This window comes from Bufo bufo, chromosome 1 (genome assembly GCF_905171765.1).
Source record: "Bufo bufo chromosome 1, aBufBuf1.1, whole genome shotgun sequence".
NCBI classification, from domain to species: domain Eukaryota; kingdom Metazoa; phylum Chordata; class Amphibia; order Anura; family Bufonidae; genus Bufo; species Bufo bufo.
The window spans coordinates 37,711,450-37,768,412 of NC_053389.1; the positions used below are offsets into that span (position 1 = coordinate 37,711,450).

Genomic DNA, 56,963 nt, shown 5'->3' on the forward strand with positions numbered 1-56,963 from the left:
GCAAGGCTTAACAGGAAGCTCTCCATCCCGGAATTTGTGTTGGCATTCAGTCTGTTTAGGGACATTGTGTGCTCAGACCAGCCTGGAAGGAGAAAGGAATTAGACTCGTACCTCTACCTGGTCACCGACCTGGGGCACAAGTATGGTGGCTCGTCGTTTTACAACTACCACTGCTCCTTCTCGGCTAAGGCTGCTGCTGCCCTGGTTCAGTTCCAGTTTGTCACCAACTGGGCCAACATTGACATGGTGCTTTTTTGCCGCCACTTTGCGGGCATGTTCAGTGTGCCAGTCCATCTTCCACTCCTCAGAGTGGTGTCCTAACTCTGTCAACCCTATCCAAGATAGATCCTTGCCCGGCCCCTCGGGTTTCCAACCGGACGCCCCCGGGGTTGACAAGCTCGGTCGCCCCATAGTGTACCTGGGTAGGAGCCAGGTCTGTAACAACTTTAATGCAAACGGTTGTGTCTTCAATGGTTGCAGGGCTCTCCACATTTGCTCGTTGTGCTTCAGGGCTCACCCCCGTTCCGCCTGTCCCAAGAGGTCTGCGAAACAGTCCTGACTAGCCGACATTGACCTTGATCTGCTTGGCGTCCTTCTGCGGGATCATCCCGACAGGGGGTTCGTACAATTCCTGCTGTCTGGCTTCGCGGAAGGCTTCCACACGGGCCTTATCACCCTACCCCAGACGTCTTGGGAAGGTGGCAACCTGAGGTCTGCTTCTGAGGACCCGGCGGCAGTTGAGGAGTTGCTCCAATTTGAGGTCGACAAGGGTTTTCTCATCAGCCCGCTTGAGGTTATACCTTTTTCGTCCTGGCGCATTAACCCCATTGGCCTGGTGTCTAAAGAATCTTCGAATAAAAAACGGTTAATCTATGACCTGTCCGCGCCTCATGCCTCTACCACACCAAGCCTCAACTCACTTATCCCATCAGAGGAGTTCTCCATGCAATATTCTCGATTGACAAGACTATTAAGGCCATTGTGACCTCCGGCAGGGGTTCCTGGTTGGCGAAGGCAGATATCGCAGACGCCTTTAAGCTCCTTACTGTTAAACCGCACTTATGGGGTTACTACGGCCTTAGATGGGCTGATCGCTACTATTTTGCGAACAGACTCACATTTGGTTCGAAGAGTAGTCCATGGTTGTTCGACCAATTTGCCAAGGCTTTGCATTGGATCCTCCTCCACCATGGCGGTTTGCCTACGGTCATCCACTACCTCGATGATTTCTTGATCATCGAGGGTCCACATGGCGGGTCGGGCAATCTAGCTACTCTTCTCCAAATTTTCTCCAGCCTGCAGGTCCCGATAGCCCACGCCAAAACAGAGGGCCCTGCCAATAGGGTGACGTTTCTAGGCATTATTCTGGATTCCATCCGGATGGAGGCCAGCCTCCCGGAGAAGAAACTCGCTAGGTGCCGGATGGTGATTTCCCACGCAATGTCCTCGGGCCATCTATCTAGGGTTGAGCTCCAATCCTTGCTGGGGCGGTTCAACTTCACCTCCAGGATCATGCCACAGGGCAGGGCATTCACCTCCAGGCTGCTCCAGTTGTTGCCTTCGGCTCCTGACCAGGACAGCATCATCCATCTGGACAGCCATGCCAGGGGCGGACTTGGCCATGTGGTCACTGTTCTTATCCTCATTGAATGGTATTTCTCTTTTTGTGCCTTCATGGGCGCCGTCATACCCCACCATTTTTTCGGACGCAGCTGCATCCCGCGGGTTCGCAGCTATTTTTGGGTCCCATGGCTGGTCAGTGGCCCGTAGAAGTCCGGTCGGACCCCGAAAGTCTGAACTCTTCTTCCCTCCTAGAACTTTACCCTATTGTGGCGGCGGCTCAAGTATGGGGTTATCAGTGGGCGAACGCACCTGTGATGTTTGTCACCGATAACCAGGCATTGGTTGACATTATCTTGAAAGGCCGGGCAAAATCTTTCAGGATCATGTCCCTCCTGCGCAGACTAGTTTGGCTCTCCCTTACCCATAACTTTCATGTGTTTTGCAGCCACATCCCAGGGGTCGAGAATGTAGCTGCGGATGCTCTGTCCCGCTTTAATTACCCCCTTTTTTTCCAGGTGATGCCAGGAGCAGATCCCGCGGGGTCCCCTCTCCCGGCCTTCCGTTCCCTGGTGATGGATTAGAGTCCCTCCTTTCTCACGCCATGAACCTGGTACAACATTCTCTCTCCCCCAACACTGCCAGGAATTACCAAGCCGGCTTTAAGGTTTATAAAGTATTCTCCAGGTCTCACCCGCAAGGTTGCTTGGACGATATCTCCTACGTTCTGGCGTTCATAGCCCACTGTCATCGCAACCTCAGGCTGTCGTACAACACCATTAAGCTGTACTTAGCCAGAATCCAGCACTGCTCCATGATTCGCAGTCCAAGCGGAGGTTCCATTTTTTCGGTCCAAGCAGTCAAGGCTGCTCTTAGGGGAATCCAGAAGAGCGGAGATGCCCCTCCTGCCCGAAGACAGCCTGTCTCCGATGAGATGTTTAGGAGGTTTTCTTCCGCGCTGGATGGACATCCTTTTGGGCACTCTCCTAGCTTGGTCATCAAGGCAACTATGTACCTCGGGTTTTATGGTTTCCTTAGGCCAGGCGAGTTCACCAGCACCTCCTCCAAGCTTCAGGGCTTGCAGGTGCGGCAATTGTCCTGGGTCCATGACCGTTTTGTCCTCCAGTTACCGTCCACTAAGTCCAATCAGCATGGGCCTCCCACGAGGTCAGGTTTTTCCGAACTTCCAACGTTTGGTGCCCGGTCAAGGTCCTCCAACAATTGCTAGCACTGCTGCAAAATGCTCCCCTAGATGGCCCGCTGTTGCCTTTCCATGGGAATTTCCTGTCTTCAGTCCAGTTCATATCGCACATCAGGACGCTGGCTTCGGGTCTACAACCCGCTGGCCATCACTGGGCATTCATTCCGGATTGGGGCTGCGTCCGCAGCTTCGAAAAATGGGGTCCCGGCGCACGTAATTAAAAGCATGGGTCGTTGGCGTTCGTCTTGTTTCACAAGGTACATTCCAAACGCGAATGTCGAGATCTCCCAGGCTTTCTGTAACCTCGTGCTCTGAAAGAAATTAAATGTTTTGTCACTGCTCCGCTCTCCTCGTTTATTTTTGCCCACTTCTAGGCTTACCCTCGCTCCCTGCTCCCGGCACAACACAGCCAGCTTAGGTCAGGGGTAAGTGCTTCTCCTCGTCTGTTGCCTTTAAGCCTCTCCCATAAGTTGGAAGGCTGAAATGTCTGCCTGAATTTGTGGGAGGGGCATCTGACCCACCAGGCATGGTGCACATATAGATGTATGACAAGGCATGGTGCACATATAGATGTATGACCAGGCATGGTGCACATATAGATGTATGACCAGGCAGGGTGCACATATAGATGTATGACCAGGCATGGGCCACATATAGATGTATGACCAGGCATGGTGCACGTTTACATGTATGACCAGGCATGGCACACGTATAGATGTATGACCAGTCATCGTGCACATATAGATGTATGACCAGGCATGGTGCACATATAGATGTATGACCAGGCATGGTGCACATTTAGATGTATGGCCAGGAATGGTGCACATATAGATGTATGACCAGGCATGGTGCATGTATAGATGTATAATCAGGCAGGGTGCACGTATAGATGTATGACCAGGCATGGTGCACGTTTGGATGTATGACCAGTCATGGTGCACATATAGATGTATGACCAGTCATGGTGCACATATAGATGTATGACCAGTCATGGTGCACATATAGATGTATGACCAGGCAAGTTGCACATATAGATGTATGACCAGTCATGGTGCACGTATAGATGTATGACCAGGCATGATGCACATATAAATGTATGACCAGGCATGGTGCACATATAGATGTATGACCAGGCATGGTGCACATATAGATGTATGCCCAGGCATGGTGCACATATAGATGTATGCCCAGGCATGGTGCACATATAGATGTATGACCAGGCATGGTGCACATATAGATGTATGACCAGGCATGGTGCACGTATAGATGTATGTCCAGGCATGGTGCACATATAGATGTATGACCAGGCATGGTGCACATATAGATGTATGACCAGGCATGGTGCACATAGACCTTTAAAAATGCAGAAAAAAAGTAATTACTGGATCCGTTTTTCCAGATGACACCGGAGAGATGGATCCGGTATTTCAATGCATTTGTCAGATGGTTCTGCATCCGGATCCGTCTGACAAAGGCCATCTGTTTGCGTCCGGATTGACGAATCTTCTGTCGCAAGTGCGAAAGTACCAATGCTGTCAGTTCCTGCCCGACTGCAGATGAACTGTACGGTATGACGGCATTATGTCAGCACAGTGCAGTTGTTCTGCCGTCAGGCAGGAACTGACAGAATCATAAATCATCATGATGCTATTACTTCAGGTCAGAGGAGCAGTGTTTGGTGAGGGAAATCCGGCCGTCACACGGAGCACTCTTCCTAGACCGAATACTCTTGGGTTAAAACTGGCCATGGCTCTCACCCTCTGCCCTCTCCCGTCCTCCATTCATTCACATAGGGCCCCTCAGCCCTGGCAACACACAAAACATATAATACAATTCACACCCCTCCCCCACTCACTACACATAGGACCTCTCACAGGCCTCCCAACATGCAGAAGCCCACCATTCCTCTCCCACTCAGCAATACAGAGCATCCCACCATCTGCACTTTCTTCAGGTGCATTGGAAGAAAGGGGGTCGTGATGTCCGACTTCCTCAAGTATCATGTATTTCCTGACAATCTCTTTCTAAAAAAGCTAGAACCAGCCCTGCACCTCACATGGATCCAGAGATCTCCACATTCATTGATCCAGTTGGTCTCCTAGTTTTATTTCAGGCAGTGTAGTTTACTTTTGTCCTTTCAATGTACTGACGCTCTTCTGAGCTTCTGCTTATACACAGCAGCCTGAACATGCAGAGCTGCAGTGTAAAGAATGGGGGAGGCACAGGGCAGCAGCCTGACTCAATGTGTTGATGGTTATAGCTGTGTGAGTATCACCCATTCAGGCAGCGGCTTATATATTACATTTTCGGACTTGACCCAATCACCCGGAGGACTAGTGGAGAATGGTGCTGGGGAGTATCACTTCCAATCCTTTGTGGGATACCCCACGTAAACCGGACATTGTTCCTCAGGTGACAGCTGTCATCCACAGATCCCCCATAACAGTGTGACATCCACAGATCCTCCATAACAATGTCATCCATGTATCCCCATTACAGTGTCATCCACAGATCCCCGATAACAGTGTGTCATCCACAGATCCCCCATAACAATGTCATCCACGGATCCCCATTACAGTGTCATCCACAGATCCCCGATAACAGTGTGTAATCCACAGATCCTCCATAACAATGTCATCCACGGATCCCCATTACAGTGTCATCCACAGATCCCCCATAACAATGTCATCCACGGATTCCCATTACAGTGTCATCCACAGATCCCCGATAACAGTGTGTCATCCACAGATCCCCCATAACAGTGTGTAATCCACAGATCCTCCATAACAATGTCATCCACGGATCCCCATTACAGTGTCATCCACAGATCCCCGATAACAGTGTGTAATCCACGATCCTCCATAACAATGTCATCCACGGATCCCCATTACAGTGTCATCCACAGATCCCCCATAACAATGTCATCCACGGATCCCCATTACAGTGTCATCCACAGATCCCCGATAACAGTGTGTCATCCACAGATCCCCCATAACAGCGTGTCCTCCACAGATACCCATAACAGTGTGTCATCCACTGATCCCCCATAACAGTGTTAGGCCTCATGCACACGACCGTTGTTTTATTCCGTGTCCGTTGCGCCGTTTTTCGTGATTTTCTGCGGACCCATTTATTTTCAATGGGTCCGTTGAAAACTCGGCTAATGCACCGTTTGCCATCCGTGTCCGTGATCCGTGGTTCCAGTCAGCTGGAGTTCCGGCCGCAACCGGGTAAACATGCGAGCAACCCGGTAAACATTCTCTTCATATTTGAAGGTTGAGGCCGGATCTCCGCCGGTCCTCATTGTAATAATGTGGCCAGACGGAGACTTCAAGCTTCCGTCAATGCCGGAATACAGAGAGATCCTTGCCGGAACAGCCTGCCGGATCCCCAGCGCTAATGTGTTACTAGCCTTACATGGGGGGTGCAGCATCCAACGGCAAATGATAAATGGTCATTTGTCATTCATAGTATTTTTTAGCAGGACGGAAAAATGGTTGTCGGCAGCACATCGCCTCATGTAACCAGAGAATGTGCTGGTGACTATAAAGCAGGGGTGCACAACCTGCGGCCCGGGGGCAACATGAGGCCCTTGATACCATTCTGTGTGGCCCCCAACCATCTGGTAACAGACATGTATGTCTAGGTCTTGTGGCTGCTTACATGTATTTTTCATGTATTTGTCCCATTAGATGGGAGTCCTGGAAGTGTAAATAGACATTAATGTTATATAATGTGTGTTCAATATACCATAAATACAATATTTCAGTTGTTAATACACCTTTAAATTTTAATTTCGGCCCTCGTCATTGGTTCAGTCTGGCAATGTGGCCCTCAACCAGGAAACGTTGTGCACCCCTGCTATAAAGGAACCAAATTATCGTAAAGACCTTTTGTAAAGACCATTCACAAATTACTAAAACTTGGTTTGACTTACTATATCACCGATCAGCACCCTTTATGGGCAGTTTAACGATGAGTGCTCACATCGGAGGGTCACCTGAGATTGTTTTCTTTCCTCCTTTAATCTCGTGATCACCCCCAAACAATAGCAGAAGTTTCTCACAATACTCAGCCAGGGGTTGCATACAATCACCCCCCAGGACCATCAAAGGTAAGTACCCAGGAGGAGAGTAAACAAGACCTGAGTTAATACATGATAATGGCTTAGTTTGCAGAAGATTGCATCTGTTCTAAATGTTTCCATTGTTTGGCCGCTGTACGCATTGGAGCAGACAATGCTCTTCAGGTTCCTCCGGTGTTTACCACGTCTCCTGTGAAAAGTGCTTCAGCTATAGACTTTGTATGGACTAAATGAGGTGATACAAAGAGTTATAATGGGTGATGTAACATCCCAACCCCACCAACTTACAAGAAATGGTTGCAGGAGACAGAATAGAGAAGTCATGCCCGCACAGGTGCCACTCAGCAGAGTCATTAACATCAGCATGCACAGACTAGACTCATAGGGCGTGCCTCCATGTAAACTATGTATATATATATATATATATATATATATATATATATATACATACAGTCGTGGCCAAAAGTTTTGAGAATGACACAAATATTAGTTTTCACAAAGTTTGCTGCTAAACTTCTGTTAGATCTTTGTTTCAGTTGTTTCTGTGATGTAGTGAAATATAATTACACGCACTTCATACGTTTCAAAGGCTTTTATCGACAATTACATGACATTTATGCAAAGAGTCAGTATTTGCAGTGTTGGCCTTTCTTTTTCAGGACCTCTGCAATTCGACTGGGCATGCTCTCAATCAACTTCTGGGCCAATTCCTGACTGATAGCAACCCATTCTTTCATAATCACTTCTTGGAGTTTGTCAGAATGAGTGGGTTTTTGTTTGTCCACCCGCCTCTTGAGAATTGACCACAAATTCTCAATGGGATTAAGATCTGGGGAGTTTCCAGGCCATGGACCCAAAATGTCAACGTTTTGGTCCCCGAGCCACTTAGTTATCACTTTTGCCTTATGGCACGGTGCTCCATCGTGCTGGAAAATGCATTGTTCTTCACCAAACTGTTGTTGGATTGTTGGAAGAAGTTGCTGTTGGAGGGTGTTTTGGTACCATTATTTATTCATGGCTGTGTTTTGGGGCAAAATTGTGAGTGAGCCCACTCCCTTGGATGAGAAGCAACCCCACACATGAATGGTCTCAGGATGCTTTACTGTTGGCATGACACAGGACTGATGGTAGCGCTCACCTTTTCTTCTCCGGACAAGCCTTTTTCCAGATGCCCCAAACAATCGGAAAGAGGCTTCATCGGAGAATATGACTTTGCCCCAGTCCTCAGCAGTCCATTCACCATACTTTCTGCAGATCAATCTGTCCCTGATGTTTTTTTTGGAGAGAAGTGGCTTCTTTGCTGCCCTTCTTGACACCAGGCCATCTTCCAAAAGTCTTCGCCTCACTGTGCGTGTAGATGCGCTCACACCTGCCTGCTGCCATTCCTGAGCAAGCTCTGCACTGGTGGCACTCCGATCCCGCAGCTGAATCCTCTTTAGGAGACGATCCTGGCGCTTGCTGGACTTTCTTGGATGTCCTGAAGCCTTCTTAACAAGTATTGAACCTCTTTCCTTGAAGTTCTTGATGATCCTATAAATTGTTGATTGAGGTGCAATCTTAGTAGCCACAATATCCTTGCCTGTGAAGCCATTTTTATGCAACGCAATGATGGCTGCACGCGTTTCTTTGAAGGTCACCATGGTTAACAATGGAAGAACAATGATTTCAAGCATCACCCTCCTTTTAACATGTCAAGTCTGCCATTTTAACCCAATCAGCCTGACATAATGATCTCCAGCCTTGTGCTCGTCAACATTCTCACCTGAGTTAACAAGACGATTACTGAAATGATCTCAGCAGGTCCTTTAATGACAGCAATGAAATGCAGTGGAAAGGTTTTTTTGGGATTAAGTTAATTTTCATGGCAAAGAAGGACTATGCAATTCATCTGATCACTCTTCATAACATTCTGGAGTATATGCAAATTGCTATTATAAAAACTTAAGCAGCAACTTTTCCAATTTCCAATATTTATGTAATTCTCAAAACTTTTGGCCACGACTGTATATATATAAATATATATATAGAGCATGCATGGGACAGGCATAAGGCTATCCTTCATATAAGATAGGGCCAGGGACTATTCATAGGATTCAGATATATTGGGCAGACTAGATGGGCCAAATGGTTCTTATCTGCCGACACATTCTATGTTTCTATGTTTCTAGAGGAAGCAGCTCTGGTGTATATATAATTATTCAAGTCATATTACACTAATCATCAGGATAGCGTGCACAGAACAGTGCCACAGTGCCCCTCAAACAGTGCTAGTCATAGATGTCTATAGACGTTGTCATTTACAGTGCCCTATGAAAACTGCCAGCCATAGTAGTTTCCTACAAGCAGTGTGTACCATAGTACTGTACAAGTAGTGTGTACCATAGTACTGTACAAGTAGTGTGTACCATAGTACCGTACAAGTAGTGTGTACCATAGTACCGTACAAGTAGTGTGTACCATAGTACTGTACAAGTAGTGTGTACCATAGTACCGTACAAGTAGTGTGTACCATAGTACCGTACAAGTAGTGTGTACCATAGTACCGTACAAGCAATCTCTACCAAAGTTTGCTACAAGTAATGTCTACCATTAGTGATGGACGAACACCGGTCGGGACGTGTCTTCATGCGTCGCGCATGAGCAGCCACTGTCGCAGTGAAAAGAAACCAAGCTCCCAGAACCTGTCCTGCCGCAGAGTTCGTACCGGTAGTTGTTAACTGCACGTTTCTGCTGGAGCAGCCTATCGAGCTGTCTGTCGGGCTGTCACAAATCAGATGTCTGATGGGCAAGTGGTGTCGCCGCTGAACGTCATCAAGGCGAGCCATGGCCGTGTAAGATCTTCTAAAATGGCCAGAGATTTTCCTGGCCTGCTGCAAGACGTCCTGGGCCCCGGGGTATTTGGCAACGAATCGCTGCACGACTAAGTTCAGGACGTGTGTCATTTTGCCTTGTTTCAGCGCGCTCAGCAGATTAGCACCCACGTTGTCGCACACCACTTTACCAACTGTCAAATTGAGTGGGGTTAGCCACTGATCAGTCTGTGACCGCAGAGATGAAAGCAGTGCAGGACCAGTGTGGCTTTTAGCTTCCAGGCATAATAGCCGCAGCACAGCATGGCAACGTCTCACCTGGCACGTCGAATAGGTTGGGGGGCGCAGCGGAAGAGGCGGTAGCAGTGGAAAAGGAGGAGTCAGCCGAGGAGGAGACGGAGGATGGAGGAGGAGGAGGAGAAGAAGAGGCAGGTCTGCATGCAATCCGTGGCGGTAACACCAAATCCACACGGGTGCCACGGGTTACATGCTTGACGGCCGTCAGAAGGTCCACCCAGTGGGTAGAAAAAGTTATGTACTTTCCCTGCCCATGTTTGCTAGACCACGTGTCTGTGGTCAGATGTATCTTGGCACTGACACAGTGTGCCAGAGATATATTCACTTGCCGCTGAACGTGGCCATATAGCTCTGGGGTGCCCTTCTGGGAGAAATATTTCCTTCTGGGGACTATCCATTGCGGTGTGCCAATGGCCACAAATTTTCTAAAGGCCTCCGAGTCCACCATTTTATATGGCAGTAGTTGGCGGGCTAGCAGTTCCGACAAGCCAGCGGTCAGCTGTTGGGCAAAGGGTTATCCGGCGTCATCAACTTTTTAAGCTCGAACATTTGGGCCACGGAAGCCTGCCTTCTGCCAGATGAACGCGACGATGGCACGGTGGAGTGGAGGACAAATGGGAGGAGAGAGGAGAAGGAGAAGACGTGGAGTGGGAGTGTGACTTTGTGGGTTCTGACGGCGTTGCTCCCACTGGGCTCGGTGATGGGAGGCCAGGTGCCTTCTTAAGGTGGTCGTCCCTAGGTGAGTGTTGGGCTTACTGCGACTTATACGTTGACAGCACAGGCTGCAGATGGCAACACTATTGTCAGCAGCGGACACATAAAAAAAAAGACCACACTGCGGAGCCATGTGCTGGCATCCTGGAAGCGCCAAAAGTGACCGTGCATGTTGGATGGCTCGCTCCAGATACATTTGCAGTCTGCTTTTTGCCTCCTGTGCCCTGTGAGCTCTGCCTGCTTCTCCTCCTTCTCTGCTGCTCCGTCTCTCCCTCTGAACTCCCCTCCTCTTACTCTCTTGTGGGGACCCACGTGACGTCCATTGACACGTCATCATCGTCACCTTCACCACCACTGACATTTGAACTCTCGGAGTAGGCAGCAACAGCGGGGACCTCCCTCCTTGGGCTGATCTGGGTACTGTCGTCAGACCGCTGGGTGGCGGCCGTTGCTACCTCCTCTTCCTCATCCGATGTCAAGAATGGCTGCGCATCGGTAAGGTCTGGGAATGGATGGAAAAATAATTCCTCTGACTCGAGTGGAGGGGCTGTGGTGGTGGTGGTGTCTTTGGGGGTGCACACAGCAGAGAGTGAGGAGGGTGTAGATACAGAAGATGAGGAGGGTGCAGAAGCAGAAGACTTAATGAGCCACTCAAACAAATGGTAGTGCGTCCTTTGAAGTAATCGCACGTGCCTTCTCCAACTTCCCACTTAGTCTCTGGCCTTGTACACCTGCCCGACCCCTACCACACCTGCAGAACGGCCTGCCTCTTCCTCTGCCTGTCATTTTCAATATGACCCCGTGCCTAAGTCCCTAGAAAAGAGCAGTATTTGTGGAAGCAGGTATATCGCACCCCTCAATCAGTATTTTGTGGAAGCAGGTATATTAAACCCCTTAATCAGCATTTTGTGGAAGCAGGTATATCACACCCCTCAATTATTATCACACCACCTTGTTTATTTGGGTCAACAGGTATATTGCAGCCCTGAATCAGTATTTTGTGGAAGCAGGTATATCACACCCCTCAATCAGTTTTTTTTGGGGGGGCGACTGGTATATCACACCTGTTGCAATTAGTTGTTCCAATAGCGTTTGTCCCTCTGTATAGCTGTGGTATCGCAGCAGACCGGCACACAACTGCTGCACAATACAAATGCACTATAATATACTTTCTATGTTAGAAAGTATAAGTATAGCACACCCCTCAGTATATCACACCTATCGATAGCACACCTATACCAGTCCTTAAAAGAACTTTTGTTGCCCTAATAGCTTGCCCCTGCTCAACAAAGCAACCTCTCCCTACACTGGCAAAACACAGAATGTAAAATGGCTTCCAGATCGGGTTCTGTGATAGGGTGGGGTGTCTCAATTGGCTGTACTGTCCCACCTGATGGATGTGTCATGGGTCAAAGTTCGGCACAAAGCAAAAGAATATGGCGCCGGTGGACATCGCCATATGTTCGCATATTCGGCGAATTGAGAACGCGCAAATTTTGCAGCGAAACGACCGCCGGGCAAACCGCAAGGCCATCTCTATCTACCATAGTGCCCTACAAGCAATGTCTACCATAGTGCCCTACAAGTAATGTCTACCATAGTGCCCTACAAGCAATGTCTACTATAGTACCTTACAAGTAACGTCTACCATAGTGCCCTACAAGCAATTTCTACCATAGTGCCCTACAAGTAATGTCTACCATAGTACCAACAAGCAGCGTCAGTGTTGATTGAGCACCAAAGTGCTTGTGTGCTCTACTGATCTAGGTGCGCAGGTCCACCCAAGCCATCCAACAGGTATGAAGCAACTTTGAGGCTTATTGGCTCTCAGTCAGATGAGAGCTGGTTTAGAATGTCTTATAGTGCACAAGGCTGCCATTGTAAGGTATGCTAACTGTATCAGTCTCATGGATAGATTGTTGGCTTGCACATACCTGGCTTTTGGCATATAGCCTTTGTGTGGTTGTCTATTGTATTTCATAGGTAATGGGAGTGCAAGACGCATCCAGCCATCCTCCTAATGCTGTTTCCAAACCATTTTGATGGGGTTTCCATCAATTTCTAACCTTTTTTTGTGAACCAGACACCCTCTCTTCTTCAGATGCTCGGGTCTCCCATTGACTTTAATTGTGTTAAATTGTAATCGATCACACGCAGTATTCGGCCGAACACTGCGATGCGCCGAGCACAGCGATGCTCAAGCCAAACGACAGTTCGGCTGAGCATGCTCACTCAACACTAGTGTCTACCATAGTGCCCTAAAAGCAATGTCTATCATAGTATCCTACAAGTAACATCTACCATAGCGCCCTGCCAGCAGTGTCTACCATGGTACCCTAGAGGTAATGTCTACCATAGTGCCCTGCAAGCAATTTCCACCTAAGTGTCCTGCAAGCACTGTCTACCATAGTACCGTACAAGTAATGTCTACCACAGTGCCCTACAAGCAATTTCTACCATAGTGCACTACAGGTGATGTCTACCATAGTGCCCTACAAGTAATGTGTACCATTGTACCCTGCAAGTAATGTCTACCAAGGTGCCCTACAAGTAATGTCTACCATAGTACTCTACAAGCAATATATACCATAGTACCCTATAAGTAATGTCTACCATAGTGCCTTACAAGCAATGTCTACCATAGTACCCTACAAGTAATGTTTACCATAGTGCCCTACAAGCAATACCTATCATATTACCCTAGAAGCAGTTCCCAAACAATGTACCCTACAAGCAGTACCTATCATAGTACCCTACACAGAGTGCCCACCATTGTACTGCACAAGCAGTTTCTACCATAGCACTCTACCAGCATTGTCTATCATAGTACACTAAAAGCAATGTCTACCAAAGAACCCGAGTAGTGGTGCCCACCAGAACACCCTACAAGCAGTGCTTACCATGGCATTCTACCAATAGTGCCTATAAGAGTATTCTAGCAAAGCTAACCATAGTACCCTAGAAGTAGTGCCTACCAAAGTACCCTACAAGCACTGCTTTCCACAGTACCCTAAAAGAAATGCCTATCAAGCAGTGCCTGTCCCTTGGTTGGCCCCGTACACTTTTCGAGCTCTCTCGCTGCTCAACCCTCCTCTGTCTAAAGGCCTCATCCACATTTAAGAGCTGTCGGCCATTGCTCCTGACTCCCTCCCCCATACACATACACCCTCGACTAGGCCACCCATGTATGTGAATTCTATGGGGAAGTGCAGAGAAACCTGCTGTCAGACACATCTGGAGGTGGCTTATCTTCTAGGAGAACAAAAGTACCATGGACAAATATTCATTTTGCCTGATCCTTGTCAGGAGTCAGGATCTCCCCACAAACATTAGACTGTCGGCCAAAACTGTTGTTCTCAATAGACTAACGTGTATGAGGGCCTTAAATTACACAGTGGCCAGTATAAGCAGTGGATCATACATGGATCACCTGACCTGATCTTCCTTGAGGTTAGAACACCCCTTGAAGGTGCCAATGAATGCTGTGATTATGAGACTGAAGAGTCCTGTACACATTCAGTGGACCATGTATGGACGGTCATGTCAGAGCAGGGGGTCTGAATAGAGACACAATGGTAGTCATCCAGCTTTTCTAGGGTCCTGTACACACCCACTTATGCTGCATTCACACTTCAGTGTTTGGTCAGTGATTTCCATCAGTGATTGTGAGCCAAAACCAGGATCGGAGCCTCCACAGACATGAGGTATAAGGGAAAGATCTGAACCTGTTCTGTGTTTAGAGCTGCACCTGGTTTTGGCTCAAAATCACTGATGGAAATCTCTGACCGAACACTGACGTGTGAATGAATTTTTAGGGTGGGTTCACACTTAGATCTTTGCTGGCGTTTTTCTGCACGCACTTTTATGTTTTTAGTGACTTTTTTGCTCGTATATTTTCGTGTGATTTTTTTTTAACATAAAATGCCTGCTCCAGACATTAGCCAAATATATGAAACGCGTAAAAACGGTGTAGAAAAAAACTGCGAGTGGTTTATATGGCTTTTTATTTTATTTTTTGTAAACTAAAACCAGATAAAATCATGTGTCAGGAGTCATGTGCCGCGAGAATTCCGCGCGGGTCCAATGCGTGCTGCGAACGCATTGCGCCCGCACATTATCCGGACTCATTCATTTAAATGGGTCTGTGTACATGAGCGGTGGTTTTCACGCATCACTTTAGCGCTGCGTGAAAATCGCAGCATGCTCTATATTCTGCAATTATCACGCAACGCTGGCCCCATAGAAGTGAATGGGGCTGCGTGAAAATCGGATGCGGATGCGGATGCAATGCGATTTTCACGCATGGTTGCTAGGATGAAAGTCTATTCAAGTGATGCGTGAAAATCACCGCTTATCTGCACAGCCCCATAGAAATGAATGGGTCCGGATTCAGTGCGGGTGCAATGCGTTCACCTCACCCATTGCACCCGCGCGGAAATCTCGCCAGTGTGAACCCAGCCTTAGTCTGACCTCTGGTGGTGTTTTTTCATTTAGACGGGTTCATATTCACTTAGACTGGACTCATTTATTTGTGCTTGAAAAAAGGCGTATCTTTGCATGGAAAAGTCGAACGTCTCTAGGAAAGTGCAACTTTTATTGCAAAAAAAAAAGTCGCACTTCACCACTCAAAACAGACAAAGAAAAGTACGCCACCCCTTAGAAATTAGTCGTTTTTTGCGACAAACTCAGTCACAACAAAAAGGCTCACAATCTTAAATAGGTTGGAAAAAAACATTAGAAAATAAATAAGGAATATTGATGAAAATCGTGTCTGATCACCTATTAATTAAGCAAGCAACCTGGAGAGGCAATCATATGAAGTATGTAAAGCCTAAAACATAACTTTTAATACATATTATTATTAATATAAGATATCCCTGAAAATAAAAAATAAATCACAATACACAAAAAATGTGGTAGGAAAAGGCCAGTCACGGCGGCACCTAATATTGATAACCAATGTCCTACCACAACCCTGGAGGTTCCAATGATCATCCACGATCCCAGGAAGGAAGCTGAAACAAAGGTAGAAGCTATCCCTGGGCTAGATGACGTGGTAATTGTATATGACAGGGTGGGGAGAAAAATCCCTAATTAAGCCCTAAATGGGGGGTACTGCTCTGGCCCTGATAGCTAAACAAAGGTAGCAGCCTAACAGCAGAGCACCCGACCCAGTCCGGAACCTTGCCCAAAAATAAGTAGCCCTAGTAAGCCCTGCTCCTATCTATCCCTACATGCATGTTTCGCCTTCAGAAGAAGACTCATCAGGGGAAACATGGGGAGCTGAGCACAAATGTGGTTGGAGTCAAGGAGCCGTAATGCATTGGCCACGGAACGTCGGTTCCAATATAACGTTGGAGCTGAGTCCGGATGTGAAGTCAGCGCAAAGGCAAAATAGGGAGCGGTATTGATGGCACGTGGTGATGGCCTCAATCCTCCCTGACTAGGGGCCTAGTGATTGCAGGCGATGAAAAGCCTAACTTACAAGTGAAGGCCGCCGGTCTTTTAAACAGAGCACCATCTCAAAACAAGGCTTGGCTCTCTCCTTGATGACGTCACCGCGTTCGAATGCACCGGGACATGCGCAGTTCGTTCTGACAGGGTTGCCTAGTGACCGGGACGCGTCCCCGGCAGCTGTCAGTGGTGCGGTCCACCAGATAAGCGGCCGCAATGGAGAAAAGGTATTTAAGGCGTTATAGAAGGATCATTTTTAGCATCAAAGGAACAAGTACCGTCTGCCCGTATAAGTGTCGCGGAGGGTCGGCAATCTACAATAACAGTGTAAATGCAGTGTGTATGCCATATATGTACATATAATAATCAGTAATCTGAAATGATCAAATAAATGCAGCACATATGCAACGCGGCACAAGTGCAGCATACATGCAACATACACAGATATGCTGATAGGAAATCAAGTATAGTAACGGGGCCGCAGAAAAACAAATAAAACAACTGCAATTGAGTTGTTCATTTAGTCCTGATGGAGACATAGTGCGTAAGAGAAAGGTCCACCGGGCCTCATGTTGTAATAAGATGCGATCCCAATCTCCACCACGTATGGGTAGATAAACCACCTGTCTGAAAGGCCGGTCTGAGTGTATAGTCTGGGTATCCCCTAGATGAAAACCTTGCCCTCAGCACATCAGCCTGTTTGATAAATTCTTATTTTTCAGAGCAGCTGCGGCGGAGTCGCAGATACTGCCCACGCGGAATCCCTCTTTTGAGCGGTGTAGGGTGACTACTATTCCAGTGCAGCACCGAATTAGTTGCAGTTGGCTTTCTATAAATCGTAGTAGAAAGTTCACCAGAAGCGTTTTTATAGATGTACACGTCTAAGAAGGGTAGGGTCTCTGTATTGAACTCATGTGTGAACCTTAGGCCGATTGAATTGGAATTAAGTTCTTGGACAAAATTACTGAAAGACAGGGAAGTGTCATTCCAGATGATTAAAATGTCATCTATGTACCGGGCCCGTAACGAGATGGCACCGGTACATAGTGAGGAGTCATCACTGAAAACAATAGCAGACTCCCACCAGCCCAGGAGCAAATTTGCGTAGGATGGCGCACACGAACAGCCTATAGCTGTGCCCCTGAGCTGGTGGTACAGTCTGCCATCGAAGAGAAAGAAATTATGGGTCAGCAAGAAGTGGAGAAGTCTCAGGACAAATTGATTATGGTCATAAAATTGTTGTCCTCTCATGCTTAAAAAGTGTTCAACGGCCTTGAGGCCTATGTCATGAGGAATTGAAGAATAGAGAGCTTCCACATCAATGCTGCCCAAAATGGATTCCTTCTCAATGCTGATGCCATCAAGGCGCTTCAACAGATCCATGGTGTCTCTCGTATATGATGGGAGAGACACCACAAATGGCATAAGAATGCAATCCAGATAGATACCCAGATTTTGGCCAATGCTGCCTATCTCTGAAACAATGGGCCTACCTTTTAGGGGGTTTATCCCTTTGTGTATCTTGGGTAGACTATAAAAGGTGGCGGTTGTTGGGAATCTAGGGTATAGAAAGTCAAACTCTTGCTGCAAGATCAATCTGTCCTGTTTGGCTGTATATAACAGGTCCCTCAACTCGATCAGATAGGGTTCCGTGGGATTGGACGTGAGGATCGCATAACTTTCCCTGTCTTTCAAAATCTTAATAACAATGTTCCCTCCCTTATCCGAGGGTTTGATGATTATTGTGGGGTCATCTCTCAGAGAGGAAATGGCAGCTCATTCCTCTCTGGTACAGTTTTGTGATGGGCGGAGGGAAGAGACTCTAGTAAGGTCATTAGATACCACTTGAAGGAAAACATCTAAACAAGAAATGTCGCCTGGTGGAGGCATGCGTTGTAAGGCTGGGTTCACACCTGAGCGTATTCGATAAGCGTTTTTATCGGGCGTTTTTGAGGCGTATTTTGGGGTGTTTTTGTATTTTGGAAACGCGCGCTCTTGCTATTGACCACAGAGGCGTACAATGAAAAACAGAGGTGTTACGCGCGACAATACGCCCCAAAGAAGCTCCTGTACCTCTTGGGGCGTAGGGCGTTTTACAGCGCGTTCGTACGCGCTGTAAAACGCTCAGGTGAGAACCCTGCCCATAGGGAAACATTGGTTTTTGCCTGTTGAGCGTTTTACAGCGTGTAGGAACGCGCTGTAAAACGCTCAGGTGTGAACCTAGTTACTATTGTTATGTAATGTAGTGAAGGGACCTGACCCTTCCGTCTCTTATCTTCTTCTGATAAGCTGTGTAAAACATCGGTTAAGGAGTTCAGTAGGTATTCCAAGGTCCAAGCACTGACGCTTATCTTTATTTTTTTTAAATTTATGCCACCTGAGATTACGGACGAAAAGTTGTAAGTCCTTAACCCAGGTGAAATTATCAAAGTGACGTGTTGGGACTAAAGAAAGACCCTTGCTCAGAACAGTCATCTCAGTGCTATTTAGAGGTCTGTCAGGAAGGTTGACTACTTCTGGACCAGTTGTTCCCTCGTGTTGTAGCGATTTCTCAGGGGATGTTCCCTGGTCTAAAAAAAACTCGTTGGAGGGCCAGGGAAACTGCCTCGTCCTCTATTGCCTCGGCCTCTGCCTCTCCTATTGGGGTTTTGGGCCTTGTTTCTGGGGGGGCCCGTAGATTGGTCCCTCTCACTATCAGACAGATCAGATGCCGATTCCTTAGTTGTAAAAGTTAGAAAACCTCTGAATTAGGCTACATGCACACAACCGTATGTGTTTTGCGGTCTGCAAATTGCGGATCCGCGGAAAAAAAAACAACGTATGCCATCTTTTTTTTTTTTTTGCGGATCCATTGTAAAAATGACTAAAACGAGGCTACGGAACGGACATACTGATGCGGCCAGCACATGGTGTGCTGTCCGCATTTTTTGCAGACCCATTGAAATGAATGGGTCCGCATCCGATCCGCAAAAAAAAAAAAAACTTTCCCATATGTTTGGTATTGCTGCGTCCGTAACGACCCGGACTACATAAATATCATGTAAATTATCCCCTACGGTGAATGCTGTAAAAAAATAATAATAATAAAATAAATGAATTGCCACCAAAAAAACGTAATAACAAGCGATCAAAAAGCGCCAAAAATCAAGCCCTCCCTCAACTCCATAGAAAGAAAAAAAAAAAAGTTATGGTTCTTGGGAAGCGGCAATGCAAAAACATTTTTTTTTATTTTAAAATAAAAAGGGGTTTTATTGCAAAAAAGTAGTAAAACGTAAAAAAAAACTATATGTATTTGGTATCGCTGTAATCGTACTGACCCAGAGAATAAAGATATTATGTTATTTATACCGAAAAATGAACGCCGTAAAATTGATAACGTAATTGCTGTTTTTTTTTCTCATCTCCCTCCCAGAAAGGAGTTACCGGTAATAAAAGTTAATCAGAAAGTTTGGCACCATTTAAAAACTACAACTACAAGCTATGTCGACGGATAAAATCAAAAAGTTATAGCTCTTGGATCGCGACGATGAAAAAAAGGAAGAAAAAACGCTGGGTCAGTAAGGTCCAAAACTAAGGGGTTAATGCAAAAAATGTATTGCGCGACATGGCTGCGGCGAATGTGAATGCGGGCTATTCAGGCATCTCCAGAGACCTGGCCATGCGAGTGTTAATGCTGCATCCTCACAGTGGGTGGAGGTGTCAGGCAGGGAGGGGGCGGCCTGTGGGGCTTGTTCTTACCTGCACAGGGAGGGACTGCTCATAGACTGGAGCTGGACTGGGCTGCTCTGGGCCAGTCACTTCTTCTGCCTCCTCCGGACTGAGCGCAGCTCTTCATCCCCCTAAACTCATCCCAGGTCAGTGACCCCCGCAGGATCTGGCTGCAGCTGGGGCTGCCGAGGCTTCGCTTGGTTCTTGCCTTTTGTAACACTTGTTTTGTTCCTTTCCCTTCTCGCGCTGAGGAGGATGCTTTGATGTTAGAGTGTCAGCTCTTTTGCCAAAGGGCGATGCTGAAAACGTAGTCGCTTTCTGGAGTCGTGAAGTAACAAAGGTGTTTGGCTCAAGGCGCGAGCGCGCTCTGTCCGCGAAACGTGCTCCATGTGTCGGTCGCATCTCCCGAACCGACTGCATCGTGGTAACTCCGGGGCTATTACAGCAAATGCACGTGATGACGTGAGCACTGGGGACGAGCGGACTTGTGTTTCAAGTTCGGCGTGCAAGGTTCGGGTTATCTAAGAATTCCATTATGGATTCCGCGACGGAATTCTTAGATACGCCGAACCTCGAAACACAAGTTCGCTCATCCCTAGTGCTCACAGTACAGTGGCCCCGTGACCAGATAGAGACCGACTGTATCGTAAACTACTAGGGAAGGCGCGGGCGGTACAGCAAGACACGGACTGCGTTTGCTGGGCGGATTGTGTGTGTGTGAGCCCTATGGGTTATGGGTAGTGTTGAGCGAACTTGTGTTTTAAGTTAGGCGTCTAAAGTTCGGGTTATCGAAGAATCGCGTTATGGATTCCGCTACTACGGACTATGACGGAATTTAGAATCCATAACGCGATTCTTCGATACGCTGAACTTTAGACGCCGAACTTAAAACACAAGTTTGCTCAACACTAGTTATGGGAGGATGAGCTCAGGAGATGAAAGGGTTACACAGCGACTGGTTTTAATGTTTTTTTAGATGAGAATTGTCATAAGTAGGGATGAGCGAATCGACTTCGGATGAAACATCCGAAATCGATTCGCATAAAACTTCGAGCTCCTGTTAGAATGTATTGGCTCCGATGAGCCGACGTTATTGCTTGGAACCGAACCCAAGTTCGGGAAATGTTGTTGTGTTTTTTTTTTTTGTTTTGTTTTTTCAGTACAAATGAAGTTATTGTGCGAAGTAATAACGTTGGCTCATCGGAGCCAATACATTCTAATACTGCACGGAGCTCCTGCTTTATGCGAATCGACTTCGGATGTTTCATCTGCAGTCGATTGGCTCATCCCTTAGTCATAAGGTACAAAAAAATTTTTTTTGCATAGATGCACCTGATGGGGTCACATCTGCTGTGATCTTCTCTTGATATTGGTTATAACTGTGCGGCTCCTTTAAAAAAAAAAAGTGATTTATTAAAGAAGATGCATCTTATTGATGGGAAATGTAGGAAAAATGTGACACAGAAGAGAATAGATACAAAGTATCCAGCCCCGAATAGACCTCAGTTCAGAATGGATACAAAGTTGTGGCTGCAGCTGTTATCATTTGAGATCTTGGAGTCTTGTGAGCCCCATGGTGTGACCGGCCGGGTCAGAGGTCCCCCATAACTCCATCCCCGACCCTCCTCGCTCTTCCTTTGTCAGTTCTATACATATATAGGCTTGTCAGGAAAGCCAATCCCTTTATCATGTAGAGAAAAAGTTAATACAAGGCACTTACTAATGTATTGTGATTGTCCATATTGCTTCCTTTGCTGGCCGGAGTCATTTCTCCATCACATTATACGCTGCTCGTTTCCATGGTTATGACCACCCTGCAGATCCATCAGTGGTGGTCGTGCTTGCACAATATAGGGGGGGGGGGGGGGGGGGGGGGGAGCATCGGCCTCTCTGGTGGCCGGAACCATAGGCATGCATAACAGCTCCCGTCCCGGCCACCTTGCATGTTCACCGCAGATGCCATTGGCTGAAGTGAGACGACCCCTTTTAAGGAGATTCCCCCGAGAATTTGATATTGATGTCCTATGCTCAGGATAGGTCATCATGGATATAGGATTGGAAGGAATCCAACTAGGATCCCCGTCCATCGGCTGTTCCAAGAGGCCGCAGCTCTCCATTAGGGCTTAGGCCAGTGACGTCATGTGGCCTAGGTGCGGCTCAGTCCTATTCAAGTGAATGGGGCTGAGCTGCAATACCAAGCACAACCACTACACGATGTAGGGCGCTGTGCTTGGAGACTGCAGCCGAGCTCCAGCAAGTGCAGCCGCCTCTTTATGTTCCATAAAATCCGGCACAGATTTTTTTTTTCCTCTGTGAAATCCACCATTAAAAACGCCAACATTAGTTTTCCATTGACTTCCCCCTGCGCACACGTTTTTTGTTTTTTCCCAGCTGAGATCTGCTTCTGAAACGGCTGCTACCTCTTAGAGGCGGATTAATAGTGGATTTTGTATTGAAGCGCTTGTGGTGCTCCCAGCTCACTGGAAGTGAAGATTTGTCCTGTTCTCTGCCCGCCCCGGATCCTACGCCGTCACGTGAGCGTTAGGGCTCCTGCATACGAACATGTGCCACCCTGAGCATTGGGCATGGCAAACTGTGGCCCCCAATGCAAGGGCACCATCCATGCGGCTGCTGTGACAGATTCAGACCCCATTTAACTTGAATAGGTCCGTGATCCGACCGCACCACAAAAAAAATTGAACATGAAACTCTGGCATGGCTGTTCCAGCAGAGAAGCAAAGGATCGTTGGGACACAAAGCGCAGCATGGGGCAGTCAGTATCCGGCCGGATCTTCTCTCGCCTGCCGGAATGCGCTGGGGCCGGTAGACGTTCCATCCACATGCGGCAGATAGTATCCGGCCGGATCTTCTCTCGCCTGCCGGAATGCGCTGGGGCCGGTAGACGCTCCATCCACATGCGGCAGATAGTATCTGGCCGGATCTTCTCTCGCCTGCCGGAATGCGCTGGGGCCGGTAGACGCTCCATCCACATGCGGCAGATAGTATCCGGCCGGATCTTCTCTCGCCTGCCGGAATGCGCTGGAGCCGGTAGACGTTCCATCCACATGCGGCAGATAGTATCCGGCCGGATCTTCTCTCGCCTGCCGGAATGCGCTGGGGCCGGTAGACGTTCCATCCACATGCGGCAGATAGTATCCGGCCGGATCTTCTCTCGCCTGCCGGAATGCGCTGGAGCCGGTAGACTTTCCATCCACGTGCGGCAGGCTGCTCTCTGACCGTAGAGGTGAAAGTAGCCTTAGGTTTCTGGTTTATTTCCTTTTATTTTAAGACTCTGTCGTGCATTGTATTACTTTTTATTACGCATTTTTGTTTTGCGTGTGTATAAGAAGTTCTGTCTTGTGATCTTGTACACATCCACGAGCTAAACTCGAAGCACATAAGGCCATGTCTTAACATAACCTGGAATAATGCGGAGATAGGACTGAAGGCCTCACGCACACAGTCGTGTCCGTTTTTTTCAGTCCACAAATTGCGGAAATGTTCTAAAAAAAAAAAAGAAATTGGCGTACCTGTTAACTTCCTATAGGTCTGAGGTCTGCATTTTGCGGACCCGTTCGGCGGTGGTTAGCACATGGATGATCCGCGTGCTTCCCATATCCTTATGTCCGTTACTCAAAAAGATACGTGCTGGCAAAATGCAGACCTCGGACCCCTTGGAAGTCAAGGGGTCCATAAAAAATGTGGATGCAACACGGACGGGGTTTGAAATTTGCAGAACACAGAATACAGACCGTGGCGTGCGGGCGGGAAGAGTGGCGGTGTCGAGGGGTTACTGGGGAATAATAATAATTTTGGATAGATCGGGTGTTTTTCTATCAGTCGTCCGGCCTCGCCCACACGTGGCCTGATCGTGTCAGTATAGAGACTACGTATATTGGCATGATGTGCGGTGTACAGTTAACCCTTCACAATACGGATCACGTAATATTTTACAATGGCGATGAAGGCGTGTGCCGTCATATATGTATCTATGTGATGTTATATGGACGTGGTTTTTGTGTTAGACAATCGTTTAGGTAACAATTCCCTCCGGATTTATCGCAGGATCCGAGTGTTTTACGGTCACGTACAGATCAGGAGACGCCATTTATGATGCCTCATTGTCCTTTCGACCCGTTTACTTGAGCAATTGTCAGAAGGTCCAAGCGCGTTTTTATCTGCTTTTAATAAATGAGTTACGGAAAAAATATGGTGGCGAAACGACTAAACCTAACCCTTGTCTGCTGAGCTGCTGTATCTAATCCTATCCTGTGTGATACTGTCTGCTGAGTGGTGTATCTAATCCTATCCTATTTGATACTAGCTGCTGTATCTAATCCTATCCTGTGTGATACTGTCTGCTGAGCTGTGTATCTAATCCTGCCATGTGGGATACTGTCTGCTGAGCTGCTGTATCTAATCCTGTCATGTGTGATACTGTCTGCTGAGCTGTGTATCTAATCCTGTCATGTGTGATACTGTCTGCTGAGTGGTGTATCTAATCCTATCCTATTTGATACTGTCTGCTGAGCTGCTGTATCTAATCCTATCCTGTGTGATACTGTCTGCTGAGCTGTGTATCTAATCCTATCCTGTGTGATACTGTCTGCTGAGCTGCTGTATCTAATCCTATCCTGTGTGATACTGTCTGCTGAGCTGTGTATCTAATCCTGTCATGTGTGATACTGTCTGCTGAGCTGCTGTATCTAATCCTATCCTGTGTGATACTGTCTGCTGAGCTGTGTATCTAATCCTATCCTGTGTGATACTGTCTGCTGAGCTGCTGTATCTAATCCTATCCTGTGTGATACTGTCTGCTGAGCTGTGTATCTAATCCTATCCTGTGTGATACTGTCTGCTGAGCTGCTGTATCTAATCCTGTCATGTGTGATACTGTCTGCTGAGCTGTGTATCTAATCCTGTCATGTGTGATACTGTCTGCTGAGCTGTGTATCTAATCCTATCCTGTGTGATACTGTCTGCTGAGCTGCTGTATCTAATCCTATCCTGTGTGATACTGTCTGCTGAGCTGCTGTATCTAATCCTATCCTGTGTGATACTGTCTGCTGAGCTGATGTATCTAATCCTATCCTGTGTGATACTGTCTGCTGAGCTGTGTATCTAATCCTATCCTGTGTGATACTGTCTGCTGAGCTGCTGTATCTAATCCTATCCTGTGTGATACTGTCTGCTGAGCTGCTGTATCTAATCCTATACTATGTGATACTGTCTGCTGAGCTGCTGTATCTAATCCTATACTATGTGATACTGTCTGCTGAGCTGCTGTATCTAATCCTATACTATGTGATACTGCCTGCTGAGCTGCTGTATCTAATCCTATCCTGTGTGATACTGTCTGTTCAGCCTCTGCATCAAAGCCTGGATTGTGGGATACTGCCATATCTAAGTTGATCATATGTGACACTGTCTCAGCGCAGTACAACCCCCATCATGTGCTGTGGCCCATAGTGAGCACATCTGCAGGTCCTGGGGTCAGTTTTTTGGCTCTTTTGATACCCCCTCTGGAGTCGGTTCATGGCTGCAGGACACGGAGGAGCCATCCGGGGTTGCGTCATCTGTTCCTCTTCTGTTACGTTCTCCTGCTTTGAGCTGATAAGCAGCAGAGATCAGAATGTGCTGATCGGGCGCCGCTGATCTGACTGCAGCAGTGACATGGTGGCAATGTGTGTGCCCTGTATCGCTGAAGAATGAGAGAGGCTGCGCTACATGCCACCTGCACCCTGTGTTCCCCAACCTGGCCACAGCAAACCTCTCAAAGTACAAGTTCTTAGTATAAGGCCTCATACACACGGCCGGTCCGTGCACAGGGGGCCGCAATTTGCGGTCCCCAATGCACGGGCAACGTCCGTGTGGGAGCTGGGACGGATTGAGACCCATTCACCTTGAATAGGTCCATGATCCGTCCGCACTGCAAAAAAATAGAAGATTGTTCTATTTTTTTATACTTTTTTTTTTTTTTGCCATGCAGAGGCACAGACAGAAACACAGCGGAAGCGCTCCGTAGTGCCTCCGTTACGCAGCTCCGGATTGCAGACCCATTCAAGTGAACGGGTCCGCATCAGTGATGTGGGGGTCATCCGACTGCTGCCCACATATTGTGGACCTGCTGTTTGCAGGACGCAATACTGCCACGGCCGTGTGCATGAGGCCTAACTCATAATGGGCCTAGATCCGGCGTCTCGGCATCAACCATGATAGTTCTAGATTCGGCGCATCGACCACGACGGCCTGCCTGGATCTGGCGCCTCGGCATCAACCATGATAGTTCTAGATTCGGCGCCTCTGCATCTGGATCTGGCGCTTCAGCATCGACCCACGACTATCCTGGATCTGGCGCCTCGGCATCGACCACGACGGCCTGCTTGGATCTGGCTCCTCGGCATCGACCACGACGCCCTGCCTGGATCTGGCTCCTCGGCATCGACCACGACGGCCTCCTGGATCTGGCTCCTCGGCATCGACCACGACGCCCTGCCTGGATCTGGCTCCTCGGCATCGACCACGACGCCCTGCCTGGATCTGGCTCCTCGGCATCGACCACGACGGCCTGCCTGGATCTGGCTCCTCGGCATCGACCACGACGCCCTGCCTGGATCTGGCTCCTCGGCATCGACCACGACGCCCTGCCTGGATCTGGCTCCTCGGCATCGACCACGACGCCCTGCCTGGATCTGGCTCCTCGGCATCGACCACGACGGCCTGCCTGGATCTGGCTCCTCGGCATCGACCACGACGGCCTGCCTGGATCTGGCTCCTCGGCATCGACCACGACGGCCTGCCTGGATCTGGCTCCTCGGCATCGACCACGACGGCCTGCCTGGATCTGGCTCCTCGGCATCGACCACGACGGCCTGCCTGGATCTGGCTCCTCCTCCTCAACCCTCCCAATGAGTTCAGGCACTCCAGGGTCACCACACGGGGGGCGCTTCTGCCCCTCTGGTGTTTAAAACACCTTGGCTCATGGCTTTGATCTCGAGGTAACGCAGGTGACCGCAGACACCTGGAAGCGTCCGCTCGGTGGGCATTGTTCTTGCTCCATACCAGTGAGCACAGAGGCGCTCCACTTGGCGGAGTTGCGATACCTCCTCGGGGCACTTGACTGTTTCTAGCACAGACAACGCTCTATTCTCCTGTGCGTTCCCTGCGGCTGTCGGATTACATTAGCTCATGTTGCGCTGGGTGTGTCCCTCCTGTCCCACCGCTGGAGACGAGTCTGCACATTGTTCTGTAATTTTTTTTATATAGATTTATTTTTTAACCCATTCAGCAACTGAAGTATAGCATCTGCTGAATGCAGTGACCCACAACAGACAGGGAATTGCTTAAAAGGAAGTTCCCAGATGTTTCCCTCTCACTGACTCCACATGCAGAATGGATCTGCAGCTTTGGGATAACCCTATTGATGTCTGTGGCCCCATAACTGACAAATCTCTAGGGAATGCAGGGTTTACCCCCCCCCACCCACCCACACGCCGTGTTTTTCCCATATCTTCTGCCTAGAACACTGGCTCCCTGTATCCATCTTGTCTGCACTTGCCGGAGGTGAGGTCTCTATGGCCGCCCATCTCGGGCTTAGGAATGCAAATGTTCCCATTTTGTAAATCTATCTAGGACAAGATATGCAAATGCCAAGTTCTGTGCCAAAATCCTGCCCTCAATCTCCATGATGCCGCTCCGGGGTAACGAGCTGCAGAGCTGAACATTTCCAAAGGCACTTGGCATCAAAGAATGGATCTCTCTGTCCCTGGTGAATGGCTCGGCCTGTGTGCACTCTGCTCCTTCCTTCCTCCAGAAGTGTCCTCAGATCACTTTCTTCTCTGAAGGTGTTTCAAGTGCCCCTCTTAGAGTGTCCTCATATTACAGGTCACACATTGTATTACTTATTCTGTACTGATCCTGAGTTACATCCTGTATTATACTCCAGAGCTGCACTCACTGTTCTGCTGGTGGAGTCACTGTGTACATACATTACTTATCCTGTACTGATCCTGAGTTACATCCTGTATTATACTCCAGAGCTGCACTCACTATTCTGCTGGTGCAGTCACTGTGTACATACATTACTTATCCTGTACTGATCCTGAGTTACATCCTGTATTATACTCCAGAGCTGCACTCACTATTCTGCTGGTGGAGTCACTGTGCACATACATTACATTACTTATCCTGTACTGATCCGGAGTTACATCCTGTATTATACCCCAGAGCTGCACTCACTATTCTGCTGGTGCAGTCACTGTGTACATACATTACATTATTTATCCTGTACTGATCCTGAGTTACATCCTGTATTATACTCCAGAGCTGCACTCACTATTCTGCTGGTGCAGTCACTGTGTACATACATTACTTATCCTGTACTGATCCTGAGTTACATCCTGTATTATACTCCAGAGCTGCACTCACTATTCTGCTGGTGCAGTCACTGTGTACATACATTACTTATCCTGTACTGACTGTAACTTCTGTCTTCGCTCTATTGAAATAATTTTTGGCAAGGATTACAAACCTGTACCATGTTATGTCTGCATCTGTATGTCCCATCCGCAAATTATACAATGTGTCCTATATTTGGACTCCTGCACACGAACGTAAAACTTACGACCGTCGTGCAGCCGCAGCAGATCGCGGACCCATTCACTTTAATAGGTCCACGATCCGCCCGTTCCGCAAAAAAGATAGGACATGTTCTATCTTTTTGCGGAACGGGAGTAAGGGACAAAACCCCACGGAAGCACTCCGTAGTGCTTTTGTGGGTTTCCGTTCCTTCCTTCCGTTCCTCATCTCCGGATTTGCGGACCCATTGAAGTGCATGGGTCCGCATCCGTGATGCAGAATGCCCACAGAACCGCGCCCGTCTATTGCGGATCCGCAAATGCGGTCCGCAATACGGCAACGGGCAGCACACATTCGTGTGCAGGAGGCCTTTGGCTGCAAATTAAGGATCCATTGAAGGCCATTGGGGGGGGGGGGTCGTCTGTGGCGTTCTGCTTGTCCCTCTTGCCTGCTATTTGGTCAGGTGTATCCGCAGTGAATAGAATTCTATTACAAGGTAACAGTTTATTTTCAGGTGACGGGTGACTTGCTCCGATGCCTGCCGCGTTTCATGTCTGAGGCAGCCACACAGAACGGCTGAGTGTCCGGTTACTAGACGGAGATATCGCGTGTCTGCTGCTGGAGCACCAAGGGGTCAGGACAGGTGGAAAGGGAAACCTGAATGGGGAGCGCCCCCGGGTACGTGGAGGTCAGGGGCGTCACTGCGCCCACCGTGACTACAGTTAAAGGGGGATTCCAGTTTCCATGAATAGGTCACTCAGTGCCTAACAAAAACCTATACAGGTGTGTTTTTTTTTTTTTCTCCTATAGTATCAACCACTCGTGCATTTTGAGATCTCTGCTTGCTGTAATCCAACCGGCGTTTTCGTTTTTTCCCTGTCCTGGAAACGCAGGTACTTGACTTGCAAGACAGAGCTCGGATGTCTGTGCATCACATGACCAGGAGAAAGTTTTGCATCTACTGAATGACAGCAAGCAGAGATACTGAAAACTGAGGAGTTGCAGAACTTTTCATCATGCAACACCTTCTGAACTATAAGATCGTGATCTATGCCGCGCAGCATGTGTTTTTGCGCTGGATTGGAACATGTCGCTGGGGCGTTTCCAATAGAGTTGCAAAAACCTGTATGCGGAGTACAGTGCGCACAGCGCCCCCCGGTGGATGCTCCTGCAATTCCACCCTCCTCATAGACTAATCTCTGCTCCAGTTATATTGCATAGGACTCTTGTGGCTATAAAGCAGGGATGGCCAACCTGCGGCCCTCCAGCTGTTGCAAAACTACAACTCCCAGCATGCAAAGACTGCCTACAGAAGGGCATGGTGGGAATTGTAGTTTTACAACCACTGGAGAGCCGCAGGTTGGCCATCCCTGCTATAAAGGTTTTGGACTGCGCTCTGTTAGATCCATAAAGGGGTGTTCCGGCTGTTAAGTTATCACTGGCCAATAGGATGGGGGATAAATATTCGGTGGGGGCCCTACCGCTAAGACCCCCTCTGATCAGAAGTGCTGTACTCCCTCCACCAATCGAATAGTTATCCCCTGGGCATAAAAACCGGAGTACGCCTTTAAAGGGTACAAGCCTATCCCTTACCCACAGGATAGGATATGGATCTAGTTGGTGGGGGTCTGACTGCTGGGACCCCCACCAATTATGAGAACGCGCATCTGAGGGGGGGTATCCCAATAATTTGACTGCAACCAGTCAGATACTTAGAAGGGCTCATGCACCCGTCGTTGCCCGACCATGCCCGTATTGCGGCCTGCAAACAGTGGGGTCACAATATACGGGCGCCGGCTGTGTGCCAACCAGATCACGGATGCAGGCGAAGGGGTCTGCAATCCGGAAGGTGCGATGCAGAACGGAGCCACGGAAGCGCTATGTAGAGCTTCTCTCCGTGGCCCTCGCACCACAAAAAAGTGAAACGTCTTCAAGTTGAATGGGTCTGGACGCCCATGCGGCAGCCGCACGTATGGTGCCCGTGTATTGGGGAGCGCAAATCGCGGTCCCCAATGCATGGAACGGCATGAGACCTAAGTTTGTGTCTTTGGGGCGTTTTGGCTTTGGAGTGTCTTAAATTGGGCGAGCCCTTCTTAAAGACCCTGACGCACATGGATGCTTCCCCCGCCAGCTTCTGTTGCAATGTTTCATTCACCCATGTGCTAAACATTGCCTCACGACGACGCCGACCATAACCAGTCAGCGCTGGCCCCAAATAAATTGCAACAATGTAGCAATAAAGGTACATTTACACAAGACGCGTCATTGTTGTCACAGCTCCTGTTTAATCCCGGATATAAACCTTGACCAAGTGACGGACGTCTGAAACCATGATGTATGAGAGAGAATGGCCCCCTCTGTTGGGCATGTGCCTGCTGGGAGTTGTAGGTTCAGGAATAGAATGCAAAACAGACAGTAAAAACTGCCACTAACCCAATAAAGAGAAATTATTTCTGTGCGTTCAGTGTCGGCAGAAAGCCTTGTGTAAACCTGGCTGCCTCGGCTCAGTTCTAATCCATCCAGTTGGCGGGCAGCCACCCCCCCCCCCCCCCCGCCCAATGTCCCTTCCGCTTTCCATCTAGTCCTGCTTTTCCTTCATCCCTCTTTGTCCTCTTGCCGAGTTGCCGTTTCCTTTTTTTTCCCCCCCTTTTGTCTTCCTCTGTAGAGATTTCGTTAGCTCCCAGTGTTACCCCAGCAACCCTTCAGCCTTCAGTGCCTCTAACATCAGAGGGTTTGCATTATATTTAAGACCGCTCTAGGGTTTGCATTATATTTAAGACCGCCATATGCAAGGGATTGTCCAGGATTAGGTTTTTTTGCGTCGTCTTCCTTTTTTTTTTTTTTTTGCGACAGCACCACGCTCGCTCATGGGCCATGACTGGTATTGCAGTTCAGCGGTATTCAATTGAGTAGGAAAAAAACTGCAATATTCCATTAGGCCAATATATGGCGGTGCTATTTTGGGGGGGGGGGGGGACAACAAAAAAAACTTTTTTGCTCATCAACAAGGGAGACTACACCTGACGTGTAGTGGATGAGTGTTTTCTAAATTATTCGGGCTCCCAACAACCTGTAAATCTTACTAGTCCAAGGGGGTGACGGGCGGTTAGACATCTGATATAAGGTATTTATTGCTGAGCAGCTGCTATGGAGCACGATGGCCACTAAGGGGAGCCATTTCCAGGGAGAGTTGGTGTGGACTATGTGGGGGTATGGGAAATGCAATGGAGCCCCATGGTTACCCTGTGCTGGAACATCAGACTGCCTGCATGTGATGTCATTGTGTGTGTTTAATACCCATATGATGTTACAGTGTGCATGCTGACCTCTTTTTTTTTTTTGTGTGCATTATGCCTGTGTTGTGACATCACTACATGCATTACTCATGTGCCGTAACATAGCATATGACCCGGGCCTCGTCCCTAAATTGTGTTTGGTCAATCCCGCTAAATTCTGCAACATGAGATGAAGTATCCACCATCGCTTAAGTCGCCCATCATAAGATTGCAAGAAACGTAATACTACAGCGCAATTCTGGTCTGCACCCGCACAGCAGAGCCCTCCTCGCCTCACTAATTACGCGCTTGTATCTCTGGCTCGTCTGCCTTTGGAACAGTGTAGCTATTGCTCCCTGGATGGCTGCCATTGACTGAGCCCTTTTATAGAAGATAACCCTGAGTACACAATGGGCCCGATGAGTCTGTATCTGTCTGAACTGCCCCTGACCCGCGATGTAATCTGATGGAACATGCTCGGCTCTGCTTCATTAGTTTTGCTTGCGCAATTTTCTGCTGGGTCATATCTTGACTGTCAGCCAGGAATCTGAAAACTGTGGCGAAAATGGCAGCAACTGTTCCCAGGCCTTGGTAAATGGCCCCTTTAACTATTAGGGAATTGCATACTAAGCAATTCCCCAACAGAAAGCTACTGTATAATACACGGAGTCATTGGGCTGCGGATGGCGTTGACTTGGGACAATTTGTTTTCCGGTTATCAGATTGGCTGACGCTTGATGTTGAGCGATTCTTAGAATATTAGGGAATTGCAAAAAAAAAAAAAAAAAAAGCAATTACCTAATATATCTACATGAAAAATGGGGGCTCCATCCGTATAAAATGAATACAGAGATTTCCTTTAATTTTGTGAGTAAAGGGCAATTCCAACAGTAAAGCTACCGCTCCTAGTAATGAGGGCGGAGCTGTGACCACCTCATAGGAGGCTGGTTGTCATAAATAACCGTTTATGAAACGGCCTAAAAGAAAATCTGACTTTGTTGCCCATAACGGAAATGGCCAATCGCAGCGCAGCTTTAATTCTGTATTCTGCTGTTGAAAGATGAAAGCTGCTCTGTGATTGGTTGCTATGGACTATTGCCTAAATGTTCCCCATAGATTTCATAGCAACCCATAGCAACCAATCCTGAGGCAGCTTTCATTTTTTCAACAGCAGAATACCAAAAATGAAAGCTGCGCTGTGATAGCCCACAGCAGCCAGTCACAGCGCAGATTTCATTTCGTATTCTGCTGTTGAAAAATAAAAGCTGCGTCGGGATTGGTTGCTATGGGCTAGTTCATAGATCAGCAACTTTTGGCACTACAGCTGCTGTGAAACTATAACTCCCAGCATGCAAACATGCCTGGCTGCTCTTCTGACGCCTATAGAATTGAATGAAGCATTCTAGGAGTTGTAGTTTTTGAACAGCTGAAGTGCCGGAGGTTGCTGATCCCTGGACTAGTTCATAAATCTTCCTCTGTCCAAGGCAACCAATCACAGCGCAGCTTTCATTTTTCAACAGCAGACTACAAAATGAAAGCTGCGCCATGATGGGTTGCTATAGGCAACAAAGGCAAGTTTCTGTTTTTGACAGTGTTCCTATTGATTTTGGCTTCAGACACCCGGTCCTGCCGGCTATGTCCATGGCGTGGGGAGGTGCGGATCTTGTACTGGATTGTAGCAGGTGGCTGCGCTCAGAATGTGGTTCTTTCCACTGGGAACCAGTTTGGTTTAGATCAGCATCTCCAGAAGCAAAACAAACTGGTTCTGTGAGGGTTGAGGCGGTGGAGGAGCAGCCAGATGTCAGCGGGGAAGAAGAAGACGTCCTTAAAGACAACCCTTCTGTTCGCTGCTGCTAATGTTGATGGGGCGGCCATAACACTGAAGTCTATAGCTTTAGAGGGGCTGTTCCCTCTCCTGACATGTTTTAGGCTCCATTCACACGTCCGCATAATGGGTCCGTTCCGCAATTTTGCGGAACGGGTGCGGACCTATTCATTCTCTATGGGAACGGAATGGATGCGGACAGCACACAGTGTACTATCCGCATTTGCGGTGCACGGCCCCGATCTTTGGGTCCGCAGCTCCGCAAAAAGATAGAGCATGTCCTATTCTTGTCCGCAGCTTGCGGACAAGAATAGGCATTTCTATGGGGGTGCCGGGCTGGTGTGTTGCGGACACGGCACGGACGTGTGAATGCAGCCTTAGGGACTACTTGCATTTCCCCTGTAATCAATACTGGAGCACCGATTCTTTGTGTCATTCCTCTATTATTCCTATTAGACGTTTTATGAATAAAATGCCATCTTGGTGTTACCAGTTGGGGAGGTGGTGTCCAGCTAGCACTGATTGGACACAGTGCTGGGACCCCCCCCCAACTGGTAACATGCAGTTGGCGATTCGTTCATAATCTTCTAGTAGGAATAATAAAGGAATGGAACTAGAGTTACAGGAAAAGATGCAGATCCAGAATTATTACATGGGGAATGAAAGCAGTGACTTGGGGTACTTTCACACTAGCGTTTTTTCTTTTCCGGCAATGAGTTCCGTCCTAGGGGCTCAATACCGGAAAAGAACTGATCAGTTTCATCCCCATGCATTCTGAATGGAGAGCGATCCGTTCAGGATGTGTTCAGTTCAGTCTTTTTGACTGATCAGGACAGAGATAAAACCGCAGCATGCTACGGTTTTTATCTCCGGCCAAAAATACTGAAGACTTGCCTGAATGCCGGCATTTTTTCCCATAGGAATGTATCAGTGCTGGATCCGGCATTCAAAATACGCAGACCGAAAAAAAATGTAAAAAAAAATAAATGCCGGATCCGTTTTTCCATATGACACCGGAAAGACGGATCCGCCATTTCAATGCATTTTTTAAGACCGGTCAGGATTCTGATCAGTCTTAAAATGCCATCGGTTGGCATACGTTTTGACGGATCCGGCAGGCAGTTCCGGCGACGGATCACTCTGCTACAAGTGTGAAAGTAGCCTAAAACAGACATGTCAGGAGAGGTGACAGGTTCTAAAAAGGGGCAGTTTATAGCGATATGAAGGGGGTCGGGTTTTCCTGGTTATGGACCACGTTTTTATCCACATTGCTTCCCCCTCCCCCACAGATAAGCCAGAAGGGCGAGGGGGGCACGGAGCGATAGTGGTGGAGATTGTAATGTAAATACTCATGTATGATAGGCTTAGATACAGCCTGCATACAGTGTCGCACATAGAAGGCTTAGATACAATGACTTGGCAGACACTGATACATGGTAGGCTTGGATACAGCAGAGTAGAAGACAGTATCACACATAGGATTGGATAGAGCAACCTAGTAGTATCACACATGAGGGGATTAGATACACTAGCTGAGCAGAACAGTATCACACATGACCGGTTTAGGCCTCATGCAGACGACCGTAGTTCCGGTCCGCATCCGAGCTGCAGTTTTGGCGGCTCGGGTGCGGATCCATTCACTTCAATGGGGCCGCAAAAGATGCAGACAGCACTCCGTGGGCTGTCCGCATCCGTTGCTCCGTTCCGTGGCCCCTGCAAAAAAAATATAACATGTCCTATTCTTGTCCGTTTTGCGGACAAGAATAGGCTTTTCTACAATGGGCCGCCCGTTCCGTTCCGCAAATTGCGGAAGGCACATGGGTGGCTTCTGTTATTTGCGGATACACCACTAATGGTCGTGTGCATGTAGCCTTAGACGCATGAGCTCGCACTCGCAGGGTCGGCATGCGCGCAGAGGTATTTGTTCAGTCGATTCTCGGCCTATTTGCCGGATCTCCACCAGACTCTGTTATAGTTAATGGGGCCGAATGTCGTTCCGTCCGTGACTGATCCGAGGGGCTCTTCCCCACTGGAACAGCCTGCCAGATAGCCTCAGCTTAGATACAGTATCACACATGCTAGGTTTACGCTACTTCAGTAGACGGTATAGCACTTTATAAGCTTAGATACAGAAACATGGTGTGCTTAGATACACTATTGCACTTTGTAAGCTTAGATACTGCAGCATGGTAGACTTGGGCTTCACTGCGCTTATAAGGGCTCGTGCACACGAATGTATTTTCTTTCCGTGTCCATTCTGGGTTTTTTTTGAGGACCGTATGCGGAATCATTCACTTCAATGGGTCCGCAAAAAAAAAAAACTGCCGTTACTCCGTGTGCATTCTGTTTCCGTATGTCCGCATTACGGACAAGGATAGGGCTGTTCTATGAAGGGCCAGCTGTTCCATTCCGCAAAATAAGGAATGCACACGGCTGTCATCCGAATTTTTTGCGGATCCGTTTTGTGGTGGACCACAAAATACATAAGGTCGTGTGCATGAGCCCTAATTCTAGCAGTGTCTTCCGACCGGAGGAACAGACTGCCGGCGCTTACTGTATCTGGTGTACTTGCCGGATTTCAGCCGGAGGAAAAAAAAATGCTACACCCGGCTGATTTTTGTGCGGCAAAATCCCATTACAGTGAATTAGGATCCAGCGGTGTACGGTGGTATCTGGCTGCTCCGGATACGGTTAACTCCGGCGGAGGAACAGACTGCCGGAGTTAAAACCGCAGATGTGATGGTAGGCTTAGATACAGAAACTCAGACAGTATCGCACTCTGCAAGCTTAGATACAGAAATGTGGTAGGCTTACGCTGGGTTCACACATGAGCGTTTTACAGCGCGTTCCTACGCGCTGTAAAACGCTCAACAGGCAAGAACCAATGATTCCCTATGGGCATGGTTCTCACCTGAGCGTTTTACAGCGCGTACGATCGCGCTGTAAAACTCCCTACGGCCCAAGAAGTACAGGAGCTTCTTTGGGGCGTATGGTCGTGCGTTCCCGTACATAGACTTCCAGGAACGCGCGACAATGGGCGTTTGCTTGTTTCTGGAGCCGCGTATGTAAACGCCGGATAAAATCGCGCATACAGAGCGCATGTAAGTACGCTCATGTGTGAACCCAGCGTCAGATGCACTAGTTCAGCAGACATTATCACACTTGGATACACCAGCTCTGTAGATGGGATAAATGATAGGCTTAGATACACTAACTCAGTATCACACTTGATAGGCTTAGATACTCAGAGTGAATGTAAATTCCTCACGTTAAAGCGCGGTTTGGATCACAATTTGTTGGGAGTTTTTTGTCTTCAGTCTTCGCTCCATATTTACGAGGTGCGTCTGTTTACTCTCTGCTTTTGCTCCCAGCAGGCTGCCATCGTCTGATCCGAAGATGCAGGACGTCTGTCTTACTTTGTTCCTGATGCTGGCATGTAAGTAAGAAACCGCAGAGACGCCAGGACATCGACCGCGTGATCGCCACATATTATATTTCATACATCAGAGAATGGGACAAAGAGATTTTCTTAAAGGGGAACTCCATATGTCACGTAATCCTTGTCTGTTGCTTTTCTGGATCCTTCCCAGTGTGGGGGGGGAGCATAGTGGTCACGAAACACGGCACCACCGGTTACAGTGCGATAATAATGGCACTAAGGGGGTGGAGCCTGACACCTGCTTGTTAGCATGGGGGAATGTATGTCATGGAGAGAACTGCTGCCGGGTAGAAACCATACTGTAACACTGAATACAATCTGATCAGTGGGGGTCCGACACCTGGGACCCCCGTGGATCAGCTGCTTGTAAGCACTGTGACCTTCTCCACGCTCGCCAAGCACAGCGCCGTACATTATATAGCGGCCGTGCTTCTATGAAGCTGAGCCGCACCTCGGCCATGTGACCGATGACCGCGTCGTCGCTGGCCTAGGGAAAGCTATGAGAATTCCGCGGTCAGCGCCAGTGCCTTCTCAAACAGCTGATCGGCGGGGGTCACAGGTGTCCAACCCCCACCGATCATCAGATACTGATCACCTATCCTGAGGAAAACCCCTTTAAACGTGCTTTGAGTTAAATGTTTTTGGTAGGTGGATGTGCCCCTCCTCAATCTCTCCCCACCCCTACATCCTTAAAAAAAAAAAACTATTTCTGACAAACGTGTTTTTTTTTTTAAGGCTTCGGGTCTTATTATCCTGTTTGACCAGATTCTGTGTGATCTCATAAGCGCTTGTTTATCCTTTTTTCTCTTTTTTTTTTTCTGTTTCAGCCACGCCTCTTCTCCACGCCAGCGGGGGAGCACCACAAGGTCAGTGTCTCTAAATTCATCCCACCAAACCAGCTGCACAATGATAACCCCCCCCCCCCCCCCCCCAAAAAAAGTAATATTTTTAAATTAACTGATGTTATATTAAAAAATAAACAAAATGATACATTGTAACAATCCAAAGTATGTTATATCTACTTTTATCCACAAGGGTTAGAATTTTTTTTGAGGTAGGTTGCCTGTGGCCCAGCAGTGACAATGGGGGTCATTCATCAAAGGCTGGAATTTTAACACAGGTCTTTGATACCTCCTGCACTGCTGGAGGATGTGCCTCATTTATGATGAGGCACAGGCCTTGTTATAAATTAGACACATCTTCCACCAGTCCTTACGCCTAGATTGAATTCTACGCCGGCCCCTGACTGGAGTAAATTTCAATCAATATTTCTGCCAGGAAACTGGCATAGACAACAGTGAGACTAATGACCCGGCCCCCTCAATGCCCCTGTGAGCCTTTTTTTGAGCAAAAAAAACTGGAGTAAGGGGCCATGATGAATGACTCTATCGCCCTGCTTGCGGTTACCTTCTGCCAGACATAAGAATCTGTGTATTAAATGGGGCCCCTCCAGAAAATTGTCTGGTATTGTGGTTGGCCAGTCCGACCCTGAATATTTCTAGAAGCTCACAAAAAGTTTTCATGTATAGGTAACCACCAAACAGAAACAAACGTCATCTCTCAGCCCCAAAGGGTGCCAGTACTTTAAATGGCACGTCAACTATGGGGTAGGGGGCCACTGGTACTACATAGGGCTCTACATAGGTTCTACATAGGGCTATGGAGGTATAAATTATTCCTGATTTGGTAGTGAAGATCTTCACCAGTCTTTGTCCCAGCCCCTAGGGTTTTGCCCACTTTAGAGTCTCCCAAAAAATGCCTTGGGCAGTAATAATCTATGCTAGTGATACACTGCTCGATCTATAGAAACCTCAGTGGTTGCACATTTATTTTCACCTTGTCCAATTAGGACAGAGCTGGACCGCCCACGAGGAGCTCCTCAGATAATAGATCTTCAGTAATAACCAAGCACAGGGGTGGATGATAATTTGTTAGGCCCATCTGTATGCATTAGTGATGTAGCAACCTTTTTTTAATTAGATTTTTTGTTATTTTGTAGTTTTATTAATTAACTTTTTTTTTCCGTTTTAGAGAGCGACCCTTTTGTATATGGTGAGTATTCATTCCTAATGACTTCATATATTTGAATGACCTCCACTATAAGGGGAATGTAAAGCTGCTACCCGCCTGTTGATCAGTGGTATAACTCCTGTGTTTTCTGCTGTTTAGATTACAAGACTCTGCAGATCGCTGGACTCAGTGTTGCCGCGGTGCTGTGCGTAATGGGGATCATCATTTTAATAAGTGAGTCGTGAAGCGTTCATTCTGAGAATGGTATCAGCGTGATCATTATATTGATGGACTGTTCAGGAATGCAAAAACATGGCTGCTTTCTGCCAGCAACAGCGCCACACCTTTCCACAGGTTGTGGGTGATATTGCAGCTCAGCCCCATGAACTTCTGTGGACCTGAGCTGCAATACCTGACACAACCTACGGACAGATGTGGCGCTGTTGCTGGAAAACACAAGCACATTTTTCTAATCTTGATCATCTCCTTTAGTAGTTTTATCTAAAAGTTAAAAAAATAGGTTTAGTTTATAATGGAGTCTTGGACTTGGTGATCTGTTTTTCTGACACGGAGCTCCAAATCCACTGCATAGTCAGTCATGCATGGCCGTGCTCGAATTGTAGCCCGCAAACAGTGGGTCTGCAATATACATATTATTAATAATATAATAATTATTATTATTATTATTATTATTATTATTATTATTATTATTATTTATGGGTCTGGATCCGTCTGCGGCAGTCGCACGGATAATGCCCGTGCATTGGGGACCACAACTTGCGATCTCCAATGCACACAACGGCCGTGTGTATGAGCCCTTAAAGGGATATCTTTCCATCTCATAAAATGATGGCATGTCATTCGGATGTGTGATTATTAAAGGTGCTGAGCATAAAGGATCACTAGTTTAAATTCCGCACTGCCACCCCTTTACTGTTATTCCTTGCACAGTGGTGCCCTGGCCACCCACTATAAAGCACATCTGTACTCAAACAGGACTGGCTGCAGTTACCAGGAGCGCCACTATGCAGGGAAAACTTTAAAGTGGTCACATCAGAATGGTATGACAACACCCACCCCCCAGGTGACATATCTTTGCACAATATCCTGTGGCATTACTAGTTGGGAATAATCCTTTAATATAGTCTTGTAAATAATCATTTTGTCTGCTGAAGCCACCACTAGATGGAGCTATTGAGCTTACTATTTAGGGTATATACCTTGAGCTTGGTAATAAATCAGTATGCAGTGAGCGCCCTCCAGTGGTGACTGCAGCCAACCACACAGTTTTCCTCTAACTCTATGCAGAGAATGTAAAGCGCTGTATTGGAACAACTTAATTCTGACCAATTGACCATCATAAGGAAAATATGTTTACTGGTGGGGATTTATTTTATGCTGATTAGCGGTCATCCATTAAAATATGTTTTGGACTTGAGGGTGTTTTCTGGGACCCAATAGGGCCGATAAACGAACCTTAAATCTGTAGAAGAAAGTTTGTAATATACTTATGGTTCTAAAGTTACTTGGAGTGGTCTCCTGGGAAACCCGGTCTCGTGAAGCTCCTCTTCTGAAAATCCAGCTTCCACCAACTTCACGTTTTTTTTCTAGCGCATGCGCAATCTCCTGAACGCATCTCATCTGTGCATGCGCCAAGGAGAGGAATAGTTTTGGCCCAATCCACAGTGGAAGGTACATCCTGTTCTGAAACCAGGTGAAGTTGGTGAAAGCAGGTTTGTAAGAAGAGGAATGTCGTGTGACCGGGTTCCGGGAGGCTGATCCACACAAGTAAGGTAAGTATATTACAAAGTTTCTTCTGCAGGTGTTATGTGTAATTAAGGTGGGTTTATGGGATCTTCTGGGTTCTGGAACAAAAACCCTTGTAAGCCACCTCTGGCGGCGGCTTACCTCTCAGGAGAAGAAAAAGGGTCGAGTGTTGAAATTCGTCAGTAGTTCCCCCACACACGTTAGATTATCCCACTAAATATCGCGGGTTTGGCCAGCAATAGACTAACGTGTATAGCGGCCATTAGGCTGTATAGCATGAAGCGGAGTGTCTCTCCTTCTATAGACCTCTGACTGCTGGATGGTAGTGTTGGGCGCGAATATTCGAATCGCGAAAATCGCCACTTCGAGAATTCGCGAATTCGTATTCTCGAAAAAAATAAATATATAAAAAATCTAGAATATTCATCAGTAACCTCCCTTCTTGCTTGTGGGCCAATGAGAAGGCTGCAATGTCTTTGTCTGAGCTTAGCAACATCCCTAGCAACCAATAGGAAAGCTGCCTACCTCTTACTATATAGGAACCTCCCCAGCAGCCATTTTCTGCTGTATTTTGCAGATCGGAGAGAGAGCAGTGACATTGCTGTGCTTTCCTGTGTCATTACACTAACTAACTAACACATATTACATTGACGGTTTTCGCAATCAAGAAAATCGCGAATTCTCTAATATATCATGAATATTTGCGAAATATCGCGAATTCGAATATTGCCCCTGCCACACATCACTACTGGACGGCAGAATCTCACATTTCAAACAAGAATGACCAAACGCCTTCTGCATAGCCTTAAATTCCTTGCAGAGTTCATGCAGCCGGTGCAGATGGTTTGTGTTACATGGAGGCCAATGGTCCCCCCTGGGAATATGTCATGAGAATAAACAATGGCCCTCACCTCCTACAGAATGCTGAGCGGAGGCTTCCTTATGGTCTTTGTTGTTTTCAGTTTCCTGTACAGATTCTTAGAAATTGACTCTTTATTTAATTATTTTTAATTTTTTTTTCTCTAGGTGGAAAATGCAGATGTAAATTTAATCAGAAGAAGGAGTAAGTTGTATACGCCTTTGGTTTGTATGCTGCAGGTGGGGTCTGTCATTAGATTAGGGTCGTGCTTGTAACTTAGCTGCCTGCTGCGGACATGGCATCCAGATTCATGGCACTGTCATACCTGTGACGTTGCCACCAAAAGCAATGACAAAGATACTGAACTTGCAGTTGCGGCAGGCACTTGGGGCATTAGGAAATTTCAGGTAACCTGTACATTGTGGGTGGACTCTGTGGTTAGCTTTGAGGTAAACCTGTACTACAGCCACTGCAACCAAACTCATGGAGGTTGCAACACTGCCACTAAGGACAACCTGGGCACTGCTGAATTTGCCACTGCGGCGTAGCCACTGCCCCTAGTGTGATATCCGTTCCACCATATCTTTGAGTTATGACAACCCCAGAACCCAACCTAATCTTAAAGTGGCCATACACTTGCAAAAGCTGACAGCTGAATGATCATTTGCCTGATAGGTTGGGAGGAATAGCTGTCTGTACACATGCACACTTGGCAAGGCAGAGCATGCATGTGCTCTCAATAGGAAAAGGGGGTCCCCGTGCTGTTCACAAGCAGTTGGCTGGCAAAATAGACCAAAGGGGAAGGCATACTTCCCGTACAACTGGTTTAGCTGCACAGAGACACTTCCCAATTCTGTACTGTGGAGTAGGAGTAGGAGTGCCCAGACTGCACTGCTATGCTGAGAGGGGAGGGCAGGGGGGGGGGGTCTTGGCGGCACAACAGGGTTCCCCCACACATAACTCTGCTTTGGGCCCCAGAAATTACAAATCCAGCCCTTCCTGTCGAAAAATTTTTAGAGGAACATTATCTTCCATGAATACAAAGGATTGGGCATCTTGAAAACCAACTGCCTGATCCTCCTTTCCCTAGACATCCTCTGTAAGGGAAGAGTCTACTCACCCACCATTTACATAACAGTTGGTTGACTTTGCATTGCAACAAATGTGACTGTAAGTGGATGCAGATTCGGACGTGCTGCACATTAGGCATAGGTCGCCACGCCCTTTCCAGGCCTGGCCTAGACCATCTGCTATTGGCCTTATGTTTGGTTCCTCCTCATGCCCTCCTTGGGCATCTGACCGGACTGTTTTCTTTCTGCAGCACCAGGAGCAGGCCCAACGGACAGCAGCTGATTACTCCAGGTAATGATGACTACTAGTTATATGGTAGCTGATGCTATATTTATGTGGTAGTTAAGAGAGATGCTGGTTGGCTATGTCCACCCTTGAAAACCCTGCTTCAAATCCCTTACATAGACTTCAAGTTAGAGATCATCTGTCAGCATGATCAACCTTATTAATACCACCTATATTGCCTGGTAGGTAATCATGCAGAGTAAAATGAGATATATGTATTTTCTCTATAAAGTTAAAAGTTGGTGAGATATTTATGTAAATGTCCTATTTGGAGCACCAGAGAGCTGGCCATAGTGCTAGGAGCACTACTGGTGCAACGACCCTGTGCTCTCTGTACTCCCTCTTCCCCTTTGAGTGACAGAGCTATGGTAGATATCTTATTTAGCCCTGTGTTCTTTCGGCAGCGCTGAGGCTCAGTGACTCGGCACTTGCGCAGTGGATCTGATGAGCTCGAAAAGCAGCACTCATCAGATCGACTGCATGGGCACTGAGTTGACTCTGCACTTGCGCAATGGATCTTCTACTGCACAAGAGCTGGGTCACTGAGCTTCGGCACTGCCACGAGAACACCGGGCTAGAAGAGATGTCACTCAAGGGGGAAGGGGTACAGGGAGGCATTGCGCTATTGGTGCTCCTAGTACTATGGCCAGCCCCTTGGTGTGCCAAATGGCAACCATTAACCGTATAGAGAAATATATTGTTTTACTCGGCATGATCAACCCTACCAGGCAATATGCTTGATCATGCTGACCGAGGCTCTTTAAATAACTCTGCAATTACCTGCAGCCACCACTAGAGGGATGCATGCCATTTTTATTATTGAGGTCAATGTACATACTTTATGCAGTCAGAAGATGTTTTCACTCTTGTCTATAAATGAGATTTTGAACCCTGTATTAGAAATGGATCTCCAACCTCATAGGACGTTTAGTAGGGAAGAAGACTTCCACCAGATAAACTTTGACAGGACATTGTACAGATGAGAACCTGTCAGTCTGTGGGGTTCCGATTAAAGGGGTTGTCTGCTTTTTTTTTTTTTTTTATATTGATGACCTATCCTCAGGAAATCAGATCGCTGGGGGTCTGACTCCCGGCACCACCGCCGATCAGCTGTTTGAAGAAAACTGTTGTACAAGCGCTGTCTTCTCCTCGCTGCAGTTGTTACAACTATGGCGCCCCCATTCACTTCAATGGGACGGCTCCTTCCTGTTTGAGTAAATACTACAGAGCCGTCCCATAGAGGTGAATGGGGACGCCGTACTTGTAATTACATTGCTCACCACTGCAATTGCTGCAGCGAGCAGGTAAACGGAGCAGAGAAGGCAGAGCTCGTTGCGGGGCTTTACAAAATTCTTAATTACATGCAATTACAAAAGTATTCAGATCCAGGTGCTGCTTTGGAAGACATGGAATGATAAACCTATGTATGGCTGGCAGCTAGACTCTGTGACCACGCCTCTCTGGGGAGGGGCCTCTGTCTGCTATGTGAGAGCTCCGCCCCCTTCAGGGCAATGTGTCTTATTGATCATTTGACAGTCTGATATCTGATCATTGTCACATCTGTGTTTCAGGAAGCGCCAGTCACTGCTGAACCCCCCGCCCCGTCGTCCAAACTGAGGACACAAACAATCCCAAGCTGTAACGTCTCGTTTGCCTCCTGCCGCCGCCTGTGACCTTTTTTGTTATATAAACTTTTTTCTTTAATATTTTTGGCTGCTAATCCAATAAAGGTTTTGTTTTCTCACAGTTTGAGGCTTTCTTTTCATGTAGTCAGCGATATGATGGGGGAGGGGGGTTATTGTGCTGAAGGGATTGGGCTGAGCTCTCCGAAATGTGAGGAAGTAACAAAGGGTAAAAAAAAAAAGCCAAATTACTGGAATAAATGATTTAACTGATCGGTAATAAAGTACTTTCTTGATTTTAATATTTTGGAATTTGTTTTATTTATGACAAATGTAATACACAGATTAAGTTAATGTAATAGTAATATTTTCTTTTTGTTATATAATTTTTAGTTTATTTGTAATCATTTTATCTTTTTTTTTTTTTTTCTGTATAATATTGCCCATTTATCTTTTGCTTGTTTAGCCAGGCTTTCTTCTACCTACAGATATCTCCTGCGTCAACATGCACATAGTTTATACCATTCTTCTCAATGGAAATCTATACATGCGACAAAATCAAATTTTTCCCCCCTCGCCTATGACAGCACCCTTAAATAGTGTCCGCCCCCTCCTCAGGACAGGAAACACAACCACTTGAAAAGGAGGTACCGACCCCCTTCATGCCAGTTCTGTTTCCTGTCCTAAGGGACAGGTCTTGGATTCACACCACACCACAAAGGGGATTTGTGGGTGCACCATGTGAGTAACTTAAGAGGAGGGCTTACCCGGCGGTGTAAGTCTTCTTTTAAGAAGCCGCTGCAGAAGTCTGGACCTCTGTCTCTTCCCCCTGCTCCGGTCCCTTCTCCGTCGGGAGGCTTGTTTCAGGTCTCCTGAGTGGTGAACCTATGTGGCTGTGTTCCACATGTTCGGCTGCCAGCGTCTGACGTCACTTCCGGTTTCGATGGTTGGCGCTGACGTCACTTCCAGTTTTGAGTCCCCAAAAGCAAGCGGCCTTGGTTTCAGAAGTATCTTCCCTTCTAGCAAAAAATGTTCTGTCAGAAGTCCCAGTTCAGGAAAGAAATTTTTTTTTCAACTCTTTTTTTTTTTTTGTAAAAAAAAAACAAATGGCTCCTACCATACAATAATAAACCTAAAATTGCTGAACAAGTTCCTAGTGTACGAGAAATTTCGTATGGAAAAAAAAGTCCATGATACTAAATCTGTTTCCAGAGTGTTTCATGGCATCCCTAGATCTCAGGGATGCATACTACCACGTCCCCATACATCCCAATCATCAGATACCTGAGAGTAGCGGTTCAGTTGGAGGACAGAATACTTCACTTACAATTTCGGACTCTTCCCTTTGGACTATCTAAAGCCCCCAGGGTATTCACGAAAATTGTGGCGGAAATGATGGCCCATCTGAGAGAGAGGGATCTGGTGGTCATTCCATACCTAGACGACTTCCTCCTTCTCTCTGACGTTGGAATAGCTAATGAGGCAGATTTCATGGTTCAGAGAGACATTAGACAGATTGGGTTGGGACCTGAACCTAGAGAAGTCCAATCTTGTGCCGAGTCAGTTGTGCACCTTTTTAGGGATGACCCTAGACTTAAGGCAGCAGATTTGTTCTCTTCCCCTACACAAGGCTCGCCTAATCATATCCCAGGTTCAGGGACTTGCCTTTCGACAGTCAGTATCCCTAAGGGAGGCCATGTCAGTCTTGGGTCTCATGACGGTGGCTATCCCAGGAGTAGAGTGGGCACAATTCCATTCCAGACCTCTCCAGCTACAAATTCTGGAAGTGTGGGACAAAGATCCCTTATCCCTAGACTCGATTATCCATCTATCACCTCATATCCTCTCCTCCCTAGATTGGTGGACCAACCTGTCAAATCTTCAGCGAGGTGTCCCGTGGCAGAGACAGGAGGTCTTATTTCTCACCACTGATGCAATCCCCTTCGGTTGGGGGGCTCATATACAGTATCTTCTGCTACAGGGTCAGTGGGATCGAAAGATTCAGGATCAGTCTCACAATTTCAGAGAATTAAAAGCTATATTGATGGCCCTGAAGGGGATTCTTCAGTTAATAAGCGGCAGAAATGTTCAGATTTATTCAGACATGACACCTGTGGCATACATCAACAGGCAGGGAGGTACCAGATCGCCGAGTCTTATATCCCTCAGTCATGAAAAATTTCAATTGCCGGAAGATTCTCTCATCAATTTCTGCAATTCACTTGAGAGGAAAGGAGAATGCGACAGCAGACTTCCTAAACCGACATCTAATCCAACAGGGAGAATGGTCTCTAGACAAACAGATATTCAACAAGATAACTGCATTATGGGGCCGCCCTGTCATCGATCTTTTTGCCACAAGGGAAAACGGAAGGGTAAAGAGGTTCTTCTCTCTCTTTCCAGAGGAGCGTCCGTTTGCTGTGGATGGCCTAGCCCAGTCTTGGAGAGAGGGACTTCTTTACGCCTTTCCCCCGTTAAAGCTACTGCCAAGGGTATTGAGAAAGATGAGGGAAGAGAATGCCTTGGTGATTACAATAGCTCCCTTTTGGCCAAGGAGGGTTTGGTTCTCTTGGCTACGCAAAATGTCAATAGCCTCCCCGTGGGTCCTACCAGTTATCCCGGGACTTCTAACTCAGGGGCCCGTCCTTCATCCAGAAGTGGAGAACCTGCATTTGACTGCTTGGATGTTGAAAGGCAGATTTTGAGAAATAAGGGGCTTTCAGAAGAAGTAGTTAATACCCTTTTAGTCAGCCGTAAAACAGTCACGTCAAAGATCTACTTACGAGTTTGGAAAGCCTTTTGTGCCTTTGCAAACAGGCCGGTCAATGTATTTGAAACCCCTGACTTACCTTTTAATTTTAGATTTTCTACAAGAAGGGTGTAGAAAAAAGCTTAGACCCAGTACTCTAAAGGTGCAGGTCTCCGCTTTGAGTGCTTTATTCGAGTTCAGGCTAGCCAACCATCCATGGATAACAAGTTTTATTACAGCAGTCTCTAAATTAGCCCCAGTGCAGAAAATTTAAGAATTCTCCTTGGGATCTAAATCTTGTCCTGTCTGCCCTTGCGTCAGATCCCTTCGAGCCTATTGAACAGATCTCCATAAAAGTCCTAACATTGAAGTTGGCCTTTTTATTGCTATTACATCGGCCAGGAGGGTTAGTGAGATCTCTGCCTTCTCTATGGAAAGACCATATTTGAATATTTTGGACGATAGAGTAATTATTTCACCGGACCCTTCCTTCCTTCCAAAAGTGTCCTCTTCCTTCCATCGCTCTCAGGAAGCCATCTTACCTTCCTTTTGCGCCTCTCCAAAAAATAAAAAAATAATCAGAATTTCACTGTTTAGATTTAGAGGAGGTGTCTTTTACAGTACTTAGAAGTCACCCAAGCTTGGAGAGCTTCCTCAAAGCTCCTTATTTCCTTTCAGGGCAGGACAAAAGGGGTCGGCTGCTTCCTCACAAACTATAGCTAGATGGATAAGACAGGCTATCCTTTTAGCCTAGCCTATTTTTAGCCTCCCCCGCCCTCAGAATTTGGGGCCCACTCTACCAGAGCTGTCTCTACCTCCTGGGCAGAGAGAGCCTCTGCCACCATTGACCAAATATGTAGGGCAGCTACCTGGAGTTCCCCTCACACTTCTTTTTTTTTTTTTAGGCATTACAAACCTCAGTTACCCTCTCAGGAGGGCCTGGTATTTGGACGGAAAGTCCTTCAGGCAGTTGTCCCTCCCTAAAATCTTATCTCACTGATAAATCCAAGGGTTCTGCCATAGGCGAGGGGGGAAATATGGGATTACACTAACCGGTAATCTTTTTTTCTTGAGCCTATGACAGCACCCGCTTACTTACCTCCCAAAAAATAAAAATAAATTAAAAAAAGGTATGTGTGTGTGTGTGTGTGTGTGTGTGTATATATATATATATATATATGTATATTATGATATATGACTAGTAGTGCTATAAGATGTTTGTTTCCTTAGTTCTTGAAATAGTACTGGCATGAAGGGGGTCGGTACCTCCTTTTCAAGTGGTTGTGTTTCCTGTCCTGAGGAGGGGCGGACACTATCCAAGGGTGCTGTCATAGGCTCAAGGAAAAAAGATTACCGGTAAGTGTAATCCCATATTTTCCCATAATCTTTAACTTTCCTTTGATTCTGTTCTGTGTCTTATTGAAAATCCTCTGTCTGGCTGTAAGACAACTGGCTGCAGCAGAAGCCCCCACACACTGTTCTGCGACACAGGCATTAAAGGGATTCTCCCATCTTGCACTTTGGCATAGCAGAGATGGGCTATGATAACCAGGCATGCTGCGCCTAATTTATGATGAGTCGTACGCCTTGTCATGAATTGGGCGCAGCATCTGGCAGTCGCTTTAACTGAAATCTACTCCAGTCCATGGGTGCTGTAGATGTCAGTGTTCTAATGGCACAGAAGATAAATGTGGCGGGGCTCGAGACCCTGATCCCTCCCCACCCTCCATGAGGTTGGCGGAAGAAAGCCACTAGGGCAAAAATTTTGCTCAAGTGGTATTGAAAAAAACACTCAGTTTGCGACTTTTTCACGCCACAAATGTAGCACAGATTCATGATAAATCCGGCCCATGGAATTTGCCACCCCTCTTCCCTGCTAACACTAGACCAGGGATACTCAACCTGCAGCCCTCCAGCTGTTGTAAAACTACAACTCCCACCATGCCCTGCTGTAGGCTGTCTGGGCATGCTGGGAGTTGAAGTTTTGCAACAGCTGGAAGGCCGCAGGTTGGAAAACCCTGTCCTAGATCTCCTACTAGACTAAGCTATGGGTGGAGCTAACTGTACACATCGCGGCTACCCTAGGAGCCTTGCCAGAGTTGGTTAACTCCATCACTCCCATACATTACCATACTGGGGCTACAAAGCATAAAACAACATAACAAGCAAACAAATTTGCAAGTATCCCCTGCTCTGAGGTACTGTATATGAAGTCGGGCTCACTGCCTAGTCTGTTTGGTATGGTAAGTTCTGTGGAGAGCAACTTTGAGGCTAAGTTCACACTACAAAGTCAGCGGCAGGAAAACCACTACCAGATCAGCAGCAGATTACTAACTGTAAACAGGCAGTTTTTGGTGGCAGATTTGTCTAAGGTTTTTCTACTTCCCGATTGACTTCTATGAAATCCACAATCAGATCTGCTCCCAGTAACCTGTCACTTCTACCTTCAACCTCTACAATTTTACCCTGTGTGCACAAGCTGGAGTATTTAACGTTAAAGTCATTGGTATTACTGTTGGTGAATTTTGAATGTGGATTCGGCCCGTTTTCCGCTGCTGAATCGGTGGCAGATTTTAGCTGTGTGAACAAACTGAACCAGAGAGGGAGATTGAGGGTATCTGTGGAGGACGTATCTAATGCAAGCCTGGTGTGAAATGCTTGGAATCAGCCTTTTAGTCTACTCTGGTTATCCTCCCTCTCCTGCTGATGGTTTGTTACAGGGGAAGTTGTCCTATACCAGTGGGATTACACCAGACCACAGCCATGGTTGTCTTACGTTAAGTGTCATGGGCGTGACTATAGCCGTAGCCCTTGATATGGAGCTCAGAAGTTGGTGAGGCACAATCAGGTGTAAGAACATACTACCTTTTTGTGGGGAATAACAATATGGTGGCTTTTTGCTGTAATGTGGTCTTTCTCATATACGGTGCTATTATATATACCTTTTAATTATTGTTACTTGGGCTGCAGTTTTAAATAGGTGGGGCCTATTTATTTATTTTTTAATTTATTTATTTTATGCTATGGGGTCCTATGAATTATGGTTATGCCCTTATTGAGGGTTGTATCTCGTGCATAGAAAGAAGAGGGACAAATTGTGCAGTGGCAAATTTTTTTCCGCACTAGGCCACGCCTTTAACTTTGCCCAAAGCATAACTAAATACCTAATCCCAACCAGTCCCCTAAATGCCCCCACATAGTAATTATTCCCCCTTTATAACCCCTCACAGTAATATACCCAGATATGTGCCCTCTCACAGTAATATACCCAGTAAAGTGCCCCCTTCACAAGCAGGATTTTGGGGGTGCAGTGCGGGGGACTTACTCAGGTCCTTGAACAGTTGTATTATTTATTAAGGGACTATAATTTACAGGGATGCTTTCTATACATTTCTTACACCCCAGAATATTTCAGGGGGTCCCTAAAGCGTGGTACATACTTCTAGGGGGCGGGCGCCATACTCTGCCCCATTGTACCGGCACCCACTCTGCTGCAGCCCGGGCATCTTCAGTAACTTCACTTGCCATGAGTCCAGGAGAGAAGTCCTCTGTCATCTGCGAAGCCTGGACCACAAGACTCATCTCTGCTGCCGGAGAGCCGTGTACACACATCCATCCAGTGTCCGGGGACACGGAGCATTAGAGCCCGGGAGCCGGGCAGGGAGCGTTGGCCGCCACCAGCAGCAGCAGGATACACAGAGCTCCTGGCGGGTCCCTGCCACGCCCTCTACCCAGACCTGCAGTGGGGAGCGCCAGCAGGGGGTAGGAATGATGAAGCAGAGAGCCCACGGATGGCTCTCTGCTTCATCATTAGAGGCAGCTGTCTCTGCTTCCTATGGAAGCAGAGACAGCTCCCAGAAAGCGGGCCATACCTCCCCAGTACCGGGACAGCCACTGAAATCCGCGACTGTTCCCCCGGATCTGGGACGGTTGGGAGGCATGTCTTGTGTTCATCAAGGAGGTTGAAACCTTACTAAGGACTCTTTCGCACAAACGATATGGATTGGCTCAGGATGCGTTCAGTTCGCACCATTTTGACTTCAGTCAGTCATGTCTGCGATTGCATCCAGTTGTTCAGTTTTTTCTGCGCGGGAGCAATCCGTTATAATGCATTTTTCACGCGCATGAAAAAAACCTGAAGGTTTACAAACAACATCTCCTAGCAACCATCAGTGAAAAACGCATTGCATCCGTTTTTCACTGAAGACCCATTCGCTTCTTTAGGGCCAGGGCTGCGTGAGAAACGCAGAATATAGAACAGGCTGCAATTCTCACGCGACGCTGAACTGATGCGTGTGCACAGACCCATTGAAATGAACGGGTCAGGATTCAGTGCGGGTCCTATGCGTTCACTTCATGCATCGCACCCGCACGGAAAATTCACTCGTGTGAAAGGAGCCTGAGAACATTGTTAAGAAGTCTCTGTCCTTATACACAGTGTCCTCTGTGCTGTAGGGGTTTGTTTGGTTTGCTGTGCTTGCCGCCATCTGCCTTGGCTCCACGTTGCGCTCAGGGGCGGAATGGCCATAGACCTTACAGGGAAATCTCCCGGTGGGCCGATGCCCATGGCCCAGCCCAAGCCCTGCTCTCTACCGCTGGCCAGGTACATAATGAGCCCTTAGTGGTAATTAACGCTGTTATAATCAGAAACTCATGTACCCCACCAGTAACCACACATGCCCTCTGTATTCAACTGCTGTGGCCCACATTTCACCTTCTAAGCCCCCTGCTCCATATCTCATACAGAGACAACTGGAGGAGGAGAGAAAATGGTATCTATTGATGGCCACAGCTTTCGCGGCAATATATTGTGCTGCTCTGTGGTATATGGTATTGCTGGGCCGCCTATTTGTGTTGGACACCTCTACAACAGGGGGCCACATTTAGGTTTTTTCCAGGGCCAGTTTAAGTTCCCAGTCTTCCCCTTTACAGACCTGTTGATAGACAGCATCACAGCGTCCGGCGTAGGTGGAGCGGCTTGCTTAGTGTTACCTGTGCTCCAGCACCCCAAACAGCTGGGCCTGCCATCTCCGTCTGCCTGGTGTGAGCTGGTAAGGAGGACCACACTGACAGTGCCCAGTCAGGCAGTATCTGTATGGGGTCAGAGCAGTCATAGTCAAGTATTTTATTTAAAAATGTATTTATTTATTTTTTTTTGGTGGGGAGGCCGTTTGATGCTGCTTCCTGCTGGATCTCGGACAATCAGTAATTAAGGACAGTGAGGACCTACTGGACTGATTTTGGCCATCAGTAATTAATGGGGGACAGTGAGGGGCCGCTGGACTGAGTGACCTGGGTGACAGCATGTGTATGTTGAAACGTCGTATTTTGCTTGTGTGTGCACTCAAGGTGTCCAATAAAAGACACACCGGACATGCTGCTGTGATCCTCGTTTTTTTCTAGCATGTGTATGGCTGTCACTCACTATAGTCCAGATGTTGAAAGCCTAGCAGGGCCAGGTCCCTCACAGAACTCATTCAATGTTATTTGGAACCGTTTCCAGATGATTTCTGTTGGTTATATGTAGGGTGGAGCGAACTTGTGTTTTCAAGTTCAGCGTACAAGGTTCGGGTTATTTAAGAATTCCATTATGGATTCCGCAACCACGGACCATAAGTTTTATGGTTCTTAGATAACCCAAACCTTATACGCCGATCTTGAAAACACAAGTTCGCTCAACCCTAGTTATATGGTTTCTACAATCTTTTCGTGTTGTGGCTCATGACCATCTCTCAGCTCTGAAGGTAGCAAATATTGGGGACCTCTGCTCTAGGCAATGACTAAAGGGTCTTCTGTTGTAAGAGAAAGTTTGGGAGTTTTGATTCCTCAGCCTGTCTACTCTAGGCATTAACAATTCCTTCAGTTTAGGTCCTAAATTTAAATCTTTTGTGTACCTCAGGTGTGATGTTATGGAGATGACTGGAATAATGTGCAATTACACTTACCAGTAATTGAGTTTCCTGGAAGTCTCCACGACGGCACCCATATTTTCCTGCCTATGTCTCACTTCTGGGTATGAATATTATTATAATTTTGCATAACTCCTGCCTCAAAGGTTCTTGGTAAATCACTGATAGTGAAGGGTAGAGAGAGGCCTTTTAAACTCTCTGCGTGCGTTTTTCCTGTCCGATCAGTGTGGGTGATCTCAGGTGTGCTGGCATGGAGACTTCCGGGAAACCAAATCACCAGTAAGTGTAATTGCACATTTCTGTCCCTTTAAGAACCGTACATGCCAGTGTACAGTTTGTAACATTGTTGCATCCTGCTAAAGAGAAATTTCCAAACCTAATGTCAAAATTGTATCAACCAACTGTGTTTATTCTAAATCTTGTGCAGTGAAGAAAGAAAAGTTGCTGAACCGGTTGTCTCTTCTAGTTTTGCTGCTATTCCGCTGCCCAGCTATACAATAGTCTTATTGTCCTTTATACTTTGTATCAGTCTGAACCATCTTGGTTGCTCAGACCCTTGATTGAAGTTATAATGAGGATCTGGAACAGACAAGCTTCATGTGGTTATTGAACATATGGATTGTCATTGGTCACCTTCAGGGAATTACCATAGATATGCAGTTTCATAGCAGGAACATACTGATCATAGAGCTGGAAAGCAGCCAGCAATTATAGTACAGCTCATTTAATGGCATCCTGTGACACCACAGGCAGAGTACAGGCTGTCATAAATGGTGCCTACCTTCTGCTGATGGATTTCAGTTATGAGATATAGTATATCCTCCCCCCTGAAAACCCCTAAGGGGAGCATTCCCACAGGTGAAGGGAGAATTTTTAGGATTTATGTTGGATTGCTATCACTGGCGGATCCAGGGGAGGGGGGTGGGGGGGCAACGGGGCAGTTTACCCCCCCCCCCCCCCGGGTTGCTTAGAAGTGGGGGGCAGCAGCGGCGGCAGGGCACAGGGAGTGGAAGCGCTCATCTCAAGTCATCTGTATCGCCGTCCTAAAGGACAGCGATACAGTTGCCCGTGCTGCGGCGGGGCAGGGGAAGGAGAGGCGTGTCCCTTCCCCTTCCTCTGATAGGCTGCAGGCACTAGGCCGGCGCAGGCGGCGCGATGACGTCATCGCGCCGTCTGAGCAGTACAGCGCCGGACACAGGCCGGAAGAGGCCTGCATAGCATCGCTGACATGGAGGTAAGTACACTGCGTGCAGAATTATTAGGCAAATGAGTATTTTGACCACATCATCCTCTTTATGCATGTTGTCTTACTCCAAGCTGTATAGGCTCGAAAGCCTACTACCAATTAAGCATATTAGGTGATGTGCATCTCTGTAATGAGAAGGGGTGTGGTCTAAGGACATCAACACCCTATATTAGGTGTGCATAATTATTAGGCAACTTTTCCTTTGGCAAAATGGGTCAAAAGAAGGACTTGACAGGCTCAGAAAAGTCAAAAATAGTGAGATATCTTACAGAGGGATGCAGCACTCTTAAAATTGCAAAGCTTCTGAAGCGTGATCATCGAACAATCAAGCGTTTCATTCAAAATAGTCAACAGGGTCGCAAGAAGCGTGTGGAAAAACCAAGGCGCAAAATAACTGCCCATGAACTGAGAAAAGTCAAGCGTGCAGCTGCCAAGATGCCACTTGCCACCAGTTTGGCCATATTTCAGAGCTGCAACATCACTGGAGTGCCCAAAAGCACAAGGTGTGCAATACTCAGAGACATGGCCAAGGTAAGAAAGGCTGAAAGACGACCACCACTGAACAAGACACACAAGCGGAAACGTCAAGACTGGGCCAAGAAATATCTCAAGACTTTTCTAAGGTTTTATGGACTGATGAAATGAGAGTGAGTCTTGATGGGCCAGATGGATGGGCCCGTGGCTGGATTGGTAAAGGGCAGAGAGCTCCAGTCCGACTCAGACGCCAGCATATGGAGGTGGAGTACTGGTTTGGGCTGGTATCATCAAAGATGAGCTTGTGGGGCCTTTTCGGGTTGAGGATGGAGTCAAGCTCAACTCCCAGTCCTATTGCCAGTTTCTGGAAGACACCTTCTTCAAGCAGTGGTACAGGAAGAAGTCTGCATCCTTCAAGAAAAACATGATTTTCATGCAGGACAATGCTCCATCACACGCGTCCAAGTACTCCACAGCGTGGCTGGCAAGAAAGGGTATAAAAGAAGAAAATCTAATGACATGGCCTCCTTGTTCACCTGATCTGAACCCCATTGAGAACCTGTGGTCCATCATCAAATGTGAGATTTACAAGGAGGGAAAACAGTACACCTCTCTGAACAGTGTCTGGGAGGCTGTGGTTGCTGCTGCACGCAATGTTGATGGTGAACAGATCAAAACACTGACAGAATCCATGGATGGCAGGCTTTTGAGTGTCCTTGCAAAGAAAGGTGGCTATATTGGTCACTGATTTGTTTTTGTTTTGTTTTTGAATGTCAGAAATTTATATTTGTGAATGTTGAGATGTTATATTGGTTTCACTGGTAAAAATAAATAATTGAAATGGGTATATATTTGTTTTTTGTTAAGTTGCCTAATAATTATGCACAGTAATAGTCACCTGCACACACAGATATCCCCCTAAAATAGCTAAAACTAAAAACAAACTAAAAACTACTTCCAAAAATATTCAGCTTTGATATTAATGAGTTTTTTGGGTTCATTGAGAACATGGTTGTTGTTAAATAATAAAATTAATCCTCAAAAATACAACTTGCCTAATAATTCTGCACTCCCTGTATACAGTATACCTCTACACTGTGCCACACAATATACAGTATACCGCTACACTGTGCCACACAATATACAGTATACCTCTACACTGTGCCCCACAATATACAGTATACCTCTACACTGTGCCACACAATATACAGTATACCACTACACTGTGCCACACAATATACAGTATACCTCTACACTGTGCCACACAATATACAGTATACCTCTACACTGTGCCACACAATATACAGTATACCGCTACGCTGTGCCACACAATATACAGTATACCTCTACACTGTGCCACACAATATACAGTATACCGCTACGCTGTGCCACACAATATACAGTATACCTCTACACTGTGCCACACAATATACAGTATACCTCTACACTGTGCCCCACAATATACAGTATACCTCTACACTGTGCCAAACAATATACAGTATACCTCTACACTGTGCCACACAATATACAGTATACCGCTACACTGTGCCACACAATATACAGTATACCTCTACCCTGATCCCCACAATATACAGTATACCTCTACACTGTGCCCCACAATATACAGTATACCTCTACACTGTGCCCCACAATATACAGTATACCTCTACACTGTGCCACACAATATACAGTATACCGCTACACTGTGCCACACAATATACAGTATACCTCTACACTGTGCCCCACAATATACAGTATACCTCTACACTGTGCCACACAATATACAGTATACCACTACACTGTGCCACACAATATACAGTATACCTCTACACTGTGCCACACAATATACAGTATACCTCTACACTGTGCCACACAATATACAGTATACCGCTACGCTGTGCCACACAATATACAGTATACCTCTACACTGTGCCACACAATATACAGTATACCGCTACGCTGTGCCACACAATATACAGTATACCTCTACACTGTGCCACACAATATACAGTATACCTCTACACTGT

The 56,963-nt window shown here is 47.1% G+C and overlaps 1 protein-coding gene across 2 annotated transcripts; it reads left to right on the forward strand.

Moving 5' to 3' along the window:
- Positions 1-19,838: 19,838 nt before the first annotated feature.
- Positions 19,839-44,682, forward strand: FXYD3 (FXYD domain containing ion transport regulator 3). 2 transcript variants are annotated; one of them, XM_040422135.1, is made up of 8 exons: positions 19,839-19,974; positions 36,880-36,941; positions 37,772-37,810; positions 38,976-38,996; positions 39,114-39,188; positions 41,748-41,784; positions 42,902-42,942; positions 44,508-44,682. In XM_040422135.1, exons 2-8 carry the CDS (start codon positions 36,902-36,904, stop codon positions 44,525-44,527), a joined length of 273 nt encoding a protein of 90 aa, XP_040278069.1. In that variant the 5' UTR covers positions 19,839-19,974; positions 36,880-36,901; the 3' UTR covers positions 44,528-44,682. The 2 variants fall into 2 exon arrangements, with proteins under 2 accessions (XP_040278069.1, XP_040278076.1); XM_040422142.1 differs by having other exon boundaries at positions 19,846-19,974; positions 36,877-36,941.
- Positions 44,683-56,963: the final 12,281 nt, after the last annotated feature.

Coding starts and splice junctions, on each gene's coding strand:
- FXYD3 (XM_040422135.1), top strand. CDS start 36,902: ATGCAGGACGTCTGTCTTACTTTGTTCCTGATGCTGGCAT. Junction 37,811..38,975: donor CAGCGGGGGAGCACCACAAG/GTCAGTGTCTCT, acceptor TTTCCGTTTTAG/AGAGCGACCCTTTTGTATAT. Junction 41,785..42,901: donor AAATTTAATCAGAAGAAGGA/GTAAGTTGTATA, acceptor TTCTTTCTGCAG/CACCAGGAGCAGGCCCAACG.